This window comes from Myotis nattereri, assembly GCF_964212035.1.
Source record: "Myotis nattereri genome assembly, chromosome: 10".
Taxonomy (NCBI): domain Eukaryota; kingdom Metazoa; phylum Chordata; class Mammalia; order Chiroptera; family Vespertilionidae; genus Myotis; species Myotis nattereri.
Window position 1 is genome coordinate 55,819,211 of NC_138085.1, and position 72,089 is coordinate 55,891,299.

The window sequence follows — 72,089 nt, forward strand, 5'->3', positions numbered from 1 at the left end:
CTTATGGATAAGGAGAAGTACTGTATTCATAATTTGGGGTGTTAATATAAATGGCAATGTGTTTTTTATTTTAAACTCTAGTTTTTCTTCTCTGGTATATAGGAAAGCTATTGACTTTTTAATAATCCTATATCATAAAAGGGTAATATGCAAATTGACCCTAAAGGTGGAAAGACCAGGAACAACCAGTTGCTATGACATGCACTGACCACCAGGGGGCAGATGTTCAATGCAGGAGCTGCCTCCTGGTGGTCAGTGCACTCCCACAGGGGGAGCTCCGCTCAGCCACTAGCCTGGCTGATGTCTGCAAGCACAGTGGCGGTGGCGGGAGATCCGACTAATGGCTTAGGCCCGCTCCCTGGAGTCGGACATCCCCCAAGGGCTCCCAGCCTGCTAGAGGGATGTCTGACTGCCAGCTTAGGCCTGATCCCCTGGGGAGGAGGCCTAAGCTGGCAGGTGGAAATCCCCCGAGGGCTCCCTGACTGTGAGAGGGCGCAGGCCAGGCTGAGGGATCCCCCAAGTGCACGAATTTTTGAGCACTGGGCCTCTAGTAATATTATATCCTTCAACATTGATATAATAATTTATTAGTTTGAGGAGTTTTTTGTTAAGTATTTCAGATTTTCTCCATAGCGACCATATCTTTTACAAACAAAGATCGTTTTATTTCTTTCTTCCTGACATGTATACTTTTTATTTTATTTTTATTTCGTTTTCTGGTTTTACTATATTAGCCAAGACTTCTGTGATGTTTAAAAACAGTGGTAATACAAATGGCCTTGATCATGATCTTAGCAAGACTCATCAAGTTTTTCACCATTAAGTATGACATTTGCTGTATGTATTTTGTAGTTATTGTTTATAAATTTGAGAATCCTTTGTTTTCTGAGAGTTTTACTGTTGGGTGATTAGACTTTGCAATTTTTTTTTTATTCTGCATATATTGATTTAATCATGTTCTTTGTCTTCATTAGCCTGTTAATGTGGTGGGTTACATATATTTATTTTCAAGTGCTGAATCAGCATTGCATACCTGGGATAAATCGTATTTGCTTGTGATCCACAATCCTATTTTCACAATGTTGAATTTGATGTTCTAATATTTTATTGAGGATTTTTGAATTTGTATTTTTGAGAAAATTAAATCTGTAGTTTCCCTTTTATATAGTGTCTTCATCTCAGTTAATTTTAGGATAATGCTGAAATCATAAAATGAATTAAGGAATCCCCTTCTTCTTTACTTTAAACTATATTGTAGAACATTATTATGATGTCTTCTTTAATATTTTGGTAGAATTTAGTAGTGACTACATCTGGGCCTGGTATTTTTTGTTTTGGAAAGTTATTCATTAATAATTCAGTATTTTATAAAAGATTTAGGCCCATACAATTGTCTATTTGTTCTGCAAGAGTTTTGATGGATTTTATCTTTCAAAGAATTGGTCCATTTCATTTATTTTAGAAAATATGTGCACATAGGTTACTTATAATCTTCTCTTATTATAATTTTAATATCTATTAGGCCTTAATGATTTCCCTCCTTCTGATATCAATAATTTGTGCCTTCTCTTTTTCTCATAGCCTGGCTAGAGGTTTATTGATTTTATTGAACTTTTCAAAAAATCATCATTGGTTTTATTGAATTTATCTCATAATTTCCTGCTTTCAATTTTATTAATGTCTGTTCTATTATTTTTAAATGCTATTAATGTTTAGATGCTATATATTTTTTAATTTTTTGAGAAACCTCTGTAATGTATCTACATATATTCCCACCAACAGTGCATAAGGTCCCTTTTGTCTTACATCCTGTCCAATACTTGTTATTTTTTATCTTTTCATAAAGCAATATACAGATTTTATAACATAGAAACCCACACCTGAAACTTATATGGTCAGATTAACCAATGCCACCCCAATAAATTTAATAAAAAAGAAAAAATAACCATTCTAGTAGGTATGACATGATATGACCTTGTAGTTTTCACTTATATTTCACTGATGATTAATGATATTGAGTACCTTTTTATGTATTTGGTATACATTTATATGTCTTCTTTGAAAAAATGTCTATTCAAAATGTCTGCCCATTTTTAATTAACTTGTATGAGTTTTTAAAATATATTTTCTATATTAATCATTTATCAGATATTTGATTTTTCAAATATTTTCTCCCATTCAGCAGGTTGCCTTTTTATTTGCGATGGTTTCCTTTGCTGTGCAAAAGCTTTTTAGTTTGATGTAGCCCCACTTGTTTATCTTTGCTTTTGGTATCAAATCCAAAAAACTATCATTCAAACCAATGTCAATGAGCTTATTGCCCATAATTTATTTTAGTTTTATAATTGAAGGTTTAAAATTTAGGGCTTAAATCTATTTTGAGTTAATTTTTTTGTATGATGCAAGATAGGATTTTTATTCTATGGAATATTGTGCAATCATTAAAAAGGAGGCAGATGTAAAGGTAATGATATGAATAGAGTTCCATATCCTTTATAATAAAGAGTTAATATGCTAATTAGACCAGATGCTGGAATGACCTTCCAGAATGACCTTTCTGGAATGACCTTCTGGAATGACCAGTGGGCGGGGGACAGGGCTGCGGGGTCACACTGCAGCCAGGGCCACGATGCAGCCAGGGCCATGAGGCAACCTGGGCTGCAAGGGCTGAGGCAACCTGGGCTGCGAGGGCCAAGCCCCTTGCACGAATTTTGTGCATCAGGCCTTTAGATTCTTATAATTATAATTAAAGTGAAAACAAAAAGATGAAAAGCATATATGAAGCATAACCCCATTAAAGGAAAATATTTATAAATGCATGTGTAAATGCACATGTATTGATATTAAAAGTAGAGATAGATAGGTAGGTAGGTAGGTAGATAGATAGATAGATAGATAGATAGATAGATAGATAGATATGTGTAAGTAAATATACACTGAATTATTCATAGTGGCCATATCTGGGAGGTACATGGAATTGATCAGAGTTCACTGAGGAACTTTTACTTTTTATAATTTAATTTTTTTTCAAACAGTTCTCCATTATGCATCTAATTTTATGCAAAAATAAATAAAATAATTGACTGACAAGATATGTATCATTTTTTCCAAAGCATGATCAATCAGGATAATAAACCCAATATGATTTAAAAGTATAGTTAATTATATATATTTGAGAAGTTACATTTTAAAATTCTTTATTACCTATGATAGAATTTGTCAACATTTAATTTATAACTTGAAGAAATTTCAGTTCATTAAAAAACTTATTTCTTGATTTATCAATAATTTTCCTCATTTCATAATTCAGTGTATTAATTAAAGTTAAAAATGCAGAATAAATATGATAGAATAAATATGATAAGATTATATACGAATATTCCCATGAACGAGAATTTTACTTAAACTATACATTAGCTCCCAATATTGGCGATCCAGGATGAGAAGTGAGCTGAGGTGATTCAGGATATATTCAGCCCATTTTAATATTAGCAAAGTTTTAACGATATCTCTATCTTATCCATTCATATCCCAACACTTTTGTGTCATAATGCTTTGACAGGTCTCATCTTTTCTTGCAAAAATAACTTCAGAGTCCCTTGACATTTATCGTCTAGATTTACATACACAGTCACTTTTCACAAAAGGAATAGAAAAGCGAAGCAGAGTTTATTTAAGAATTCTTAAATTTTTTTCTTGATTTGGTGTACAAGGTGTGGGTGAGATTAGCTGTCTGAATTTATAATACCTGAAGAAACTAGAAAAAGGTTAATGATCTCAATTAGTTTAATAACTTTTAGGAAATATGTAGAAAATTAACAATACATCCTTATCTGGGGGAAGATGTATATGTATATGTATATGTATATGTATATGTATATGTATATGTATATGTATACATATATATCATTTTAGTGAAGCAAAAATCTGCACCTGCATTTATTGATTTTTTAAAAAGAAATCTAGAATGAAACTTTAAAGCCATGTTCCCCTACAAATCATCAAAGTTCAATGAACTAAAATCTGCCTTTCAATTATATTTTTCTTTAAGTATCTCAAAATAGATATATCTCATGTCTAAAGACTACATTAATATACTTCCCCACTGGCCATTTGGATTTTTTCTGCAAATACTATTTTGGTCAAATCTGTTATGTTGATTTAAAAGCTGTCCTTTATAAACATTTCTTTACCTTTAAGAAAATTAATTACATCAGTAATAGAAATACTGTGACTACTTTGTGTTTGTATGTGGAATTGGAAGCTTGGATTCCACTATTGTCCCATAAATTATCTACCACGGCATTGTGGGATTAATTAAAACTATTACATGAATCCCAAGAGTGATTTTTTTCCTTTGGTACTGAGTAAATGTAACTACATTAGACACACAAATCATCATACTCTATAAAGCTAATCACTTCTTCTAAGGCAGTATAATAAAACCATCATGTACCCTAAGGATTTGAACTCCCATTCATGTTGTAGAAATATAAAGACCAGTAGGAGCTGTTTTATAGCTCTCCTATATTTTCATTAATATAATAAACCCACCAAATCAAGACAAAAGTTGAACCAAATGCCAATGAGTACTTTTGATAAATGTGTATTTGGTTAACTGTGTTTGGGTGGCTTCATATTCCTTCTTTCTAAGATTCATTAAAAGTCCTTTCATTTATTCTTTCTAATTTTGGATAAACCACAGTTCACAGAGTTTGAACTTCAGGTTAGCATGGCATTTATAGAAGTACCAGAGGCCTGGTGCACACATTCGTGCACTGGTGGGGTCCCATGTCCTGGTTTGCAGGGATCAGTGGACCTCCATGCTGCTGCAGCCCAGCCTTACCCACCAGCTCATCGGGCTCCAGCAATCTGTTCCCATCAAAATCCCACAGAGCATGAAGTAGTGCATGAAGCAGCAGGCAGCTGGGTAGGAGCCCAAGCCCAGGTTGGGCACCGCTCTGCTCCCACTCATCCTGGCCCCTCTGTGCCTGCCACCGCAGCTGCTTGGGTGCCCAGGGGGAGTGTCCCCAGGAGAAGCTCGCGCTGCCGCAGCTGTGCTCACCAGCCATCAGTGCAGTGTCTGGCGCCCATCTGTCAGCTGAGCAGCACTCTCCCTGTGGGAGCTCACTGACCACCAGGGGGCAGCTCGTGCATTGATGCCTGCCCCCTGGTGGTCAGTGCGCATCATAGCTACCGGCAGGTCATCCAGCCGTGCGGTCACTTAGGCTGTTATATACATAGATTTCCTCTTGGTTATTAAACAAGCAGCAATATTACAGTACACATACCATTTGTTAAAGAATAAAGATAAAGAACATCCTCTTATTAAATCTTTCAAAAGAAGCAAAGATACCTAGTCATTGTATACAACCTGTTCCCAGGACTTTTTGTAGCATACATTAACACTTCACCTTAGTACAACTCATTGCCAGAGAAACCTGACCTTTTGTTCAAGCTGAAACCTCTGCTGCAAAGGGCTGTTGTGAGTGCACACAACATAAGGAATATTTGATGAATAAGTTGAGGACCCTTATGTATTATAAAGTCAATAACTAGCATGACTTTTTAATAAATATGTTTGAAATAAAAAGTTATGAATTGAATTTGAAGCTTAAGGTTTTCAAATGCTTAATCTTTTGGGGTTGCTCATTATCATGAAAATTCCTATTTCATTATATACAAGGTTTCGTATTTTTAAATGTTATAAATTTTTAAAAACTCATCCCATTTCCAGATACTTTCCATTTCACCAATCCGGAAGATTTAGAGAGGACTAGCATGAATTTTTAAATTATTTTATTTCTTTATTATAAATACAACTTTTAACAAGAAATACCCACACTTATAATGATTGCTAGAAACATCTATAATTAAGCAAAATAATCCTATATAATAAAAGCCTAATATGCTAAGTGTCTTGTCCATTCAACCAATCAAAGTGTAATATGCTAATGATATGCTAAGGCTGCTCAGCTGCTCACTACGATGTGCACTGACCACCAGCGGATAGACGCTCTGACTGGTAGGTTAGCTCGCTGCTGAGGTCCGGCCAATTGGGACTAAGCAAGACAGACCAGACATGCCCTGGAGTCCTCCAGCAGTCCCTCCCCAGCTGGCCAACCTCCCACATTCCTCCCCAGCCCCAATCATGCACCGGTGGGATCCCTCGGCCTGGCCTGCACCCTCTTGCAATCCAGGACTCCTCAGGGGATGATAGAGAGCCAGTTTCGGCCCAATACTGCTCAACACAGGAGCTTCCCAGTCAGTGCACTACCACAGGGGGAGCACTGCTCAGCCAGAAGCCAGGCTCACAGCTGGTGAGCGCAGCAGCGGTGGCAGGAGCCTCCCCTGCCTCAGTGGCAGCACTAAAGATATCTGACTAACAGCTTAGGCCCACTCTAGGGAGCAGGTCTAAGCCATCAGTCAGACCTCCCTCAAGGGCTCCCGGACTGCGAGAGGGTGCAGGCTGGGCTGAGGGACCCCTCACGAGCGCATGAATTTCATGCACTGGGCCTCTAGTTCAAAATAAGGAAAGAGATATTGCAACAAAGCATCTTAAAATAGGAACACGAGATAGAGAAAATTAATGTGGACTTTACTTATATATAGTAATAATAGCCAGAAGAACTAATAAGTCTACTTACGTAGTATTCTTTTTTTCAGGCACTGTGTTAAGTTACATATATTTATGTACATAATATAACAAATTATGAGATAGTCCTTAAAGGGCCCAGTGCAGTGCCAGACAAATAATTATACGAAGAGACAAAAAATTTTAAGACTCAGTAAATTAAATCCAAATGTGTAGTTAAGTTTCTTCTGGTTCACTTTATAGAGATGAAAGAAAAACTGGGTCAGCCCAGCCAGTGTGGCTCAATGGTTGAGTGTAGACCTATGCACCAGGGAGTCATGGTTCAATTTCAGGTCGGGGTACATGCCTGGGTTGCTGGCTCGATCCCCAGTGGGGAGCGTGCAGGAGGCAGCTGATAAATGTTTCTCTCACCATTGATGTTTCTATCTCTCTCTCCCTCTCCCTTCCTCTCTGAAATCAATAAAAGTATATTTTAAAAAAAAGATAAGAAAAACTGGATCCAACACACTAAATATAAATCTTCAAGGCAGAAAAAAGTCAGGCATACCTTCTGGAGCCTTAAATCAGAGAAGTAACATTTACAAACAAAAACACTCCTCTAGGTTGCTAGGCAAAATTTCAACAGTTCTAGAGAAATTGAGAAAAGTTTAATCTTCTAGATTTCAGCAAACCTTTCATTGGGTACAGAGAATAGCAAAATCAGCTTTTAGGTACACTGTTTTTCAGTACGTTGTGATTTCTTTGATAATTCATTTCAGTTGGTAAAAGTTAATTTTCATATTTGATACTTGTTTTTAATTTTAACCTATTTGCACTTCTGCTTTTTTAGTTTTAATACATTCTTATAAAAGACAGTTAAAACTTTTTTTGGAAAAGAATACCAACTCTTTCATTCGTTCCTAAATTTAAATTTTGAATGGTAACTAATATAATTTCGTTTCTGACTTAATAAACCTTAATTTGTGAAATAAACAAAATATTTTTATACCAAAAATTTAAATTTATGAAAATTGTAAGACATTTTATTTTAGCTTCCTGACATTTCACTAAATGTAATTAAACAAAACTATTCATATCCTTATTGAGGTGCATTTAAGATCACTTCTGTAGAAACTATGATGGTGGTTTAAATAACTCAACTGTATGATATTAACAGAAACATCTGTTCAATTCATAAAATGTTCTATATTAGAATGCAGGCTCTGTAATGCAGAATATATTAAACTAAAACAGTAGAGCATAAAAGATAGATTTTATATCTCATAAATATAATAGATTCTGAGATGACAATTTATTTTAGACATGCAGACAATATCTTCTTGATTTAAAGAAAACTCAGTAGTCTGGGCTTCTCTTTATTGCTTTGTTTTGGATACTTTTGCTAAATACTTATTTTCAGGTAGAAAAAATATAAAATTACTTCTTTTTTATTCAATACTAGAGGCCCAGTGCCCAAAATTCATGCACGCGACAGGAAGGGGGTATCCTTCAGCCCGGCCTGCACCCTCTCCAATCTGGGACCCCTTGGGAGATGTCTGATTGCCGGTCGGACATCCCTCTCACAATCTGGAACTACTAGCTCCTAACCGCTCACCTGCCTGCCTACCTGATTGCCTCTAACCACTTGTGCCTGTCAGCCTGATCTCCCCCTAACTTCTCTCTGCTGGCCTGTTTGCCCCCAACTGCCCTCCCCTGCCGCCAGCCATCTTGTGGCGGCCATATTTTGACAACGTTGTGCGATACCACCTAGGCTTTTATTATATAGGATTCTTCTTTGTCTAGAATATATCTTATTCCATAAAATTACAAATTGGTTATCCTTGCTTACATTAAAAATAATACTGGCCAATTGAGGTCAATACAGAAGTTCTCAGTAATATTTTGCCCCAGAGATGCTTGTCTAACCTTGTTATGTCAGTAGACAATGGGATTGTATTAGAGTAAGAAGGTAATTGGTTGATGTCTGAACCTCCATCTTTTAAATTTAGCACCTGCTGTACTTCAGTAAATGGTACAGATTATAAGTCTGACAAGAGAACACTCCTTAATTGTTCCCAAAATGCCCTGGTTAGCAAATCATATTTGAATAATACCAACAGCAGATGTTTCAAACCTTCCAGATATCGTTTTTCTGTTTATTCCCATGGTCACCACTTTTTAGCTTTTTAAATCCTATGTTTTCCAGATGACTTGGTTCTGATGTTGTTCACATTGACTATCTGCAGCTGTCAAAACAACTAGACACAATCACCAATATTTAATGGTAGATTAAAAAATAACATTTCCAAAACATTGAAGTTGCACATTGGCTAAGTTTTTTAGCACAATTCAGAAGCATTTAATTTATTTGCAGTGTTAATCAAATTCTTTTCTAAGGTAACATCAAATGTCACATAATTTAATTTTTGATAGCATTGGTAAATATCTTATTTTAAGGAGGACCTCAGCAAAAAATTACATATTAACTATGAGTTTTATAAAATGCTTAATTAGTTTACCATCACAGGCATAAGCACATTTAAGGCAGTAATCCCAATGGCAATAAAAGACAAACTAAAAACAACTCACAGATTACTCTTTTAAAAATGTATATTATATAAAGAAAAATACAAACATTTCAAATAGATCCTGCGTACAATCTGTGACTCAGTCCCTCTCTTACCATAGGGAGTTTTAATTTAACTCATTCTAATTTTGAGAGGAATTATTTGATACTGTCTTTGAGCAATGAAGATTAATACCCAAATCCTGTTTTTAAACTTGCCAGTGTTTTTGTTTGTATATTTGCTTGTTTATTTAATATAAGTTAACTGTCTTTCTTAACATTGGGGTGTCTACATTTCTTTTAGATATATAGTTAGTGTGTGTGTGTGTGTGTGTGTGCGTGTACTTCTCTGAGTATTGTTCCCATATTATATGGACAGTGGCAGAAAGGGCAGACAATGAGAGTGATCAACACCCAGGTGAAACCATTGCATTTGTTTGTTGCTGGTAGCAAATCCAAAAGTAAGGACAATTGTTCAGGTACATTCCAATTACTAGGGAAATGGGTTAACTAAACTATAATGTATTGATATTATGGAAAACTATATGCACCACTTAAAATTGTTTAATTTTATGTCTGCTTCCGTGGAAAAAAATCTTTCAAGAATATTCCTGAATAAAAATGCCTTCATGTTACATAGAATGTTGCATTATATTAAATACACATGAGAAATGTAGTGACAGCCTCGGCCTGTGTGGCTCAGTTCCTGGTCGTTGTCCATCCACGCACCAAAAGGTTTCCAGCTGGATTCGCAGAGGAGTTGCCCTGGCCGCAGATTGATGTTTTGCTCTCATGTGGATGTTTCTGTCTCTCTTTCCCTCTCCCTTCCTCACTCTAAGAATAACAATAAAATATATTTTTTAGATATAATGAGAAATACACATAATTGTGTATATTTTTATTTTTTTTTCAGGTAAGTAAGGAAATGTAAGATCTTATCTGGAAAGATAACTATCAGGTTTAAAATAGCAGTTATCTCTGCCAGAACATTCATTTTGGACTATGTCTGGTGATTTTTTAAATAATAATGTATTCATTATGCATAACAACAACAACAGAGTGTTTTCATATTGTGAAACAACTCTTATAAAAAAATACAAGCTGAAACCGGTTTGGCTCAGTGGATAGAGCGTCGGCCTGCAGACTGAAGGGTCCCGGGTTCGATTCCGGTCTAGGGCATGTACTTGGGTTGCGGGCACATCCCCAGTAGGAGATGTGCAGGAGGCAGCTGATCGATGTTTCTCTCTCATCGATGTTTCTAACTCTCTATCTCTCTCCCTTCCTCTCTGTAAAAAATCAATAAAAATATATTTAAAAAATATATATTAGGTGACTTGCGTGTAATAAAACATTAAGCATCACTTGTAATTGGCACATATTTTGAAGGCAAAACAACTTGAAAACAGTTTCGTTTTCTTGGGAAAATATTATTTCTACAATTGTGTTTGTTATTTTCAATTTAGAAGATTACCATATCAAATATTAACTTTTGCTCTCCCCTAATTATAAATGAGAGCTTGCTGGATTATTTTGACATAAAACCCAGGTAAACTGAACTAACACTAAATTCCAAACAAATAAACCATATTGATTTTAGTTATCCTATTGATCAGTGAGATTTAGGTTATACGTGACAAAAGGTATAACAAAATAACGTCAAAGAGAAATAGGAAGATATATTAAAAATGTCTGAGGATTACTGGGGAAGAACTCTTGTCAAGTGTGGGTCATATGCCCTTTCCTACCTCATCAGTGTACAAATTAACCAGGAGACTGTGATTTTCAGGACCTGAGAATTGAAAATGCCGAAGTAGAAGTTCCACTAAAAACATGGCCGTTGGAATTTACAATGAACAATTCCCTCCCCCAAACAAGTAGAGAGTGAGGGGCAGTGCCTAGATGTCTAGTACATGTCACTGCAATGAGACTGTCAGGAGGTAGACAATGCAACGTGTGTTAACTGCTATTGCTTGCCAGCAGATTTTTTCCAGGTACAATGTTATGCTTCCATCTGGCATTCTGAGTTTGCTCTTTAATGTTGCTTGATGATTTTATATTTTCTTCATATGACACCTTTCCTTTCTCTGAAGCATGTTTTTTCACTTTTTAATCACATTCTCTAATTCTATTTTTGCATTCCCGTTCAGAAGACTACCTTGACTTTTCCAGAATTACTCTTAGTAACTTCATTATCCCATTAGTGCTATAGATCAGATTGGGAAATTGGACTTGGGAATATGCAATGCTAAATTTACTTAAAAATATATGTGTATGTGTGTATGAAAATTTTAAAATGGAGTATTTATAAAGGCTTAACACTGTTGTTACATAAGCATGTAAATAATTTGCACCTTAAGATAATAGAAACCTCAAAAGCAATTATTGGATTTTAGAGCACATAACTTGATCTATATAAACTGGATGGCAATTATTGACCTGCCTAAACTTAGTAGTAAATATCAAGAGAAGATTGATCCTTGGGTTTAAAACCTGTCATTTATTTCCCCCTGGCATTTATGTATATAAAAGCCTAAGTGACCATTATGACTGACCAACCAGAACAACTGGTTGACCAGTTGCTATGATGCACACTGACCACCAGGGGGCAGACACTCAATGCAGGAGCTGCCTCCTGGTGGTCAGTGCACTCCCACAGCCAACCTCCTGCATGCAGCATCTATTCCTTCTGCGCCTAGCCCAGCGACCATCGCCTCCTCTCTTGATCCTGCCAGGGCCTTCAGGTTCTGGGCTGGGATGGGGAACCGGTGGTGGGTTGCCAGGATTCTTGTCCCAGCATTAAGAAGGGTTCAGGAATCTGGAAAGGGCTGTGTGTAGATGACATAGGAATCCAGAGACTAATAAAGAATCCGGAGACGAGATATAATTTTGAAAGGCATTGGGGGTCAGAGGAGCTTCAGCTAAAGGAACTGAAGACTCCCTCCTTGTCTAGGACCCTTGCTTTTATCAACACAATTTGTCCTAAGGCAAGGTGGAGATAATACACTTCAAAGGGTAAGGTTTCAAAGGGTGCAGAAGCATTGTCAGTTTGGGGGAATTAGCCTACTGCTGTTCAGGTGTTTGGCCAGTAGGAGGCAATAACATGTAGATTAAGATGCCTGCTAGTTGTATGGCAGCCACAATCAGTTTCCTATTCAGGTTTGGGGAATGCCTTCAAGCCATTTCCAACAGGTGACTACATGTGGGACTCAACCCTGTTGAGTCCCCAAGTCTCATCAACCTTTTGATGAAACTCTTGAAATTATGACATGCTGGAATTGGTCTCTGGCAGTGGGTGGTGGCAGATGTGGCCCCTTTCCCAGGGGGGACTGAGGGCGAACTCCCTCCTTGGGACTGGTGGCCAACCTCCTGCACCCTGTCCCTCCCCCTGGCTGTCAGGCCCCAATTGGCCTGGCCCTGATTGGTCCTGATAGCTGGCCAGGCCTAGGGACCCCACCTATGCACGAATTTGTGCACCGGGCTTCTAGTATAACAATAAAAACAAAATAGTGTTTGTGAATCAGAACTGACTCACTGGTCTCCTACTGGATCCCTGGGCTAGAACATTGCAGAAAATATTCTCCTGCTGGTTTCGTGATCTCACTTAGTGGACTAGCAATTGTGGTAAGTTGATTTCCCAGTCTTCTGTTGCCATCAATGAGAAACTGATGAAACCTATTCTGAGGGAATAAAATAGGGTTCAATATATTTCTCCTTCCACAAACCATCTTATTCTTACCCTTCTTCACATATGACCTTTATATTTCTACTCTCAATTCTTGGCTTCTTTTCTCCTCTGAGAATTTACCCAATTACTCTTCCCATTTCTTTCTCCTGCTTTTATCTATTGCCAGTACAAAGGGTCAATAAAAACGTTCGATTCTTCTGTATCCTAAAAAAAAAGTTTCTTGACCTCATTTCTCCTTGATGTATCATACTTTTATCTTTAACGAAAAAAATTCTCAAAAATTAAATGTAACTTTTCTGATTCCAAGTTCTCATTTTCCACAAATTCCTCAAAGTACTATAATCTTATTCAGTGTCCATAAATTAATTCTAAATAGGAAATTAAAAACTTTTAAGTTGCCAGAATCGACCACAATCTATTCTTAGGCCTCATTCCTAAAAGATTCTGTTATTTGGCAACATCTTCTTGAGACTCAATTGATCTTTAATTTTATGACAATACTATATTCTGCTTCTATTCTTCTCTTTCTTGATATCTCCTCCCCAATATGCAAACATTCATTTTATGATATTTACTTAAAGCCTTTCCATGTTGGGGCTAGTATATTTATTGCCTTTTTTGTTTGTTTTTTTTACCTGACCTTAATTAAAGGCATTTATTATACTTTTTTAGTTAAACTATCCAGATTTATTTTTCCCAGCTTTATAAGATATAATTAACATATAAATTTTGCACATTTATGGTATACAATGTGATGATTTAATACACATACATACTATGAAATGGTTATCACAAAATGGTTAGTTAATACCTCCATCACCTCACATACTTTAGTCATTGGATTCATTTACCTCTGCTTTCTTTGCATGCCATCCATTCACAAAGCTTTGACTTTTATCTATATAACTACAACAGCCAAGACACTATTGCTACTTCTAGCATCTTCTAGACCTTATTTCCACATTCCTGTTGTACATGTTTATGAAGATCTCTCTCATTGATACTGCAAACCTACGAGGTTTATACATGGAATAATAGTATTATATCCCTGGCCTGCTCATCTTTTTCATTTCATATCTCAGGATATAACTACCAAATTAATCAAGTTATTGATTTTGACCATTGTCTCTCCCTTTGTCCCAACATAAAATCATTTTCAAGTCCAGGTTTCTATCTCCAGAGCATCTTCAGAAACTTTTTATTCCATTCCAAGAAAACTCATAAATCAGATTGCTTTTAATGCACTACTATTTTCTAATGTTTTTCGAAGTGTTTGCTGATACCCATCATTTCTTATTTTCCAACCATTTATTCGGTGAGACTTCTAAAATTTCATTACAAAAAATGTTGTTTCACTCTATTACTCAAATTTCTGCCTTACTTTAGATAATTTTTTCTATTATAAATCATTTAGAGCAGCGGTTCTCAACCTGTGGGTCGCGACCCCTTTAGCAGTCAAACGACCCTTTCACAGGGGTTGCCTAAGACCATCCTGCATATCAGATATTTACATTATGATTCATAATAGTAGCAACATTACAGTTATGAAGTAGCAATGAAAATAATTTTATGGTTGGGTTACAGCATGAGGAACTGTATTTAAAGGGCCAGAAGGTTGAAAACCACTGATTTAGAGTCTTCTCATTCATATGTGGTATTATCTTTTTCTAAAAAGTTTATCCCTTTTTGATAGACTCTTTCCCAACCTATAAGATTTATGTCAAATGACAAGCTTTTCCTAAGACTCTCACTGAGAAAAGTGTTTATCCACTTGAGTCTGTCACTCAAAGTTCTTACCAAATCAAAACATTTGGAATATAATCAATAACATTTCAATAACTATGTGCCAGTTGGGGCACTGGAAATATTGAGGGGAACACTATGTAAAATATATGATTGTCTAACCACTAAGCTGTATACCTGAAACCAATACAAAATAAAATTGAAAAAAAAGTAATATATTATAGAGTAAAACTTCTTAATGGCACAATCACAAGCACCAGTGAAGCTCTTAAAACACTTCCCTAAAATTTTGTTAAATTAGATGTTATTAAATCATCTCTGTATTGATTGTATGGCTAATTAATTAACCATACAATTGACCTACAGTTGACACCATTGGCCTACAAAGAGTTGGTTATAAGACCAATCCTGAGACTCAAATGATATTTAGAAAAGTTATTTTCATTTCTTTCCTCTCAAAGTTTGGAGGATTCTGTGCAAAAACCTCAGGGTGGCTTCACTGAATGGACTTGATTCTCAGAAACCAACCCTTTCCTACTCTTCTGATTTAGGTACAGGTTGTGTAATCTTCTTGTGTACTACCTGTACTCAACATATGGAGATAATTCCCAGCTAGATATATCCCCTTTGTTCTGTTTAGGGTGTGAGTCAATGTCCCCTCTCGGCATACTCCTAGCTTTCTGTATCTTACAGAAAGCTCTCATGGGGTGGAGGGGGGGAGTAGGGGAGGTTCTATATATTTTCAGTGCAACACAAATTGGCCTGGAACTTGCAGTTCCATTGTCTGTGTGGTCTGTGGAGTGGACCCAGGGTTAGGCCATGGAGGTCTATTGCATTACAAAGGGATAGAGCTTGTGCACTCTCCTTCTTCCCTTGCTGTGAGTAAAGGCTGTGCAACTTGAGATTGTTGTGCATATTGTTTGATCTTGGTGACCGTGAATCGTGCACTGGTCTCTCCCCGGGGTGGCGCTTATCTGTCTTTTTACCTTGGCTTTATAGTCTGGCCATAGAGAATGGAGAACATTCCTAATGGTTTCTGTAACACAACACATAGAAGACATTTAATACATCTTCGTTCAATTAATGCAGCAAGAATAAAGAAAATCTTAACCCCTGTCTAAACATATTAATTGATTCTATAATTAGGAAGAAATGAGGGATTATATGAACTTCAATCTATAATATGTTTGTGATTAACCCTCATGAAGAGTTATCTCAGTAGCAAACTTTATATAATTGATTTCATAATGTGCTTTTAATCATATTTAATTAATTATTTTTCATACAATTCTGGGAATAAGAAGCTCTCTAGTCATTTTTATAAATTACTAACCACACCTAAAATACCTCACATTTTTAGACTAGGAATATTGGTTAAAGAATAATTATTTTAGTAATGCTTCTTTAGCCAGGTTTATTTCTATATGAACATTTTACAAGCATATCTTCTTCCTACTTGCCTGGTCACTGCCATTAATTAGGACTTTAAAGAAATAATTAAGATAAATGATATATCATAAAAACAAAAGATAAAAAATAAAAATTATTACATCGTTGATTTCATGCTATGCCCAGAAAAGATAAAGACTTCATATTTATAAAAGCCAAACAAAACACACAAGCCAAACCAAAACAAAACAAAACAAAAAACCTAGAATATGTTTTTGAGTTAGAAGTGAGTAACCAAAGGAATATACAATAAAATCAGGAAAATAAGAATTAATTCCAAATACATTCTAAAAAAGATGAAAGCAGCACCAAATGTCAAGAAAAAAATTGGACTTTTCTGTTTGGTGTTGAGTTAGCAGCCAATGCCTTTGTCATGTTCATACCTCCTCACTCCAGTCCCATGTGGACTCTGCAGTAAATACTGTTTTAGCTTAGCATTCTATCATTTTCCCTCTTCAAGTCTCCATCTAGAAAGGTAAGATTTTGCCCCTGGCTTGCTGGACTATTGTCCTACATAAAGATAATTAGATTTCATAGAACAGAAGCTAATTTGTGGGTTTAATAGAGTGCTGCTTTTAAATAGTAATAAAATCCTTTTCTAAAACACTAAGTGCACATCAGAATTAACATAAATCAAACAGTTTCCAGCCTTACATTGGAAGGGTGTTTTTCATTATTTAGATCCCTAGAGATGTTACAGTATCTATGGCTACCTAATAGGTCTCTTGTAGTTTGAGATAATACTATTTTACACTTGAGTTGGAATCCAGAGGGTTTTCAGGGATTAGAAAATGTGGACTAACTTGATTGATTTGGTCTGAGCTTTTTACTTTAAAGTCTTAAGAGATGGAAGACTACTGAATCACTGTATTGCCAGTTAAATTTGCCGTATTAACCATAGACTTTATTTTTGTGAAATAAAGTCATGATTTTCCAAAGCAATTAAAATATTATATCTATACTATGTATTCATTTTTATCCAGTGTGTGGAAATCATCTTTCCCTAGGTACATTTTGATGATCTAGAAGAAGAAAAAAGTGTGAAGTCCCTAATCTATAATAATAAAAGGGTAATGTGCTAATTAGACCAGACATCTGAATGACATTCCAGATGAAGCCACTGAGGCGGGGGCCGAGGCAGAGGCAGTTAGAGGTGATCAAGCAGGCAGGCAGAGGCAGTTAGAAGCAATCAGATAGGCAGGCAAGTGGTTAGGGGTGATGAGGCAGGCAGGCAGGTAAGTGGTTAGGAGCCAGCAGTCCTGGATTGCGAGAGGGATGTCCGACTGCCGGGTTTAGGCCCAATCCTTCATGTGTTCTGTCATGTAAAGAACAGATGTGAATAGTTGCCTGATAAGGGCTTTTTTTTCTTAAGTTCATTATATTTTCTTATTATACTGCATAAATATATTTGGGTTGAATCACATATTTTGGAACCATAATCAGGATCATTTCCATTCTTCCTGAAATGGCACATTATTTTATAGCTCATCCACAGGAAAATTCAGCTTTCAGGTGGAGAGAACATTTGAAAATGATAAACCTGTTATAGGGCTGTAATCAGAGAAAATTGTTGCTGGAAGTGTAATAGCATCCATACAGTCATGCTGTACATCATGTTGGCACCTGATGCATTTACTTTAAAATGCTGTATCATTCCAACTTAACTGTTCTTAATCATCAAAGACCTGTTTTTGTTTGTGTGTTTTATCAGCATTGTATAACTGAATGCCATGAACTGAACATATTTAATGTTTTCTATTGGAAAACCTTTGAAACACTCTAATTGCAATCACAAACATGGACTTGTTCATCACTCTCACTTTTCCTTGGGCCATACTTGGTGATCCTGCCCTCTCTCCTTTCCCCTTCTCAATCTTTAGGCAGCACTGATTTCCATTCTTTCTCTAAATTTTCTAGAATTGCATATAAATTGAATCATGAAGTCACAACTTTCATAGGTCATTATTATTGTGTGAATATCAATAGTTTATCCTTACTCTTGGTGAGTGGTAATCCATTACTATATGAGTAGATCACAGTTTCCTTATCAGTTCACCTGTTAATGAAGTTTTGTTTTCCAGTTTGGGGCTATTACGAAGACACTATGAGTATTTGTGAGATTACATGATAATGTTGAACTTTTTAAAGAACTGCCTAGATGATTTTTCAAGTTAATTATACCATTATGAATTCCCACCGGAAGTGTCTGTCCAGTTCTTTATCCTCGTCGATACTTGGTCTGCTTGAAATTTTTAAACTTTACCCATTCTAATAGGGTTTAATTATATCTCATTTTGTTTTTTATTGTGTTTTTCCTAATGACTAATTAACTTGAGTATTTTCTCATGAGCATATTGGATAACTCAATATTTTCTTTGTTGAAGTTCTTGTTAAATCTTTTTAAATAATTTGTTGTTATGTTTTGAGAATGTTTTATGCAGTGTAGACACAAATATTTTATCAGATATATCATTTGATAATATTTTATTCTATTTCATTTCTCTTTATTTTCTTGTCTTTTATAGAATGGAAGCATTTGATTTTGATGAAGTCCAGTTTGTCTTTTTTTTTTCTTGTATGAGTATGCTTATGGTGTTTTATTTAAGAAATTTTGCCTAGCCCTAGCTGGTTTGGCTCAATAGATAGAGCGTCAGCCTGCGGACTGAAGGGTCCCAGGTTCGATTCAGGTCAAGGCACATGCCTGGGTTGTGGGCTCGATCCCCAGTAGCTGGTGTGCAGGAGGCAGCCAGTCAATGATTCTCTCTCATCATTGATGTTTCTATCTCTCTCTCCCTCTTCCTTCCTCTCTAAAAAATCAATAAAATATATATTTTTTAAAAAAGAAATTTTTGCCTAATCCAAGATGACAAAGGTTGTCTCCTCTATTTGCTTACTTTTCCAGAAGTTTTATATTTTAAGATCTCATGTCCATTAAAATTTCCTTTTTACATGGTACTAGAGATGGATGAAAATTCTTTTTTCTTAGGTTTGAATGTTCAATAGTCCTATTGCTATTGTTCAAAAGGCTGTAATTTCTCCAATGAATTCTTTTCACCTTTGCCAAAACTGTTGTCCATAAATCTCTGAATCTGTTTCTGAAATCTATCCTGTTCCATTTATCTATTTGTCTACCTTGGCCAAATTTCCACTCCTTTGATTATTGAAGGTTTATAATAAGTTTTTATACATCAAGTAGTGTTAATGCTCTAACTTCATTGTTTTTCAAAAACCTTTTGGACATTTTGAGTCTTTTGCATTTTCATATGAATTTTATAATCATTTGGTCAGTTTTTATAAAGACATCTAGGATTTTGATTGGGATTTTGTCAAACTATAAATCAATTAAAGCGGAATTGACATCTTACTACTGAGTCCTCTAATGTGATGCATCCCTTCCATTTATTTATACTTTAGTTTATCTCAATAAAGCTATGTGATTTTCAGTACATAGGTCTTTCATTAGGTTTTCCCTATGTGTCAATATTTTGATGCTATCATAACTAGCATTTCTAAAATTTCAAATTCTACATGTTTCTGTCTTTAGAAATAAAATGGACTTTTTATATTGATCTTACATCTAACAACCATGCTAAACTTACTTTATAGTTCTTGTAGTTTTTTGAGATTCCATCGGATATCTAAAATACCATTCATGTTATCTGAGAATAGACAATTTGGCCTCTTTTGTCTAATCAGAATGTCTTTTATTTTTTCTTGCTGAATAAACGTGTTAGAAACTGCAGTATAATTTTGGATGAAAGGGAGGAAAGCAGAAGTCCTTGTCTTTTCTCTATATTTGGGGAAAAGCATTCAGTCTTTCAACATTAAATATTATAGGAACTGTGGGTTTTCAATAAATGATCTTTATCAGAATGAGAAAATTTTTTTCTATTTGAAGTTTTCTGTCATGGCATTTTTAAAATAAAAAAAAAAAACCCAAATGTTATATATTATAAGTTAGTCATGCAATAAAATAGTACTCATCTATTGAAACTGGTGAAAAAAATATTTATTTTATTGACAATGAAAAATTTTTGTACATTTAATTTAAAAAGCAAGTTAGATAGCAACATTTTAAATGTAGATTAAAAGTAAACAATATATCAGTTTGATTTGAGTCTTATCTGAGATAAATAGCTGAAAATTTTTACAATAATTTGGAGATGGTATATCTGTGTATATAGTTATATACAAAGAAGTGCCTAGAATATATGTGGTATGCATCAACTTTTATTTTACTCTTAATGTCTTGTTTGTTGTTTGAGTTTTTTGTTGTTATTCATGTGTTTATATGAACGTGTATATGTGTTTGGCGAGGTATGTTTACAATAGCACATATAAATTATATCATGAGGGGAAAAAACAAACATTGAAGCTAGTTCCATTGTATAATTTAAAATTAAAACATTGGATGTAATGGAAACATTCAAGCTTAAAATTTAATGCATAAAGTTATTTAATCAAGCATTAGCAATACTGACACAAATGAATTTTAAAACCTACAAGAAATTTTGACTCTGTGTTAAACTATACTTATTTTATCTCTTCAATTCAGCCACATTTTACCTTCAATATTATAAACCTAAGAGTTCAGATGTTATAGGTTAATTTTCAATAGCACAGCTGAATATTTTGGGGCTCATCCAAGCTGAGCCTTTAGAGACTCATTGAGCTTTGGTGTGTGTTGACCCTGTGGCTCAATTTTCTTTCTTCTTCTCAGCAGCATTCAAAGCCAGACCCATGCAGGCAGAATACCAAATAAGAGTATCTCGCCGAGTTTTTATGTTTTTACATTCCCTTTTGTGTGCTTACTTTGTTTTTAAATAATACTATTTTTTATTTAAAAAGTCACATAAATGCAAGGAATGAGTTTAGAAAATAAATTGAGAAAATACAGAACATTATAAAGAAAATAAAAAATACTCATGTTTAAGATCAGAGATAACTGTTGTAAATATTATCTATTTCTCTTCCTTAGAAAAATTTAAACTAATTTTATTTTTATTTTTAATCTGCTTTGTTTGTTTAGTATCTTATGTTATATTTAGATATTCAACAAAAATGCAGTTTTAAGGACTGCTAGTATACCATTTAATAAATAAATTCCTCTTGTTAGAAAATTAAGTTGTCAGTATTTTATTATTACAAATAACATTCTGAAGATTAATTTGTGATTTTTAAAGAAATTATTATCATTTATTTTTAAGATTATATTTAGGACTAGGATTTCTCAACCAAATTTCATTAATATTTTCAATGCTATTACAAAATTACAATAACAATTTACATGTTCAGGAAGGTACTTTTTCTGCTTCCTGCTGGCTAATACATATTTTTACAAAAAAAAAAAACAAAAAACCTTGGTGTGATTGTGTATGTTTGTGAAGATATGAGTTTTCCCATCTTTTTTTAAGTATAGTTGTTATATAATCTTTTCTTTGTTATATTAGATTCAGGTGTACAATAAAGTAATTTGACATTTTTATGCCTTACAATGTGATCACCCACTAATTCTAATAATTATCTGTCACTGTGTGAACTTATCACGGTATTATTCACTATATTCCCTTTCCCCTTTTCACATATCCCCTTACCCCCTTACCCCTTCTCTTCTGGAATGCAACTCTTTGTCTTTGTTTCTACAATGATTTTTTTAAAAGTACATATATATATCTACACTAATAAAAGAGAAAAATGGTAATTGGCGTACGGCGATACCGTTTTCATTGGCTAATCAGGGCTATATGCAAATTAACTGCCAACAAGATGGCGGCTAATTTGCATATGTAGGCACAATGCAGGGAGGCGAAAGGGAAAGCAGGAAGAAGCCCCCTGCCACTGACAGTGATCTGAAACCCAGGGGGGAGCTAAGAGCTTGGGGACAGGGCAAAGGCGGCCCTGGGGCGGACGCCTAGGCCAGAGGCATTAGGCCTGGGCAGGGGCGGAGCCTGCAACCGCGGGGAGCTGGGGGTCCCCTGCCCAGGCCTGACACCTCTGCCGGAGGCCTCAGGCCTGGTCAAGGGGCCGATACGGTGATTGGTGACCGGAGGGTGATGAGGGTCAACTCCTCTGGCTGAGGCATCAGGCCTGGGTGGGGGGCGGAGCCGGGGATTGGGGGGATATGATGGTCCCCTTGCCCAGGCCTGAAGCCTGGGTCAGAGGCGTCAGGCTTGGGCGGGGGGTGGAGCAAGCAATCAGAGGGAGATGGGGGTCCCCTGCCCAGGCATGATTCCTGGGCCAGAGGCCTAAGGCCTGGGCGGGGGCCAGAGCCAGTGATCGGGGGGAGATGGGGGTCCCCTGTCCAAGCCTGACACCTCTGGTGGAGGCGTCAGGCCTGGGCAAGGGGCCGATCAGGCGATTGGAGGGTGATGGGGGTCAACGCCTGAGGGCTCCCAGTATGTGAGAGGGGGCAGGCTGGGCTGAGGGACACTCTACCCCCTGCCCCCACACCCAGTGCACGAATTCCGTGCACCGGGCCCCTATTATATATATATATATATATATATATATATATATATATATATATGTATATATATATACACTATATATATATTTATACTATATATGTATATATATATTTATACTATATATGTATATATACTATATAGACTATATATATATTTATACTATATATGTATATACTATATATGTATGTATTTGCTGTTTGTTTGTTAATCCTCACCAGAGGATATTTTCCCCATTGTTTTTTAGAGAGAATGGAAGTGAGGGAGGGAGAGGAAAAGAGAGAGAAACATCGATGTGAGAGAGACACAACAACTGGTTGCCTCCTGAACACACCCTGACCAGGGGCAAGGAGAAAACCTGTAACCCAGGTAATGCCCTTGACCTGGAATTGAACTCAGGGCCCTTCAATGTGTGGGTCATGCATTAATCGCTGAACAAAAGTGACCAGGGCTATATTCTATGTTTTTAAAGGTTAATTCAAATTAAACAGTTGAAGATTTTCCAGTGGACTTCCCTGCAATTTTCTGAATGTAATGTGAATTCCTATTTAAAAGATAATATCAGATCCTCTTAGGCTCTAACAAGGCTCTTTTCTCCCCTTAATATGTGAAAGGAAATGTCATGAGAATGAAAAATTCTCTTATTTGCCTGATTTTCCCATTTACTGTTTATGTAGAGGGAACACTGATATCTCCACAGAATATCATTCAGAATATTCTGCAAAACATAAAAATAGTTCTAATGTCAACAACTTTAATTTCTTTTCTGTTTCATTACAAATATTGATGAAAATGTCTCATTTCTGGAAGTATTTTTTGCCTGAGCAAAATGTTGAATTCAATAGCATTCTGATTGTGACTTACAACAGTTAATAGGAATTAATTCTATTTAGATGTTTAAGAGGCTTTTCTCATTTCCTTCATCAGGTTCAATCATAAATGGCTTAATCATTCAGAAGACATTACCTAATTAGATTGCATTAACTGCATAATAACAGAAAAGAAAGGGAAACATGGAAACAAACCAAAATGCTATTAGGAAGGAACTAAGTTCATTCCCTTTGATTCCTTTGTTGATTTGTAGAAATTGTTTGATGTGACCTCAATCAGTATTTTAGTTCGTTCTCTCTCTCTCTCTCTCTCTCTCTCTCTCTCTCTCTCTCTCTCTCTCTTTTTAGTATAGCAAAGGTGGAGATTTAATGAAGAACAAGTACAGACTCCCACGTGGGGAGAGGGAAAGGGTCCCCAGTATTTTAGTACTATTTTGTTCATCAGTTTCTCTTTACTTTAGGAAACATACCTTTATTTCTTTGATATATATCAAGGTTGTACATATGTTGAAATAGATATTTCAGACAACTGTGTAAGTTTAGAATTTAAGACAGGTTCATATTTTAATGAAAGGGACGAAAAAACATATATGAGGTTATATAGTTGATAGAAATTTTCTTCTTTGTCTTAATACCAGTCATGAATAGGAACATGTTATTCTACAGAAAAAGGGAGGAGTAATCAGTTGATAAACATTAATGACATCAAAAAGTAACATTCTTTAAGAATGGTTAAGGTTATACCAAAGTACCATAGCATTTATTTGAAATATTAGTTTTTGCAAAGTAGACAAATGCTAGACTGATTCATTTATGTTCAGAATTTTAAAATAGAAAAATGAACCTGAAAATCACCTGCTCAATTGCCCATTCTTTATCAATATGTCTGCAGTCCTGAGTAACTTAGTCAAAAATCACTGAGTTTGTTTCTAGTAGATTCAAACCCATAGGGCTTTTGGATTTTGATGGATTCAACATTCTTTCTTGGTAGATTTCTCTGCTGCTTCTAAAATGAATGCCTTACACTTGAATCAATCTTTGTCATATCTGAAGTTACTTTAACATCTATAATTTGATGCTCACAGGTAACACCATGGCCCTCATTTCCCTTAGCTTATTTCCCCATTATCTTATATTACTCCTCTTCTTCACTCCATTCTTCACCCTAGCTACATTCCTTTTGGTTCTTATATTCACCATATTCTTTCTCATCTCTTTTGTCTTCAGAAAAGGTCTTTATAAATGCTTCTGCTTGGGGCACTACTTTTCATTCCATTTTCCCATTAGCTTCTTAGATTTTACTATCCCTTTCAGTATCTTAAAATTATGGGAGTAGCATATGTCATAGTTCCAAATGCTTCATATTCTAGGGTTATAAAAATATGGAGTGTACATCTTTACTTGAGTGATTTGGTAGCTTTTCTCATAGACCTGCTCTTTCTTGTTACCTTTTCAAAATACTGTTCATGGGAAATCCCTCTAAAAATTAATCCTATCTAATAAAAGAGAAACATAGTAATTAGCTGTACATCCACTACCCTTCCCATTGGCTAATCAGGAAGATATGCAAATTAACTGCCAGCCAAGATGGCGGCCGGCAACCAGGCAGCTTGAAGCGAACATGAGGATTTCTTGCTTCAGTGACGGAGGACTCCAACGTTCCATGCCTGCCGCTGCCGGCCTCTAAGCTTGCAGTTTGAAACATTGTTGCAAATATAGAAGCTAAACAAAACCCCAGAAATCTGCTTTCAGCCAGCCGGGATCTCAGAGCTGGAGTTGAAACAGTGTTTCGATTATAGAACCCAAACAAACCAAATACCTGCTTTCAGCAGGCGAGGCCTAAGAGCTAGAGCCAAGCCTCAGAGCTAAAGGTGGCCCAGAATAAAAAGATAAAAAGAAAAAAAGGAGGGGTTGGGAGCTTCAGTCACCCGCCAGGCTGAAAACAGCCCTCAGCCCCTCACCCAGACTGGCCAGGCACCCCAGTGGGGACCCCCACCCTGAAGGGTGTGTGACCAGCTGCAAACAGCCATCAGCCCCTCATCCAGGCTGGCCAGGCACCCCAGTGGGGTCCCCCACCCTGATCCAGGACATCCTTCAGGGAAAACCAGCAGGCCCCCACCAGTGCACCAGGCCTCTATCCTATATAGTAAAAGGGTAATATGCCTCCCAGCACCAGGATTAGCGGATCAGCGAGGCCTCCCAGCACCGGGATCAGCAGAGCTGAGAGGCCTCCCGGCACCGGGATCAGTGTGACAGGGGGCAGCGCACAAACCCCCTGATTGGCCCTGCTCTGTGTGTGACAAGGGGCGGTGCCCCAACTCCCCTATTGGCCCTACTCTGTGAGTGACAAGGGGGAGCTCCCCAACCCCCTGATGGGCCCTGCTCTGTGCGTCACAGGGTATGGAGCCCCAACCCCCCTGATGGGCCCTGCTCTTTGAGTGACAGGTGGCAGCGCCCCAACCCCCTGTTTGGCCCTGCTCTGTGAGTGAAGGGGGTGGTGCCACAACCTCCCCATCGACCCTGCCTTGAGTGTGACAGGGGCAGCGCCCCAACCCCCCAATCAGCCCTACCCTGAGCGTGACGTGACTGAGGGTGGCATCGCAACCTCCCGATCCGCCCTGCTCTGTGCATGATAGGGGGCAGTGCCCCAACTCCCCAATCAGCCCTGCTCTGAGCCCGACCAGGGGCTGCACCTAGGGATTGGGCCTGCCCTCTGCCACCCGGGAGCAGGCCTAAGCCAGCACGTCATTATCTCCCGAGGGGTCCCAGACTGCGAGAGGGCACAGTCCGGGCTGAGGGCCGCCCCCCCCCTCCGAGTGCACAAATTTTTGTGCGCCAGGCCTCTAGTATAAGTATAAAGAATAGAAACAAATAAGATGATGACAATTGTGATAGGGACCATGCATGTAATTATCAAGGTGGCAGGTTAGAAGATACTGGGAAGTCACATTATAGAATAATCAAGGCATTGATAAGGATGTAATATTTGAGTTGAGACCTAAGACTTAAATTTTGAGGAGGATCCAGCAATGGGAAGTACTGAAGATAAAGCATTCCAGGCAAAGAAGTCTTTATATACTAGTATATAAATGGCTAATATGCTAAGTGTCCAACCATCTGATTGGTTACTATGATGTGCGCTGACCATCAGGCAACAGATGCTCAATGCAGGAGCTGCCAAGCTACAGTGACTTGGCAGCAGTGGTTGTCAGGTGATCCACCGGAAACCAGAGAGGAGGAAGCCCAATTCCTCGCAGGGCTGTGCAATCCCACCTTCAGCCGTGGGTTATGTTGTTGATGGGGCACTGTCATCCAGAATCTGGTTACGACACACCTTATTTACGTTCCACACCCTGTAGGACAGCAACTTTGTGGAGTGCCCTCTCTCACTCAGGGACCCCTTGGGGGATGTCAGAGAGCTGGTTTCAGCCCAATCCCGGCAGAGCAGGCCAAGGGACCTCACCTTCTCACTCTGCAGACACCAGGGAGGGACCACGGGAGGTAGTTCCAGGGCGTGTGCAGCCCCGTCTCTTCCAGTCCTGCCCTGCCTGCCACCTTTTAATTAATTTCCTTTCCATGTGCACAAATCCATGCACCGAGTCACTAGTAAATGTGTAAGCCCCCAGCAGCAAAAGGAATGGATACATTTAAAACACAGGAAGAAGCCCAGTAAGGCAATAGGACAGTGTATGGGAGAGGATTAGGAGATGGGTTTGGTAGATACCCAATCATTATAGGCAGGATGAAGAGCTATCATTTTCTTGTAAGTCCCAAAGAGTGTCAGGGCTGTGTTTTAAACTGTTGAAGAACTAGCTGGCTTATATTCTTTCCTTCTATTAAATATTTAGATTAGGAATGTACAGTTAATGGGGGTGAATAAAGCCCAAGGAGAAGAGTAAAATATGTAGTACATATTGCAAACTGACCAAGGTTACTCTGTCTAACAAATGTATAAAAGATAGCTGCTAGCCCAGATGGCGTGGCTCAGTGGTTGAGCGTCAACCTATGGGCCAGGAGGTCACAGTTTGATTCCCGGTCAGTGCACATGCCCAGGTTGCAGGCATGAACCCCACTATGGGGCGTGCAGATGTTTCTATCTCTCTCTCTCCCGCTCCCCTCCTCTCTGAAATCAATAAAAATATATTTAAAAAAAGATAACTACTAAGTCATAAAACTTTGAAATGGGAGAGATTGGAAAGGGAGGGTCAACTTCATATATAATGTCATTTTTACTTTATGATAAAATTGTTTAAATTTATCTACATAAAAAGCATATATTCATACAGAGGTATATATATATAATAACTGCATGTCATATCACTTTTTCTGTGTGGGTAAAGCAAAAATATGTCTGTCTTTCCTAATTGTTTTCTTATTAGAATGAAAAAAGATATCAGGCAATTTCAAGTTATAAATTCACACAGCCTATACTTTTCCAACCTGTTGATCTAAAATATCACAGGTCACAAGTAATAGGCAAGAGTAATCGTTTTGTATGACAGTGGGTGTCATTTTAGTATAGAAATTGGAAGTGGATAAAACATCTATTTACATCAGCTACATAAACATATAGATAGATGGAAGTGTTTAGGAAACTCTGGGAAACATAATATTGCCAGTATTATCTGTACCTTGCATTGCCAGAAACCAATTTTTAATTCATAACCTTGGTCCCTGAACTTAAATGTGTGTTGTTGTTTTTCTCTTCTCACTAGCTAATCAGAATGTGCACATAATATTCTTTTTTAAATTTTATTTTATTGTTTAAAGTATTACAAATAGTAGTACACATGTCTCCTTTTTTTCCCCATTGACCTCCCTCCTGGCCTCCCCTACCCCCGGGCACATGGGCACATAATATTCTTGTGGTAATGTCACGCATGGCAGGTAACAGTCATTGAAATGTCCATAATGCCTTATGTTTTAAAGAAGACAATCATACCTACTTGTCTTCTATTTTTGTTTTTTTCTTTGTATTATTTATTCATAGTTTCGGAGATTAGCTTGTCAATAAAAGACTATGAAAGAAGTATCCAGTTTCTGCTTAGAGAGATATCAGGGTCAGGGGTGTTATTAAGCCAATATGTAACAAGCCACATGTTTTGTTTTGGTTTTTACTTTATTTAGAAAGTAAAGGACTCATTCATTATTTTATATTTATAAAAATACTAGAGGCCTGGTGCATGAAATTTGTGCATGGGTAGGGCCCCTAAGCCTGGCCAGCCATCAGGGCCGATCAGGTTCTCTGCCTCGCAACCTCCTCCTTCCCTTGTTCCCTTAGCACCCCACCACTGGTCGCCCTCCATGTTCCACGCCGCCCCCTGGTGATCAGAGCATGTCACAGCGAGTGATCAAACTCCTGGTCATACTCCCAAGGGGACATTTTGCATATCAGCCTTTTATTATATAGTATATAGGTAAAATATAATTTTGTATATGCATTGATATAACAGTCAAAATGTTAAATAAAAGGCAACTTTCCATTGCATCATTTTGCCTCAATACATTTTGCAACATTTGCCTCAAGATATATCTTCTCTAGGAATCTTTTGCTAATTTAAACCACTAATGATCATTTCAAACCAAATCAATAGGAATTAGTTCAGCACTTTGTCTGCTTTTTGAATCAATGTATATAAAACTTAGGCTATATACTAATATATTACAAAGGTTATCTCATAATTGTCTCTTTTCCTATTTAATTCTACCAGAATGCTATAAGATTGCAAGTATACTCAAATACCACAGTACATTGCATTACACATAATAGGCTCTTTATTTTCTCCTTTTATTTACTCATTCCTCTTCCCATCCATTTTTCCATCCTTTTCTTTCATCTTAAATCTAAGCTGCTTGAGATAAAGGACTGTACCGTACTCTACAGCTCATAATATCTAGTATTGTGCAAAATATGGGAATTCAATAACTGTGTGTCCATGGCTTTGGTAATTATATATATATTTTTTTCCTCTATTCAACATAAAGCCTTACCTTCCAATTTCCCCACAGAGAAGCACAAAAGTGACATTTTCTGATTCTCTTTCTATACCTATTTAAAGTACTTCAGTCTATATACTCCAGGATCACTTCAATCCTAGTTACTCTGTGCTATGTCTGTACTATATACATTTAACCACTACTCCATTAAGCTTCTTCTCCTCTCATTCTCTCTTTCTCCTCTCTTTCTCTCCCTCCCTCCCACTTTCCTTCCTCCCCCACTATTAGCTCACAAGCTCCAAAAGCTTTTTAAAGTTGATAAAAATGCAAGAAAAACACTCTCCATTCTAGAAGTTTTTATTTGAACCTTCAAATTGTCATTACAATATGACAAATTTTTTAAAAATAGGAAATATTTGCCCTGGCCGGTGTGGCTTGGTTGGTTGAATGCCCTCCCATGCACTTAGAGGTCGCCTGTTGATTCCTGGTCAGGGCACATGCCTGGGTTTTGGTCAATCCCCAGTAGGGGGTTTGCTGGAGGCAGCCTATCTATGGTTCTCTCTCATCTGTATTTCTCTCTCTCTCTCTCTCTCTCTCTCTCTCTCTCTCTCTCTCTCTCTCTTCCTTTCTCTCTCTAAAATCAATAAAAACACATTTTTTAAAAATAGGAGCCATTTCTTCATTGACAGTAGGATTATTTTCTATTTACACACACATACTTGAAAGATCTCATAAAAAATTAACTGGTATGCAGAACTTTTTTAAAGTTACACATACACAAAAACAAGAGAAACTTTAAATACTAAAGTCTAAATTTTAATTAAAATCTTTTTAAATGCATCTTTTTTTAAATTTTAACAACTAAAGTCAACATGTTTTTATTCAGACATCTCTTATGTCTAACACTATTTCACATACCAACTGGATTCTGAAGGAGCATCATAAAAAAGGGCTTGACTAGATCATAGACACAATTATTTAATTCCCTCAGATAAAAGATAAAAAATTGATACTCAAGGAAGTTGTGTGACTTTCATCATTTAAAGACGTAGTATCAGCCTATAAGATTCTCAATACGTAAGTGGGGGGCAATAAGATATAAACACACATGCACAATGTTCAGATACCTTTAATACATAATGAAAGCTATATGATATTTATTTTTATAAATTATTGTAAGAACTCTTAACATGAGATGTACCCTCTTAACTTTAACACGTTTTTAAATTATGCAATTCAGTATTTTTAACTCTAGGCAAAATGCTGTACAGATTTCTAGAACTTAATCATCTTACATAACTGAAAACTCATACCCCTTAAATAGCAACTCCCCATTCCCTGCCCCTCACCTATCCCTTGTAACTACCATTCTCCTCTTTGCTTCCATGTGTTTAACTATTTTAGATGCTCATATAAGTAAATCATGTGATATTTGTCCTGCAACTGGACATCACTTAGCACAATGTCCTCAGAATTTATCTATGTGGTCAAATCAGGCAGAATTGTCTCATTTTTAAAGTTGAATAATATTCTGTTATAACATATACTGCATTTCCTTTATCCTTTCATCTGTCATTGCGCATTTAAGTTGTTTTCACCTCTTGTCTAGTATGAATGATGAATGCTACAATGAACATAAGATTGCTAATGCCTCTTCAAAATCCTGAATTCAATAATTTTGGATAAAAGGGGATTATTGAATCATATGCTATTTCAATTTTTAATGTTGTGAGGAAACTCTATATTGTTGTCCATAATGCTACTGACTTTCATTCTCTTTCTTCAACATTTTTATCAACACTTGTTTTCTGTTGTCTTTTTCATAAAAGCTATCATAACAGGTGAGAGGAGAAAGCTCATGGTTTTGATTTGAATTCCCATAATGATGATTATCTAATCTAATTAGGGATTAGTTGACTATCCTTTTATATATCTGCTGATTTTATTCTTTTTGATGCTATTGTAAATGGAATTGTTTTTTACTTTCCTTTTCCAATAATTCATTGTTGGTATATAGAAATACAATTGCTTTTTGTATGTTGATGTTTGTATTCTGCAACTTTATTTAATTTGTTTATTAGATTTTTGTTTGTTATTTTGTTTTGTTTTGTATGTGTTTTTGTTAATCCTCACTTGAGGATATTTTTTCCATTGCTTTTCAGAGACAGTGGAAGGGAGGGAGTGGGAGAGAGAGAGAGAGAAACATCCATGTGAGAGAGATACATCCACTGGTTATCTCCTGCACATACGTGCCCACACCTAGGCAAGAAGCAAATCTGCTACCCAGGTATGTGCCCTTGACCAGGAGTCAAACCAGAGACCCTTTGGTGCTTGGGTCAACACTCTGACCATTGAACAACACTGGCCAGGCCTGTTTATTATTTTTAACAAGGTTTTTTCCTGCAGTGTTAGAATTTTCTTCACCTATGATTATGTCCTCTGCAAACAGAGATAATTTTACTTCTTCCTATCTGACTTGGATGCCTTCTATTTATTTTTCTTACCCAATTCTCTAGTTAGGATTCCCAGGATGATGTTGAGAAGAAGTGGTGAGAATGAGTTGATAAGTTGTTAATGCATTTCATCTGTTGCGCATGTCAGCTTACCTCATTTTAATATTGAAATAATCCTCCAAAGTAAAAATAATTTTCCTTGGCATATTAGGCAACAAAGGTTTGAAGAATGTGAGGCATTTGTGGAAAGTCTCTGAAGTAAGAAGGAATGAAGCTACCTTCAAATCTAGTAAATAATGCCACTGGCTGAATCTCTTCGAAGTGCACACTTTTTCTATTATTTCAAACTATCTTTCTAAATAGATTATTTTTTAATGCTGAGAGTTAGAAAATGATCTATTTTAGAAGAAGATGTTAACTGTGTGGTTCGGAAATAAATTCATGAGAGAATTAAAGAGGGCTTGATGAATAAGTCTTGGATCATTAGGAGGACTTTTCCAAGAAATGTAATTTTGGAGCTGTACCTTAACTAGCTTTTTATTTCTTAATTTTCATTTTGGTGGACATAGTTGTCAGTTACAACTTCATTTCTCATATCTGGTGAACATCAGTTTTGGAAACATCTTAAAATGTCTCCCAAAAAAATACCACTTTTTAAAAATACCTCAAATATCTGTATTTTCATGATAAGTTACGTACTTTCTCACCTAGGTGGCACCAGTGAGTAATTCCTTTGGCATCCAAAGACTTTCCAGGGTTTGCCACTCATTGTGATTCAAGGCTTTATATCTGTTACACTTGGTTACGGTTCATTGTGATTCAGTATTTGAACCAAACAGTTTATGTCATTGTAGTGAGAAAAGATCTTCAAAGCAGTTCATACTTGTCATGATTCAATTCAACTTATAAGTTAATTACAATGTACCCTCAAGCTAAATTTGATATAAACTGCTTTCTGATATTCTTCAGCAATATGCATTCAAGAGAAAATGTTTAATTTCTTCAGGCTGATGAACCTTTATCTATATACTTAAAAATCTTTGATTTTCTGTTATTTGTTCTTTATTCTCTAGAGATTCAGCTAACCCCTTTTAGTTTATACTCTCAGTAGATCTTACTTAAACATTTGAAGTCATTCCCTAAATTATCTCTCTGCCTTCAATCTCCAACTTGTCTGATTTGCTCTTTCCTCAATAGCCAATGATAATTTTTCTAAAACACAGGAGTTATCTGCTCAGAAAACATACAGGCATTTCCAAGACCAATAACATAAAATTAAAAATGTAATTCCCAGGGCTCTACCAATATTTTGAACTAGGTACACAGGTAGACTATCTTTCTGTGAAAACAACTACAAAATCCAGGGGAAAATTATTTGAAATATCATTTTAAATGTGTCATTGAACTTAGAAGGTAAAGCATGCTCAGGCAAAAATTAAGTAAACAAACTCTGATAGGGCATGAAAGCCATAGGTACTATTGAAAACATTTGCTGAATTAGGTTAAGTGATTTTAAAGGACCCAGAGTGTAAGAGACAAAGTTCAGAGTCTGGCCAAAGTATAGTCTAGTAGGAGACCCCCACCCTAAAGGCTAGTGCTTTAAAGGTGAACCGTAAATAATCAGTCTACTCTTCTCCTTCTTCAAGGGGGTAGAGGATAATTGCTCATTTAAGATCCTGACACTGAGGAGAGGTTGGAGAGGATGATCTCCATAGGATTCTTTTGAGATCACAGCACCAACTGCCCGAATCTCAAACAAGTAGTTTTTCTCTCTAGCCCAATGGTTCTCAACCTTCCTCATGCCGCGACCCTTTAATACAGTTCCTCATGTTGTGGTGACCCCCAACCATAAAATTATTTTCGTTACTACTTCGTAACTGTAATTTTGCTACTGTTATGAATCGTAATGTAAATATCTGATATGCAGGATGTATTTTCATTGTTACAAATTGAACATAATTAAAGCATAGTGATTCATCACAAAACAATATGTAATTATATATGAGTTTTCCGATGGTCTTAGGCGACCCGTGTGAAAGGGTCGTTTGACCCCCAAAGGGGTCGTGACCCACAGGTTGAGAACCGCTGCTCTAGCCTCTTAAATTTCATCATGTTAGCTGATGTATTTTCTTTTTTTTTTTTAGTCAGAAGCAACAACATATTTTAACATTTAAGTTTAATAACTAGTCGCATAAATGAAGTAGTAGACATCTGTTGACCAGCTTGATCATCAATCAGTTTAATATTCTGGCCATGCCACTCCAGTTTTCCTTAGGAAATCACTTCTCTCCTGTGCTTAGCTTTTCTGTTTAGAGTGAGACTTCTTTCAGATACCCTCCCAACCCACTGCCATCCCACTGCAGTGCCAGATCGGGGCAATCAGAAAATTCCCACTCTCGAGAATGTTGCTTTATTGATGCACATTCCATCCAATTCTGGGACATAAGCTGTGATAATTTACAGGGTGATTTTGTCTTTTCCATGAAGTTTACTCAAGTGCTTACAACGTGTGCCTTCAAATTCAAAGACTAACAAATGAAGAAAAACTGCCCAAAGAGGAAAAACAAGACTGAATGGTAAAGACAGAAACAGTATACTAATGACATCCATTGGGGCTTTTTCAATCCAGCAACGTGTAAAGATAGGTTCACCTCTTGAACATTCTAGTTGCTGGCAACAATAGATTCCCATTTTTGTTCAAACTATTTTGAGTTTAGTAACTTGTAATAAAAGTAGGCAGTTGTGTCTTGTTTATGCTATATTTCCAACATGCAAAACGCTGTGTAGCACATAAATGTGTGTTAAATGAACAACTCAATGAGTGCCGAAGGCATCAGCCTGTCCAGAGTGCACTTATCATTTCTTAACAGGTGACAGCTACATCAGGAGGTCATCCTTACCAGTTCCACTGTAACTGAAGCTATACTACGTAATACTGAGTCACTGTTTCCAGCCCATTGATTGACGTTTTCTCTAAGTTACAGAAACCTTTTAGGACCCATGTTGAACTCTGGCAATAAAAATGATAGCTCATTAACCACCTTCAGAACAATGCAAATACGTGGTGGGCAAGAGTAGGTTTATGCTTGTGTATTGAAACCCAGAGTTTATTCTTGTATTATCATTTATTAATTATTGTAAACCTACTTTTGTCTACCCTGTATTTATGAACTTACTCATTTGTGTTTTGATTGGCTACTACATATAGGCATTATACTATATCCTCCTTTAGGCCACCTTTGATATCTTCCTTAACTGTTATAGTCCTTAGGGAAAAAAATACTTAGAATTTTTAATTTTTTTAAAAATAGCCAGTATACTAGTAAATAAATAATAGAATAATAGAAACAATACTAAAAGTGATTTATTCCTGCCCAAAAGTACTGGGCTAGCACAGCTTGTTTAGTAGTGAGTGTTAATTACTAGTACATATTCTTTTACAGAATAATTTTATGAATAAAGAAACTCTAAAATCACATAACAGTAAGAATTGGGGCAGAGGGTTCATGAATTTATGCAGCTTCTAAAGAATCAAATAAGCCTAAACCAGCTGAAGTTTTAACTGCTTCTGGGTTTGGTGGGGGTTTAATTTGTAATATTTTCATTTCAGAGTCTATCAAAATCAGCTGTCAATGGTTCTGTTCTGCAGCATAGAAATTACTTGCTTAAAAGTCAAGTTCATCTATTTTCTCTCTCTCTGAGTTTCACTGCTGAGAATGATTTCTCTTTTGATTAGCATCCAAGTCATCCAAGTTGTGATTGAGACTTCCAATGGGATTGGTTGTGAAGGCAGGCAGACAATTGCAGCAGATTGCCGTTTTAAATAACAATAGAACCCCTGGCTCCCAGATGTTCTGTGTACTTGTGGTAAAAAAGGAATCCCAGTGGGAAAATAAGAGCATAAGTTTGGATTCTGAGAAAATAATCAGTGACTTTCTTATTGGGCTAACCATAGACATCAGCCTAATTTATTCACGGGTTACTGGCAAACAGTTCATATGCCAAATATATGGTCCCACTATCCTAGAAAGAATGAAAATTATCCTTTAAAGTAGTAAATAAAAGAGATCTTATGAGAAAGGAATATAGGAAAATGCTTTCTCAGGGCAAGAGTCTTGTATGTTGTGATACTTCTGGTTGACAATTTGATTCAGAAAAGGGATATTGTGAAATATTTATTAAAATGCTGCTGATACTAATAATACTGATAATTGCCATTTTTTACCATTTTCCACATACCAAACAGTGTGCCAAATTCTTTATATTCATTAGCTCAGTAAACTAGGGATCAGAAAAACCTGAATTCCAAGGTAAGCTCTTCCATTTGCTTGTCAATGATAACAGTATCACCATCTTGTAAAATGGAGATAAACTTACTCTCTAGACTTCAGAGTGTTTCAATGGAGTTCAAATATATATGTAAAAAAACCCCACAGTAAATGTAAAAGCGTTATCAGAGAATTTCGTGGACTAACAAAAGCATGTTACAATAAAAAGAATCATCATTTCCATTATTATATTCTAATTATGTTTCAAGCAGTTTGGGATTAAAGTAAAAAAAAAAAATCCACATAAAAAATACTGTTCTCCTTATAAATTTTGGATGCTAACCTCTTATCAGATGTGTCATTGGGAATATGTTCTCCCATTTGGTGGGATATCTTTTCATTGTGCTGTTGGTTTTCTTTGCTGTGCCAAACCTTTTTAGTTTGATGTAGTTCCATTTATTTATTTTTTCTTTTGTTTCCCTTGCCCAAGGTGATATATCAGAGAAAAATATTGCTACTAGAGTATCTGATATTTTACTGCCTGTTTTCTTAGAGGATTTTTATAGTTTTGAGTCTAACAAGTCTTTAATACATTTTGAGTTTGTTCTTGTGTATGGTTTGAGAAGGTAGTCTAGTTTCATTTTTATGCATGTGTCTGTCCAATTTCCCCAACACTATTTATTGAATGGACTATCTGTACCCCAGTGTATGCTTTTGCCTCCTTTGTCAAATATAATGTGACTATAAAAGAACTCTCAGAAAACAAAATTTCTGGACAGAATGCTTCACAGGTGAATTTTAACAAACATTCAGAGAACAAACACATACCTGCTCAAACTATTCCAAAAAATTCAAGAGGAGGAAAGATCCCCAAGCTTATTTCTGAAGCCAGCATTATCAAGAAAGAAAGGAACGTTTTTATCATTCTATCTTCCACTATGAAAGCTGAAGGGGGGGGGGTGTATTTGCTATCTTCTAGGACCTTGGCACCGAAATTGTGGGCCTTTGACCTCATCTTACCCTGGGCAACCCCAAGCTGGGACTTGTACTCTACAGTGATTTATGCAAATAAGCAGGAGTCAGTCTGGAAACAGCGGCAGTGGTGTCAACATCTGCATCCTACCTGGAGGCAGCAGTGCCACTGGGGACCCTTTGGCCATAGCTGTTTCTGAAGCTTACTGTGGTCATGAAGGATGACAGGACAGCGGCAGTTGTTCTAGGTGCCCCATCTCTCTCAACCCATGGTAATTTTTTGGATCTGATTTCTTCAACATTACACCGATTGTCTGCAATTTGGGGTATGTGCAACTGTCCAGTTCTCTTCAAATTATCTAAAGTCAGTTTCTTTTGTTTGTAACCATAAGCATAACTAACAGAGATGACCAAAGCAGTGAGACCACAGTGGTTATGTGCCATGCCGCAGGTCTGTCACTGGAGTTGTGATGGCAAAACTCTGATTCTACTTCCTGTTATGCTGTCTGTAATTGTATGGGAGGTGGTTTGTCAGGTGAACCCCTTTATCTCCTTAGCCTTCCGGTTATTCATCTGGAAAATAACAGCAAAGGACAGGATTCATCGATCCCTGATGTTCTCAGAAGGTAAATCCGTGGTATTATCATAGGAGGAGTGTTACAGAAAGTGAAAGTGGGAGAAATCACTGTGAACTTAAATGGCCAAGAAAAAAATCCAAGATCAAGCTTTTCTAGCATATCCTATATAATAAAAGGCTAATATGCAAATCGATTGAATGGGAGAACAGCTGGTCGCTATGATGCGCACTGACCACCAGGGGGCAGAAACTCAATGCAGGAGTTGCCTCCTGGTGGTCAGTGTGCTCCCACAGGGGGAGCACCGTTCAACCAGAGCCGGGCTCATGGCTGGCGAGCGCCACAGTGGTGGCTGGAGCCTCTCCCTCCTCTGTGGCAGCACTAAGGACGTCCAACTGAGGGCTTAGGCCTGCTGGGACATCCCCCGAGGGCTCCCGGACTGCAAGATGGCACAGGCTGGGCTGAGGGACCCTCCAAAGTGCACGAATCTCATGCACCAGGCCTCTAGTACTTAAATATTTTATTAGATGTTCATTCAAGTATCTTTTCCGGATACATACAGAAATTTTTGAAAAACAAATAGACAAAAGAACATTATTTATAGATGACTTTTGCAGTGAACTATGTTAAGGAGGTAAAAGGAGAGACTGGAATTTAGAGCAGTTGCCTTGGCAATGGCAGTACAGGCTGCATTCTTGGTTCCGATGACTAATCAATCAACTTGTTATAAAGAGCCTGTCACCAGTAAGACATTATGTAATGGGTGAGACAGGAGATGTACAATGCCCTTCCACCCCTAAGAGATAAGTACATAATTATTAATGCTGCAAGTCCAATTTCTCTCTCTATAACTATGTGTATCTCTACCTCATATTCTTTGGGGCCCCAAACAGAGGAAGCCTGATTCGCTTCCTGCCTCCCCATATGCAATGATACAAAGATACAAGCTAAACACATGGCTTTGTGATTTCTGGCATGCAGACAAGAATTCAATTCTTGACCTCACTAATTCTTTAATTTTTGACTTTCATTAAGTCATTTACCTTCATGAAGCTTCAGTTTCCTTGCCTACCAAAAAGAAATGATAATCATATCTAGGATTGTTGTGAAAAACAAATAAGTAATGCATATAAAGCATAAAGTGCTTAGTATTCAGTGAATGGTTTAATATTTTAATTTTACATTATACATAAAATGTTAAGTCATTTTTATGACTCATTAGGTGGCATAAGCTGGGAGTGTCATAAAGCTAGAAATAAGCTCCTAAGGGCCTTTGGGAAAACTGGGACTCAGCAAATCCTGCTTGAAAATTTATTAATATAGATCCTGTGAGGAAGCAGGTGGTAAAAGGTAGTGGAGGATGAGAAGAAAATTTCTGATGCTGGAATTCACATATATTTTAGAACTTCCCCCCTTCCCCACCCCACCTCTAAGTATGAGCTGAAGGAAAGAGAAAATTTACAACTAAGTCTACATACACTGTTACCTAGGAAACCAAGTTATACAGCATATGTGACATATATCAGTTAAACAAAAAGTCTGCAGTGTGTTTCCCAAACCTGGAAGCAAAATTATACCGTTTAGACACACAGCTTATCTCATGTACTTCAAGGTAAAACAAAAATGTGAGGACTTATCTTTGCTTTATGAAAAAATATAAATTTTTACAAAGCTATGAAACTCATTGATGTGAAATTAATAAAAGAACTCCCAAATTTTGTTAATTGGCATTTACTTGAAGGTAAGTGAAGCCAAGAACTGGAAAGTGTAAGAAGACTAGCCAACTCTCTAGCCCTCCCCACCCCTTTTCTCTCTCTCTCTCTCTCTCTCTCTCTCTCTCTCTCTCTCTCTCTCTCTCTTCTCTTGATTTCCTGCTTTCACTGCACATCTATTCATTTGTCATTGACTGGCTTTCTCCACCTTTTTCATGTATAAAGCAGCTGCTCCCCACCTCCACCTATCAATTTCACATATCTTAAGTTTAAGCAAACACCTCAGTCTGAATTGGAATATTTCTCATTTCCAAGAGACGCTGGCGAGACTGGCTGAGGGAAGTTTCTGTCCCTGATTAGCCAGGGCCAGAAATCAGGGCTCAGTAGGACAACCATGGTTGAGCTGTTTCATTTTTCTGAAACATAGGAATAGTGGCAGTTTGGGTGGGTATATTCTCAGGGAAAAGGGTATTATTAGGACCTGGCAGGCATCGCAAATGATGCTTACTTATTGTAACTTGAGAAAAAGAATCACATTGTTAATCACGTCAGGATATCAGACAGAAATTCAACAAATGGTCAAATGCCAACAATTTTTGGCATGCAGGAATTCTAAATTTATGTGTGAAGATTAAGGACAGAATATGGGAGTAAATCAGGGTCTTCACAGTCAAAGCAGCAATAACCATTTAAGAGAAAAATATATATACTTAAATTTAGCAGGAGATACATACATAGCCTTCACTGTCTCATGCCTCCTTTACCCTTATAAGCAGTATGGTGCATGTGAGCTTTCTGCTAATCCAACACCATCTTCAAGTAGAAAATGAGGGGTTTATGTAAATCCTGTGGCTATTTTACAGCTTCTAGCCAGTGAAAATTGAATGATGAGGACTCAATCAAAAATTTAGTTAGTAGGTCTCCCTTGAGAATATAAGTAAAGATCCTCAAATCCAAGAGGATCACTTAAAAGTGAAAGGAAACTTGGGTTAAGTTTTATGGTGTATTTATTTTCATTAGACCACAAAATCTCAGGAAAAAGTAAAAACTCAATTTTGCAACAATATATTTCCTTTTTTAAAAAATATATGTAGATTTAATCCAGAAAGGCCTTTTCAGTTACAAATGCTATTCTTATACATGTTAAACACAGCCAATATAAATTTTGGCAAACATTTGCGTTATATGTGCTATATTTAGTTAGGAGAGCAATTAAAATAGAAAGTAAGCAAACTGGATAGCATCTTTCTGTGATTACATACAAGTGGATTTTTTCCCCATTTTGAGAAGAGGTTTAGAGAAGACATTTATGTAAAAAACTAGAAAAGCATTGAAGATCATTTCAAAGAACATTTATGTTTTCTTGAAATGATTTCTTAATAGGATTTTCAAAACTCTGACGCTGAAGATGATCTAAGGCCTAAGCTAGTAATGTAATCACAGAGCTACATGCACAGGCATTTGGTTACAAAGCAGGAGGCAGGATGTCTGCTCAGCGCTATCACTGGTAGGAAGATAATACGATTTCTGTGAAAGGCCCATTCGAACTATAGTTATTGTGTGTGGTTTCCTTTCATCACTTACTGATTGGTATTGTAAGACCCTTATTTCTTTATATGAATACATGAGAGCAAGAATTGTATGCTTAGCATTGTTTCCACTTACACTTACCAACTGGATTGAATGGACATTTAAATGGAACACACTGTGACAGCTTTCTTCATTGTTTAATTAATCATTAATAATATTTGACAGAGCTTCATGCATGTTTTAATGTCGAGCTTAAATTTTTGATGATGTGAACATTCACTTGAAGATCCAATAGTATGTCAAATAACAATTAACTAAGCATGGGAGAGCAGTATGTACAAAAGGAAATGCTAAATGCTATGCTATGCTGGCTTTGCACCGTGTTTTCAGTCTTCTTGATCTTTGTTAACTACACGATTCTAATTTAAAATAAATGAGCAGATAGTTCATTTTGGCAAGAAGGCAATAGCGGGAGCTATAATAGAGTTTGAGAAATTCCCAGGCAATAATTATTTTACTATGCTTTTATCTGTAGAAGAGATTTGTGCTAAGCTCCAATTGGAACTTGAACCTCCAATTCCCTCAGCTTTGTGGTATGTGGTGTTGTTATCCTAAGGAATTATTCAGCATAAATAAGTAATTTCATATCAATGAATACCTCCACGTAATGCATATTCAGAATTATAAGAGCATAGCAGAGATGACAGGACAACAAGACAATTGCCAGTAATGATTGAAGATAGTTAAAACATATCTTGTTTAAAAATATATTTAAGGTGAGCCATGGCCAGTGTGGCTCAGTTGGTTAAGCATTGTCCAGGGCACCAAAATGTTCTAGTTCAATTCCCTGTCAGGGCACATAGCCAGGCTGCGGGTTCAATCCCTGGTTGGGGTGAATGTGGCAGCCATGGATGTTTCTCTCTCATATCAATGTTTCTCTTTGCTCTCTCCCTACCTCTCTCTCTAAAAGCCCATAAAAACATTTACAAATAAAATATATATTCAAGATGCCATAGATATAAATAATGAACTAAAAAATGTCACTGGTAATATTCCAATTTTGTGAATTAAGTAGTTTCAGCAGGCCGCTGATGACCTTGTTCAGGCTACACTCATGGAACATGTTGCTATTCTCTTGGTGAGTTTCAAAGCAACACGTATGTTTTTTACACTGAGGTATGACATCTCCTGGCTTAGCATTTTCTGAAATAAAATGAAACCCCTTTTCACATAAAATACAAGTATGCTTAACAGAGACAATAAGATGAAATATTCAAAATAAAATGTATATTTAGTTTATGTCAATGTACTTATGGTAGCACACAATGAATGTACTTATGTGAGAGTTCATAACTTCAAGAAGAGGTTAGCCAAGCACTATGGAATTTGACTAAAATGGTGATTAGAATCTAAATGAGAATTCTGCAAGGGTTCTTAAACTGGAGTCCATGAAATCACAAGAGTTCTTCTGAAAGAGAGTTAAGGAGTTTATTACCTTGCGGAGGAAAATGTTTGCATCATTGTTTCCTGTATATGTTCATTTACTTGTAAATGTTTTGCACCCCGCCTATAACAGAATAAAGCCATGATGATTTGGGGGTTTATCTCATGGGGTTTGGGGACACTTTGTAAGTATTTAAAGAGTTTATCACAATTGTTATCACATAGTGAGAAGGAAACTATGTTTATTATTTATAAGAATGGTAAAACTATCTAGAAAGCATTTTTTGCAAATGCCATATTCAAAACATGTTTAGAGGTCTCCAATAGGCACCAGTTACCCATCACGCATTAAGGGATGAAAATACTATTCAGTGCATTAGGAAGAAAAATTATCATTGTTAATTGTTTACCTCATAACTCAGGGGATTGGGCCATGATTTCCTCTTAGAAATAAGTGCCATCACCACAGAAATAATTCATTTGCAGTTATATCATGGCTTATTCTACTTGCTAAGGCAGTCATATGAATGAGTGAATGAGTATGAAACCATTCCCAGAACAAATAGAGGTTAAAGTGATATCAGGATTAATCCATGGTGGTATGGACACATAGAGTTTAAATTGATCTATGGCCACAGTTATAGGAAATTTTATAGAACACTTTTATCCTTTTATTAGAAAACTGGTTATTGCCAACAAATCACCTGGATTAGTTTGAAATAAACTCTTAGCTGAAATAGTATCAGAGACATTTTCACATATATTTGAAAAATTAGGAGAATGTCCAATATTAATTAGTCTTTGACTTTCTTGATCTACAACCCTCTTTTCCACCAACAGGGAAAAAGTATCAGAACCTATGGTGTCTTGGAGCACTTGCAAGAAAGCTAAGAACATATTTTTTAAGTAAATATGCCTTTTATTTTTTATTTTATTTTTTAATATATTTTATTGATTTTTTACAGAGAGGAAGGGAGAGGAATAGAGAGTTAAAAACATCAATCAGCTGCCTCCTGCACACCCCCCACTGGGGATGTGCCCGCAACCAAGGTACATGCCCTTGACCGGAATCAAACCCGGGACTCTTCAGTCCGCAGGTCGACGTTCTATCCACTGAGCCAAACCGGTGCTGGCAGCCTTTTATTTTTGATATTTAATAAATAGAAATTAGAGTTTAAAAGTATTCCCTTTATCTAGCATCAAAATCAAGCTATCTATCTATCTATCTATCTATCTATCTATCTGAAAGACTATCCAACTTTACACACATTTAAAAGGCTTTGATACTGAATATAAGTGAAGTCCTTTCATGTAAACAGATTGCATGTTAACATATTTTATTAGAAATGATGAAAATTCTCCATGGCATTATTTTATGTATATAGCAACAATTTCAGGGAACATGAATGGAGACACAATTTGGTGGGAACATATCTATAATAATAAAAGTGTAACATGCTAATGAGACCGAACAGCCGAACGACCTTCTGGACATCATTCCAGACATCCTTCCAGAATAAGCCACAGCAGTGGGGGGCTGAGCCAGAGGTGGTTAGGGGCGATCTGGTAGGCAGGTGAGTGGTTAGGGGAGATCAGGCAGGCAGGCAAGTGGTTAGGGGCAATCAGGGAGGCAGGCAGAGTGGTTAGGGGCGATCAGGCAGGCAGAGAGTGGTTAGGTGTGATCAGCCAGGCAGGCGAGTGGTTAGAAGCAATCAGGCAGGCAGGCAGGAGAGCAGTTAGGAGCCAGCGGCCCCAGCTTGTGAGAGGGACCTAAATTGGCAGTCAGACATCCCCCGAGGGGTCCGGATTGTGAGAGGGTGCAGGCTGGGCTGAGGCACCCCACCCCACCATGTACAAATTTTATGCACTGGGCCTCTAGTGCCAATATAAGAGTCTTTGGCTATCAATCTTCCCCTTTTTATGATTTGCATTGGTTGTTAAATTTATTTCTTGTGTCTTCATGATAAACACCATACTCACAATTGATCATAAATCATGCATATAAAGTAGCCATCCTCAGATAACCTCAATATGAATTTATTTCTTAAAATTTCCATACAAATTGTTCCACAAAAATGGCTGCTGCTATATAAGTCATGGACAGAATGTTAATGCTGTTTTGGGTTTTCTAATAAAGTGATTTATCACGCTGGAGTTCTTTAGAGAAACTTATATGTTAACATGATTACTTTAACACTCTCTCTTTGAAAAGAAAGCATGTATTAAACAATTAATTTCTACTCTTACCATCCCAAACCCATTTGAAAAGTAGGCAGTCAATAAATTTAAGGATGCCAATGTATAATTAAATTCTAATTTTGTATTCTATTGTAACATTTCCATTTTCCTTTTTTGTTTATATATATCATATATATGTACATAGACACACACACACACACACACACATATATGCACTCTGAATCAATAAAACTGTATATTATTATAAAATGAATTTATTCCACATTTAATGTGTAAATAAATGTCTTTATCCTCCAAGATTAAATGCATAGTTGCTAAAGATCTTAATAGTAGCTATGATTTATTGAATAATTTTATGTTGAGTAGTGTAATGATTAATCCCAAAGATTTAGGTCCTTGACTTACTGGATGTTAATCCTTTCTGTTATTACGCTCTGTATGACCTCAAGAATATTACTTAATGCCTCAGATTTCTATATCTCTAGACTGGGAATAGTATTATTACCTACCTCGGGCAAGTCTTTAAAAATTAAGTATGTTCATACTTGTGAAGCACTTAAAACAGTTTTGGTTATCAGTAAGTGTTATATAAGTATTTGGTAAGCAAATAAATACAGTAACTCTCAATTCAAAGAACCATGATCTACAAATCAAAGCTATGCATTGAAGGAAGAGGTAATTCTCTTATTATATAAGAAAATAGTTGAAATTAATAGCAAATTGCTCGAATCAACAAAATGCCCAGGATGTCATTCCTTTGTTCTTGGAAGTAAGTAGAGGCCACAGGCAAGTTGATCATAAAAACTAATCTCTGAATTTTCTAAATTATTTTTTCAGTAAATTAATGTTAGTTTTAGGGAGGACTTACTGTTTATCTACTCTAGTCCATCTATATAGTCCACATTAAATGCACTCTAAAAGCTACTGAATGGCCACCCAGTCTACGAGTAAAAGCTCTAGTGTTGGGAGAGTCACTGAAACTCCAGGCTGTCTTTCCATTTTACCATAGCTCAGGGTTTCTCCCTGTGTAGTCAAACAGACTCCTCAAAGCAATGCATTAAAAGCCTTTGCACTTGATACCCTTTAATATATGAAAAAAAATATGAAAACTGTTAATAATCACTTTCCACTCCAAGCCTGTTTTTTTCTAGACACCCTCAATATTTTCAGTTGTTTTGCAAATCATTGTTTATAGTCAGTATATTTTATTACTAGACACAATGTGGAGGTGGAACATAAATGTCCCAAAACAGGGGAATTACATAAAATAATTAGCATTTAAAAGTAGTAATAGAGGAATTCTGGTAAAGATGGTACCATGAATTTCCATTTAATCATCCTCTTACCCCATGTCCTAATCCAAATGAATACTAATGAAAAATAATACTTGAAAATGGAAAAAGAAAGACAAAATTGAGCTCAAAAAAACAAGATAAATATTGATTTGAAGCAAGACTAGACAAAACACAGGTAGAGTTTAGATATGATGTTGTGGGCATGTTGGGCTTTGTGTCTGAAATCAGACAGTGTTGACCAGGAGTTAATTCCAATGGGAAAATGGCTATTTCTAATCAGGAAACCAAATGCAGACTCACTACTTAAAGCAATGTGGTAAGATAGGAATTTTGTAGAAAAAGCAAAGATATATTTTTCATATCGAAACATACAAACCAAAAAATTCTATTGGTTGAACTATTTCATTATATCATATAGAAAGTTATAGATAGAGGGAGAGAAGTAGGAGAGGAAAGACCCTACTTTTTTTTTTTCTTTTTACCAAAAAGTGAACCAAACAACTTACTGATCCAATGAATATCCATCATTATTGAACAAAATCCAGAAACACCATTAAAGATCTAGTTTGGGTTTGGGAGTTCCTAGGACAGTTAAAGGCTATCCAAAGCTGTTTGGTAGGGTTGGGTAAATGCAGAAATATGGACTAGAATTTATACTCCTCTCTATCTTGATCCAAAAAAATGAGAGTTAAAACAAAAGTACAAGGTATATGAACAAATCTTTCCTTTAAAAAAAGAAGAAATCATGTAACAGAAAAAAGCAGGAAACAATAAACAACAAATAAATGAAAAATGATGTAATTGAAGTTACTGAAAAGAGGATAGACTTTAGACAGGACAAGACTGAAGAGATCATTATAAAAATTATAGAGGCTTGGTGCATGAAATTCTTGCACGGGTAGGGTCCCTAGGCCTGGCCAGCGATCAGGGCCGATTTGTGGGTTGACCGGTGGGGCAATCTGGGGTGCCCCTCCTGACACCTACCTTGGCTGGCCCTGCCCCCCTACCGCTGCCGCCTCCCTCTGCGGGGTGACCAGCAGAGTGATTGGGGGTCCCCCACTGCCACCCGCCTTGACTGGCCTGGTACCTGTGGGCTGGGGGCAGCTCTTGCATTGAGTGTCTGCCTCCTGGTGGTCAGTGTGCATCATAGCTACCAGTCGTTCTACCAGTCATTCTGCCATTTGGTCAATTTGCATATTAGTCTTTTATTATATAGGATACACAGAAATAGGAAAGATAAAGGAACAATAAAAAAGCATGGTTTTAGCCCTGGCCGGTTTGGGTCAGTGGATAGAACATCAGCCTGTGGACTGATGGGTCCTGGGTTTGATTCCAGTCAAGGGCACATGCTTGGGTTGTGGGCTCGATCCCCAGTAGGAGGCGTACAAGGGGAAGCCAATCAATGATTCTCTCTCATCATTGATGTTTCTATCTCTCCCCTCCCTTCCTCTCTGAAATCAATAAAAATAAGAATATATATATATTTTTTAAAAGCATGGTTTTAGAAACAGTTGGTCAGAAAGTAAAGTTAGTTAATATTATTCCAAAGATTTTTCAGGAAAAGAAAGAATAAGATAAAAGCAATATTTGAAGATAAAATAGCCTTAATTTTCCGAAGAAGACAATATGCCTCAAATCAAAGTATATTCTGTACCAAAACAAAAAAAGGATTAAAAAACTCAAATCTCCAACTAGACACCTTGCAGTGCAGAATAGAAAAGGTTGGAGAAGTTGTAAAAGCCAACAGCCACAAAAGAGATTACCTACAAATGAGCAACAATTAGATTGACACAGACTTGTGGAAAACAGCGGAAGCCAAAGAGAATGGAATGATACCTTCACAGTATTGAGGTAAATTAACTGACAATCTGGAGCTTTTGCTGAGGTGAATTCTCATTTAAGAGTGATTTCAAAGTAAAGACATCTTCAGACTTATAAAGACTTTGAGGGTTTGCCAACATTTTGTATACATTTTCGCAAAAAGCAAAATGAACTTTAAAAAAAGACTAAAGACACAATAAAAAAATAAGACAGAAACTGGCAAAACCTAAGAAAATAGTCTTAAAAAGATCAAGTTAAATCTAGTTAATAATAATATTGGTTGTTTTTAAGTTAATTAAATTTGCTAAAACCTGTCATATTTAGAAAGAGATAAATTTTGAATCATTTTGTTTTGAGTACTCAAGAATATAGGGAGTTAATCAACACTTACCAAGTCATGGCTGTTCATAGCCATATGTCTGGACCATGGCCCTTCTTATTTATATTGTTGTTATTTTCCTCCATTTCAAAGCCCAACTTCTCTCTCACCCACCCAACCATGGCTACCTAAATAAGTTTTGTGTATATTCTTGTGTATATATTATGAAATTTAATAATTAATTGCTTGGGTTAACAAAATTTAAAAGTGCAGAAGAAATATAATTAATTTCATTTAACCCAACACAAGTATAAAAGACAAGGGAGGGAATTAAATATACACAGAGTATGATTCTAAATAGAAAACAAAAAATAATATTGAAGAAATAATCTCTATAAATATCAATACATATAAAAATGTAAATGAATTAAGTTCACATATAAAATGGCAGATACCAGACTGTATTTATAAAAGAAAATATATCTAGTTCTATGCTACTTTTAAATAATATCACACAGGAAAAGATGAAACTGATGATGATGCATGATATGCCAGGCTATGCAACGTAAAAATACAGTGTCAAATTAATATTAGAGAACTCTAATTCCAGGAAAAAATGTTAGTAGGAGAAACATATAGCAATTATAAATTTACATCCAGTCCATAAATTAGCCATATAATATTAATCAAGAATGATGAGCTAAAATTCTCTTTCGAGGTCATCTATTAACCAGTACTATACCCACCTGATTTTTCTTCTATGAAATTTAAAATTCTCTTTCTTAAACAGAATATATAAGATACTGATGGAAATTTTATTATATTGTAATCTATATTAACCTTATTTCTGATCTAGTAATCATACCAATCTGGAAAACTGATGGGAATTTAACCCACACTGACTCTCAGAAATTGTCCTCGGTTCACAGCACATCTATTTAATTAATCTTTTATAGGATTTTGTGTTATAATAAGAGATTGTTGTTAGTATTAATCTTGATTTATAAAACATACTGTGTTTGCTTTGCAAACTAATATATGGTCAATTGGTATTCCTTATGGCTTGGTGCCAATTTTAATATATTATCAGGATATGCACATTTTCACTTTTGTTAGTTTTTCTATTTTCTCACGAATTTTCCCTACTCCTATTTTATATTGAGAATGGTGTGTGAATGACTGCTGGGGCAGACCCTGAACAATGGCTAAACAGATTGCTCTAACACACGTTTCTGTGAAAAAGAGGGCTAAAGCACTACTTGGCTATAGCTGCCAAGTAGCCCTGTTTCCCTGCCTCCTTTGGCTTCTATTGTTATAACAGGTTGAACTAAAATTAACCTCTAGACACAATCAGCAGGGTAAGTATCCTTGAGAAAGTATATGCTTCTACAAGGTCGGATCTTTAAAGACTAAACATTGAGATTCTAGCAAAATACCCCAGGGGATCAGACTTGTTTGGAAAAGTTAAGATAGGGGCTGCTGCCTTCCGCAAGCTCCCCGCAGAGGCCCTCGACCTTTTGGAGAATCCGCCTTACAGACATTCCAACGAAGTCCCATGCTTCCCCACAAATGACTATTAAACTATGTACTTCCATTTATTTATCCTTTCATCTCCTATGGTTTATACTTTTGGGAGGAAGCATCTATGGGATTTTATGCATAAATGGCCTCATTCAGTAAGTTAGCCAGATAGATTTATATTTTTTTGTGTGTAGGCAAGAATTTCATCGTAAATCACAATCACAGTGGTCATTTTTTCTTTTGTCCATGTTTAGTGTTTTTGTCTTACTGGTATTGCCACAAGTAAGGGCCAGTGTGATATTACTTTTTTGTATTCTTTATAGAATCTGTATATATATATATATATATATATATATATATATATATATATATATATGTGTGTGTGTGTGTGTGTGTGTGTGTGTGTGTGTGTGTGTGTTATTCAGTCTGTGGTCTGATTATCCTCAAAACAATTTTGACAGAAGGGCATATGGTATCTGTCTGATAATGTCTACACTTAAAACAAGCTCCATATATTACAACTGGTCTAACCATCCAGATAAATCCAAACAATGAGTTTATTACATCAAAATGCATTGCAAATGTATGTACTCAGGACTCAAACGCCATGGAAACTCTGCCAGATTCATTCAGTGCAGAGATTAAATTGAATTTCTGATCTCACTCTTTGAAATATGAGCATTCTACTCTAATTATCATCAAAATCATGGTAATAGTCAGATTGACACTTCAAAAGAAATACCTCTAGCTTCTAAAACACTAGGCAACAAGTATTTTAAACATAGTGTTTAAATAGAAATCTTGATAGAATACATTCTCTGACTCTTATTTTTTAAAATTAGTTTTGAAAAACTCACTTTTTGGAAGAAACAGCCATCTGGCTTTTTTAGTGAAAGATACAGAGGCAAAAACAGATTCACCTCACTTTCACAGATAAAACAAAAACCCAGTAGAAACAACCTTAACAGATGTTCCCTTAAACATAGTATCAGGGGGAAAAAAAATCCAACATCACAAATAGAAAAGACTATATGTTAATTTGGTGTGTTTGTTTTCATACAACTAAGTTATTGTGTTAAAGTATTAGCACTTACATAACATATTTCACTGGAATAACAATATGTTTACTAAATTCTGCTGGTGTGTTTATGAGAAAGGTCTTAATTATTTGAGTTCATTCATTCATTCATTCGTGTCATTTAATTAGCAATCAGAATGTCAGGGTGAGCTCATTAAATCTACCACTTACATAATGATTTGCATTTCTCTAAATGTTTATGATAGAGTGCTGTCAAGCAATTTTGAAGATCCATTTACAATATTTACTTGTAAATAATCATATTTTTTCTCACTAAATATCTGTTAAAAATGAATTTTCCCCAGCCAGTGTTGCTCAGTGGTTGAGCATCAATCTATGAACTGGTTCAATTTCTGGTCAGGTCATATGCCCAGGTTGTGGACTTGATCCCCATTAGGAGGCCTGCAGGAGGCAGCCGATCAATAATGTTTCTCTCATTGGTGTCTCTATCTCCCTATCCCGCTCCCTTCCTCTTTCTCTAAAATGAATAAATAAATAAATAAATAAATAAATAAATAAATAAATAAATAAAATAATTTTAATGATTTTTCTTTCTCATATATAATTATTAATAACTTATGTTGTTATTTTTATTATTTGATTTATTACCTTTTTTCAATCCAACATTTTTTGAACAGGTTAAGTTTAACACCAATGAATTTTTCCTAAATGGTAAGAATGTAAATGTAATAAAGGCTGATGGTTTATCAGGTTATTGTTATAACAATGGCATTTCAAATAATTTGGAATATAAACTTTGAGCAATATATTAGATGGAATAAAGATTCATAAGGTAGCAAAAAAGGGTAGAGAATAATAAGAAGTTAAAGAATATTGAGGAATAAAGATAATAGTAAAAGCGAAAACATTTCATAAATTAAAAAATTGGGTAGATAAAAATCAATTAATCATTCACTAAGGTCAAATAAGTACTATGCAGTAGAAGAATAACAATGTCTTTATTTTTTTCATTCAAGGTATGTTATCATTATTATTTTTAAAAACTACTATATGCTTAGAACTACTGGAGACATAGGCACTGATGATACAATGATAAGTCTACCCAGGAATAAACATTGCATTTACAGAGCTTACAGTCTGGTTGAGAAGATAGATATTAATAAAACAGTCACACAAATAGATGTAAAAATGACAACAATGTTAAGAGAGGAAATCCCAGTGTGTATACTAGAGAAGGGTCTGGATTAGTCTGAGTGCACTCAGGATCAGAAAAGACTTCCCCAAGAGAATTTCAGTCGAGCTGAAATCTTCATTTTGGCAAGGTTGAGTGTTCCAGGTAGAAGGAATAGCATGTGCAAAGTTCCTCTGGTTAGAGAGAGCGGAACACAGAACACATTTGAGAAACTAAACAAAGTTGTTAATAGACAGTCTAGAACAGCAAGGTCAAAGGGGACAGACGAAGCAGAGACTTAAAATTCAAGTTAAGGAACTTTCCTCTGTCCATTGGTGGGCTAGCGTCAGTTCACACTGGCTCCCTGTAGTGGATTGTGCACATTCTTTTCCATCTCTGCACTCAGTGATGTCACATTGCTAGCTTGAAATTGAACACCATAGGAATAAACTATGGAAATGTGTCAAATGCCACAAATGAGGGTGTTTTATCCCCACAAATCTAAACCAACTGATTGTAAAACATTGAAAACCATAACACTGACTTCATTTTTATCACAATGAAAATCTTGAAATCTTTTCAAATGAAGGTGAGGCTAAGGATGTGGAATGTGATCAAATTTATATTTTGAAGAAAAGTGCTCTGGACACAGGATGGAGACTGGATTGAAATGAAGAAATGGAATCAGAGGAAAACAATATAAAGCTATTAGCATTCCAGGACAAAGAAATAATGGTAGTTGGACAGGATGATGGAGTTAAAGTTAAAAGAGATTTTCAACTTTGTCTTATTTTCAGATTAAATCAAGAACAGTTTCAAATGGTTGGTGATGGGTACAAGGAGTGATGATTTTGTGCTTTGAAGAGGTGAATTAAAATCATTTGGAATGAGTAGGCTAAGCATGTACGTGGTGATAGATGAGTCTTCAATTCAAGAGCTGATGTTAAATACCAAACTGACAGATGTTTGGATGGAGCTAAAGTAGGTTAAATAGGCTCTGAAGTTTCCGATAGAAATGGAAAAGAATTCTGAAGGATTATAGATTCAATACAGATAGTTGGCTAAATAAATGTTATATACTTCAAAATGGAAGAAATGGTTAAATAATGCTAAATAAGTAGATGCATGGGGGCGCGATATGCTGGTGTTCTCTTGACCCATAATTTGGGAGGTGTGACCCTGGAACAGTTGGGAAAGAAAATGTGCCCTTCCAAAGAACACGAAAACAGGAAAAAACCCAAAATAACAAAACGTTCCATTCAGACAAATGCTCATTGCAAGAAAAAAAAAAAAATCCAGGGTATCTCCATGGTAGTTAAGTCCCAGCCAAATTCTCCATTTTACTTAAAAGCGAAGCCTTTCAGAATTTGTCCAGTGCTTGGCACATTAAGGGCTGGGAAAAGGGACAGTCATTATTGAAAATTGGCTGGGATGATATGCAGGTGGAGAGAAGAGAGTCGGCAAATGGGCAGCTGAAAAACGCTAATGAAGTGTTTGTAATGAGGTAGTAGCTAAGGCTTAAGAATACTGTCTTACATTTCCCCAGATGGTGACTCTGAGAATGAAAAGTGATTACTTTTGCTTCCTTTACTGTAAGAGGCGCTTCTTGCCGGACATTCCTGCTACAAACATATTTAGCCTACAGTACTCTGTCAGTGGGAATTTTGATAGAAACGTACTTTCGCATTTGACTTAGCAGAGTAAGAGATGACACTTGTCATCAGTTAGTGGAGCATGCAGTGTCCTTGGTTAGCATTTGCAAGTTCCATGTCTGGCATTTCCCTGAAACTTGGCACACAAATCCCTCATACCCTGCTAAATGAAAACATTGTTTCCCTCATCTTATTATTTCGTGCTAATGTTTAGTAAAAAATGTCTCAGGCATTTTAAGATCAAATCATAGTACAAAGTTAATTTTGATTTAAAAAGTTGTATTTCTTAAGTATGACTACCAAAAGTCACAAAATACATAGTTAATATATATTTATAATGCTAAGTTTGCCTCACAAAATTGTCCAGAAATGCAATTTGCTATGAATAGACAATAGACATTCTTTCTTTATGAATATCATGTAAATATATACATATACAGATTTCTATATATGTAAAAGCCTAAGGAACCTCCAACCATTTGATCATCCAACTGGTAGCTATGATGTGCACTGACCACCAAGGGGCAGACGCTCCAACCTGTAGCTAGGACGTGCACTGGCCACCAGTGGGCAGACGCTCAATGCTGGAGCTGCTGAGCTGCGGTGACTTGGCAGCTGTGGTTCTCAGGTGACACACCCAGAACCAAAGAGGAGGGAGCCTGATTCCAGGGTGTGTTAGCCCAGAACCACTCTCTTGCAATCTGGGACCCCTCAGGGGATGTTGGAGAGCCAGTTTCCACCCAATTCCCGCAGGCCAGCCCAAGGGACCCCACCTGTGCATGAATCTTTTCACCAGGCCTCTAGTATATGTATAAATGTGAACATGTATATGTGTGAAAATGAGACCCTGAGTTTTTCACATTAGATTTTTCCATAATTGCCTTAAAAGAGGAGGAAACAACTGCAATAAATATTTAGGTATGGGTTATTCCAAAACATCAAGAAGAAGATTTATTAACAAGGCTTGTAGAATAATCTTTCTCAGTAGTTTGCAATAATTTGTGGAAAATTAAAGGTCTTTCATAACTTTTTTGTGTTTTGATTTTTATATTTTAATTTTCCTTTTTTCTCTATCACATTGCTCAGTTAATAAAGGGACATTGTGCAAGTTGGCTAAACTTGATTAATATAAACATTTCTATCTTCTAGGGAGGGCTGGAGTTTGGACAAGCCTATATATCTCTTCACAGACTTGGCCAACCCAATATAAAATGTCCAATCTTAATATAAAATTTCTAAAACTGCTTTTTTTTGGTGGAAGATGTATTTTTAGATACCAACAAACAGTTGATTTGGAAGAGAGGATTCTCTTGAATGTTAATTTATTGTGTTTAATATATTGAACATTATTTTTATTTTTAACAGAATTTTTCATATATATATATATACATATATATATATATATATATTTTACAGAAAGATTTTGCTAAACACAGATTATATCCACACATAATGGAGACTTTTCAGGAACATGTTCCTGAAGTGTTAAAATGTTATTATACAGTAAAATTAGTGGTGATTTATGTTTTACAGGATGGTCACATGGTTAATTTTTTTATTCTTTTTTTTGTTTAATTTTTTTTTCAATTTTACTGTAATTAGCATTTTCTACTTGTTTTGTGGACTTTATCATATCATAAAATAATTTAATAAATCAAATATGCCTCTTTAAATTTTGCATGTTGTTTTATAGAACCACACATAGTAAGTCTATAACTTCTTTCTCACAACTTTAATTTAAATAAATAAAATCAGCAATTATATTGTTTCTATGTTTTAGTATCATTTCTAGCATAAATATCCTCAGACTTTTTAATCCCAACATGCGCTAATGTTTTCCAGCCATTCTTAGTCAATGTATTAAAATATAAATTCTTGAGCTCTACCATATATCAGGAATTGGAATATCCAGGCAAAGGCCTGGCCATCCTTTAAAAATACATTCTTATAATCTTTATAATCAAATTTGAAAAGACAACCTTAAAAGATGCTCCAGCCCCCAAACCAATATCGTTCTTACTTGCTACCACCTGCAGTCATATTCTCTTAGCATCTCAGACCATTTTGTTCTCATATTTCTTGGCTTCTTGGGAATTCAAAAACTCATCCTGCCACTTTCTTATGAAGAAAGGATTGTGGGAGAAAAGGGAAGTAACATCAAGACAGCTGGTGTCCTAACCCCTGCAGCAGCAGGGGTGGAGGGGTGGGAGTACACATGGCCCGGTGAAGCGAAAGATTCTTACCAGGCCGCCAACCGTTCATTATCTGGGTTGCCTTACCTACTGATATGAGTTGCTCTCCCTCCCCCAGACTATAGTCAGATATAATGAACCTTTCTTCTATAAATCTTTATGTTTTGTCCTCTGATATTTTATCTCAATGTGATAATCAGATTTTGTTTTCTGATTCCTTTCTCTTCTTAATTGTTTGGGTTTGAAACACTAGGTCCTCAAAATCTCCTTGTAAAATGAATGCCCCATGGAATTTCTGCTGAAAGATTTAAGTTATCTATTCTGGACAGAGAGACAGTAACAACAGTGAATTGAGTAAGGCATGGAAACATCCTAATTGATCTAGATGTTTTTGTTGATCCGATCCATTGAATTATTGCACAGATACACAGCATCAGGCTATAATTAAGTACATTTAAACTAATTGTCACACATTAGGTAGACATAGCTCATTTTTAATTGTGTTAATTTATGGAAAATGAGACAGAGAATAACTTCTATTAATCAACTACCTAAACTACACACCCCAATTCCCATTAGGAGCTAGAAGTTATAGCACTGATAAATAAATTCTCCTTTAGTAGAATGTGTTTCAAGGGTAATACCCTGGCATGTTTACAGTATAGACACTGAATTTTCTACAGATACATATGTCTTTCTTGTGCTTTATTTCTTTTTTTTTAAGGTACATTTTCTTTACAGTTTGAACATCCTGAAAATACAAATAAAGGCATTTCAGTGTTAGAAAAATATTGCCTGTTTTTAAGTAACTTTTAAATAAAAAATAAAAATATGACCTGATCAAGGCCATTTAAATAATTTTCTGGACTTGCATCCTATGTCAAATTTATATATATACATATATGTAATTATATATTATATATATAATTATGAAAATACATATATATATATCTTCATAATTATCTGAGAAACTGTACTACTCTTAGAGAATGCAAGCAGTTTTCTCTTTTTAATATTCTTGTAAATTCATCATGCATGTAAAAGCCAAGCACAAGGAAATATAATCCAAACTAGCAGGAATCTAAATGTTATCTCTTTTTACATAGAAAGTCTTTCCTTTTTCCACCCTCTCAGAGAAATCGGCAGGTTGTGGTGAAAGGATCTAAATGTTTTTCACTGCAGTGAGATCACAGAGAATATGACTATTCTGCTGCCTCCTGTCTCCAGCCCACTTCCCTCACTACCTCACATACATACTCACGGTACTGAGTTGAGGCTGCAAAGCCCTGCCCTCAGCTGACCTGCACCCTTCCTGCATCACACAGTACGGTGCTGAGTTTGGACTCAATAAAGAAGTCACATATGTGGTCTGGAGGCCTCGCCCCATGGTTTGTCCTGAGGGTTGTCTGTCTCCTGGTACACCAAGAAAGTCCTGTGGCTCCTGCAGGTGCACCTGGTTCTGCTTTTGCCTCACCTCCTTAGGGCTGTAGGAGCTGAGAATTATTTTGATATCGGCCAGTACAGCTCTCACATCCGATGGTTCAGAAGGAGGAGTAAAGGTCTTCTTTCCAGTACTCTGTCTGGGCTTCTGCTTATGTTGGCCTGAGGATTTAAGATATTAAATGGGCACGTTTATATTAAACACACAATCTCAGCTTTTTTATGTTATCAACGATGTTTTCTTGAGTGGATCTGAGCATAAGAAGGTGCTCTATATTCTTTATGCAGGGCTCTGTATATCTCCAAATAGAACTTAATGTATTAATTTCTTTGGATCATGTGAGTTCAGTAATGAAACTGAAAACCCGTAGCCTCCCAGCCTCATTATGGAGACTGAGAATAAAGGCCCTATTTGTTCAAGGACATTTTTATCCAAGAAGATAAAGCTGTAAATCAGTAAGTACTTTATTGTTAGCTTCAGAAATTCCCCCAAATACCATGAATCCAAATAATAGATTGGTAAACTAGATTACTTCTCCAGAGAATAACTTGCACATCTAACTAGAGACCTTCTTGGGATAAAAGATGACTCTACTAAGATAACCTGCTTGCCTATCAAACAACTCTTTAACTCATCAAAACTATATATTCACTGTGTGCATCAATCTAAAGCTACTTATTGCAATACAGTGTTTGGCCAATGCCAATCAAATTCCGCATGCAAAGACCCAACTTCAACTATTCCAACTAGAAACTGTAAATGCTAGGATTACCCAGCCTTAACCTCCCCTCTGAGGAGTTACTATCTCTATCAAGGTGGAGTGAGTGTTCCCTTACTGTCATAATAAGCTGGACTGGGCTTGATCAACAGATTAGACTGGTGGTTTTGTGGGAGAAAATATGTTTCTTTTCTGGCTCATATAAATTTGCTAGCATAAACAACTTTTCTGAAGCTAATGATAAATAATGACATCTAGCAGATTTTTGACATTTTAAAAATGAAACCTAAAGTTTTAAGAGTAGAGGGAGAAAAAACAGAGATAACTCTACACAGAAGACCCTACTGCAGGTCATATCTCTCACAGCTTTATCTTATTTTTCAAGAGGATATAAGAAAATTTATGGAAATTAAGGCAAGATTTTATAAAAAAATGGTTTCTAAATATTATAATCTATGGAAATTACCTGGAACAGAATAAATTCAGGCAGAGTGTAAAACCAAAGCTTCTTTTTTTGCATGAAAGGAAATCTTGCCAAGAGAAGAAAAATGACCCTTGGAAATTCTTTCCTGATCTAGCTTTTTATATTTTGGTGTTTGTTTTTCCCTATGCAGATCATGGACACTGACCAGTCAATGAATTAATTGAATTAACAGCTCTGACCAATATGCTAAGTTTATCTCCATTACACCTAGAGGATAGTTTGACAGTCTGGAAGCTTATTATTTATTTGTATATTTGTGTCAGCCTGAGGTTCTTGACATAGTCTCTCATATTAGAAAGCAAATGCCACAGCAATACCAATTTCTCCCTTAATATCTCAGCTCACCAAGTGTTTTATTTCTTATACTGTCCTGGAGGCTTATTGTTTATTGTTTCCCTGGATAATAAAGATGCATTTTTACTCTGTGTGTGTGTGTGTGCGCGCACGCACACGCATGCACATGTGTGCATGCTCTAACAGGATAAAATCCTATGCTCTTCAAATGTAAAACATATGTCTGAAGGGTACCCTTGTGAATGGTAAGAAGCACCTTATTTGTTTGATTGATCTTGTTTAAATTTTCACTTGTGTTAAGTAAGCTGTATGTACCTCCTTGCTCTTTTCTGTCCTTAAAATATATGTGTGTGTGTATATTTGTTTTTACTTTGTATTTTTGAGTTATTTTCTTTGTCAGGGATAATTAAATTATTTTATTTCTCTTTTATCTTCTCTGGAAACTGAAATGATCTGAGGATGGAGACTCAAGCAAAATGTATTATTCACTTTGTCTAGATCACCACTGATTTAATTCTTTAATAAATTGCTAGAAATATTTGGGCTTCTTAATAAGTTATATATTGATCAGTTTATGTGAGTGATGTGTTTTGTTGTTTTGCTAGAATAATATTGTGGTCTCAAAGTCTGTTGCTAGGAATTCACAGTCTCTACCATCTGCTGCTGTCTTCTGCGTATAAAAACAAAATCAAGTCTGATTGTGTGTGTGTGTGTGTGTGTGTGTGTGTGTGTGTATACACATGACTGTATTTCTGTGTATGTGTGTCTGCATGTGTTTAGTTCTAGAGGGAGAGGGGAAGGTAAAGTTAAAAACATCTATTCTGAATATTTATAAGTCAATACCAAACCTAGGAAATGAAAAAAGCCCTAACATTTTATTAAACACATTCAGAAGTAATATTCAAAAGAAGAATAAACATTGAAATATCAGTTATTTTACCACTTATTAAATCTTGCAACTTTATCCCCTATATACAGTTGTATATTTATTCTAGGATCAGCCTTTTAAAAATCCAAATAAGTAAACCGCAATATTTATTGGGATGTCTACAGTGGTTTATTATGTTCCCCCCATTTCTAACTCATGTTATTCTCCACCTTTTTTCTTAGTTCGATTTGAGACCATGTCCTGGTATTTCGCCCAGCTCTGACAGGTTATCTTTAGAGAACTAAATTATTTCCCTTCTATGCTCTCTCCTGTATCTAGGGGCTAGAAGCCTAGTAATTCTTTACCCAAGAATCTCTGAGAGCAGAGTTCTCAGTTCAGTCTTAGCCGGGACAGACAGTCCTGAAAGTTCTAGCAAATAGAAGAGAGGCGGAAGCCACTGTGGCAAAAAGCAGCAGCAGGTGGTACAGGGACTTTGCAGGCCACAGACATGGGGTTTTACCAGCAGAGCCTATTTCCTGGGATCCGCTTTTTCTGGTCTTTACTCCCACAGCTATTCCAATTCCCCCATACGAACATTCTCCTCCATGCATTACTTAGAACTCTGAATAGTTTTAGTGTTTCTGAGGGACCCCAAATGCTACAAATGTTCCTACAGAGGCCAGTTTTGCCACTTGTAATGCTTTCACTATATAAACAATTGGCAGACCTTTGCCTTGATTTCTGCTGAGGACCCAAAAGCAAGATGTCAAGGTTAAGATATCAAATATTTTGCTGAATTAGGCAATTAAAAAAATTAACCAATAGATACCTAAGTAAACTTCTGCAGTATATATTTTTTTAAGTATAGAACTTTACCTATACATTTAAGTATTAATTCTTATGTTGTATTGAAACAAAATCTGGAGAACAGTTAACTCACTATGGATAGCGGAATATATAGGTTAGTCCTATGGTTGGCAAACTCATTAGTCAACAGGGCCAAATATCAACAGTACAACGATTGAAATTTCTTTTGAGAGCCAATTTTTTTAAACTTACACTATATAGGTAGGTACATTGTTATTAACTTAATTAGGGTACACCTAAGCTGGGCTTTGCTAAAAACGTCCTCAGTCTGATTGAGGTACGTTCGCTGAGGTCGACCCCTTCCAATTCTCCCATCCACACTCGTCTTGTATACTTGTTTCATCTATCTCCTTTCATTCATCCTCTCTATATGTCCAAACCATCTCAACATACCTTTCTCAATCCTCAACACTACATCTTTTTTCACTCCACAACATTCCCTAAAATTAACTTAATAAACTTTAAAGTTTTAAGTCAACTTCGCACTGTACGTGCACGCCCGCACATGATATTTTGTGGAAGAGCTACACTCAACGGGCCAAAGAGCTGCATGTGGCTCGCGAGCCGCGGTTTGCTGACCACTGTCCTAGGCTAAGTGATATAAACAACAGTTAGCTCCTACAGCATCTCATAACATTATAAAGAAATGACACTGAACAAAACAAGTTTGTATTTTGAGGACCTGCTGCATTTTTCTGCCTTATTGTTTTGCTTCTACCTTGAATAAGCTCCGCCCACCCTCGCCCCAGGTATGTTAGCACTTCAGGTGGTTCCACTCTAAAGGGTTTTTCTCAGTGGGATCACTCCTTTTCCATACAAAAGCCCCACATTGAATGAACACCTGTGGTGGATGAGCTAGATATTGTGCAGGGCACTTGACCAATTTCACCCACACAACTATTTATTATGAAAGTATAATAACCTTAGTGCTACAAATGCAAAAAGAAACTGAACAAAACAAAACAGGAACTCTGCCTGAAGCCGTTGACTCTAGTGGAGAGCCTTTTGGGGAAACGGACAATTGCAACACAACATGCCAATCAAGGGCTGGTGGGAGCATGGAGAAACCAGTCCCTGCGTGTTTGAGAGAACCATGGAAAGCTTAATGGAGCTAGAGTTTGCATGGAGACTTGAAGAATAAGTAGGAGTGTGCCTAGAAGAGAGAGAAGGAGGTGCCCAGAAGTTTTTAGACAAAGAGAAGGTCTGTAACAAAGGGGAAAAGAGAGCCCAGCATATCCCGGAGGCAGAAAATAGCCCAGCAATCAGGATGGAGGGAAGAATTCCAACTATGAAACCAGACAAGTGGTCAGGAACAATTCCTGGCAGGCCATAATGTGGAAACTTCCTGCAGGCAACAAGTGAGAGAGTCATTGCATCAAGGGCTGAGTGTATATCCTGCCCAAAGGACCCACAGGAGACCTTGAAGGGACAGCAAGGGCCCCTTCAAGGAGATAGTCACACCCCAACAATTGAATCAACACCAGGTTCCTCTGTTTCCCACCTATGTCCAAACCCCAAAATAGCTCCCATGGAACTTGTATCAGTCTGTTCAGGCTACTATAGCAAAATAGCACACACAGGGTCGCTCGTAAACAATAGGAATTTATTCTCACAGTTCTGGGGGCTGGGAAGTCCAAGGTCAAGCCACTGGCAGACCTAGTGTCTGTGAGGGCCTGCTTCCTCATAGACAGCCGTCTTCTCTGTGTCCTCACATGGCAGAAGGGACAAGGAGCTCTTTGGGGCCTCCTTTAGAAGGGCACTCATCCCATTCATAAGGGCTCCACTTTCATAATCTAATCACCTCCCCAGGGCTGCACCTCCTAAGATTATCATCTTGGGGATTAGGATTTCAACATAAGAACTTGGTGGGTGGGGAGGCACAAACATTCAGACCATAGCGATATTCAAGACTGATACTCAAGTGAATGGAGGCTAAGAAATTGATTTGTGCAGTGGTAAATATTTTGCACTGGATCATTTCTTCGTGGTCTGAGGTCTTTAATTCTTTACTGTGATAGTTTAGGTTGGAAAGGAAGAGGGCAAATGTACAATGACTTGGAAGAAGACACACTCTGTCACAGCCAAGCAAACTGTTACTGTGGCAACGTGACATGGAAAAAGCCAACGGATGTTTCTGTCATCCATTTATCAGGGTCTTTGGAGATGCTAATCGGCAGGATACAAATGACCAACTTGGAGGGTGATGTTTCTGGGGACCTCTCAGGCTATACCTCAGGAAGCACATGTTCCCTTCCTCTCCTCTCCTGCCAGTGCCCAACCTCTCCCATCTCCACCCTCCACCTCTCCACCTCTCACCTGTCAGAGAAGGGAGAAGTCTGCGATAGGTGTATTTCTTCGCTGACATCTTCATCCATGGGATTTTGGGGGAGAGTCAGCAGAGATAAAAAGAGAAGGAATTAATCTGTTCCCAAGAGAGGACCTGCCTCAGCTGGCTGACAGCTTAATCTCCCCTGGGTTCCTAAGCACTCCTTTATTTTAATGTGCTGTCGTTTTATGAAGTACTGTTGAAAAGAAACAGAATTTTGGATAATTGGGCAGTAGTAATAGCATTGTTTACAGCAAAACAGATACGGTCATTAAATGTATCTCTGATAAACACCATAGGGGACAATCCATTAATTTTTAGTAACAAGGGACATTTTGGCCCAATGTCCTCTACTTAACTAAATTTGCAATTCTAGATTCTTTTTTCATTGATTTTGATGTCAAAAAGAGAGGACTGCTCTGACATGCATACTGATTCTTCCATAGGTCATCTTTGGGGCCCCACAATCACCTAAATTTGGGGGGTTGTGTTGTAATTGGAGCCCCCACCCTCATTCCTGACATCATGCTTCATCACCTCTGCCCACAGCCCTCTCTCTTCTCAGAACATTTCAGTAGTGATTTTCCATGTCCCAGTCATTTAGCCTTCAATCCTGCATTTCTCCGCACCAGCCTGCATCTGTTGTCCCGCAAACTACAGATGTTTCCATGTTATCCAGCCAAATGTCTGATTCTCAGAAGGTTGTATTAGTTTCTTTTTTAAAGTATTTCTTAATTGATTTCAGAGAGGAAGAGAGAGAGAGAAACATCAATGATGAGAGAGTATCATTGATTGGCTGCCTCCTGCATGCCCCCTACTGGGGATTAAACCTGCAACCTGAGCATGTGCCCTTCCAGTCTGCAGTCCAATGCTCTATCCCTTGAGCCAAACCTGCGAGGGCAATTGTTGTGTTAGTTTCTATAACTGCATAACAAATGCCACAAACGTAGCCACTTAAAGCAGCATTCACTTATTAACTTACAGTTCTGTAGGTCAGGTTCAACTGGGTTCTCTGTACTGGGCATCACAGCATTGAAAAGAAGATGTTGGCAGGGCTGGGCTCTGGGGAAGAAGCCATTTTACTCAGGTTGTTCTCAAAATTCAACTCCATGCAGCTGTAAGACTTAGCCCCCATGACCTTGCTGGCAGTCAGCTGGTTACTCTCAGCTCCTAGGGGCTGTTCTTTGGTCCTTGTATGTGACCCCCACCATCTTCAAGCTAGCAAGGGTACCTCAAGTCCTTCTTATGCTTTCAGTCTCTCTGTATTCCCCTTTTGCTATCAGCTGGATAAAACTCTCTGTTCCTAATGGGCTCCTGTGATTTGATTAGACCCATGCAGATCATGTCCCTAAGTCAACTGATTAGTAACCTTAATGACATCTGCAAAATCCCTTTTGCCATGTAATGTAACACAATGAAGGCATGGAATCACCTCTCTCTCTCTCTCTCTCTCTCTCTCTCTCTCTCTCTCTCTCTCTTTCCCTCCTTCCCTCCCTCCTGAAACCGAACCAGGCACCCTTCACTCCACAGGCCAACGCTCTATCCACTGAGCCAAACCAATCTGCACTCTTCTCCTCTCTTTTTAGGGCATAAGGCAGAGGGTTTGGAAACCGTAGTAAAAGGAGGGATAAAGAACTCTACTTCTCTACTTGGACACACAGCAGTCTAAGTAAGACCCCCCAGAAGCTTGAAATACTGTACAAGTTGGGGAATTATGATGTGTTCCAACCATAAAGTGAAAGAAAGGATGGAAGGACATGAGGTTGGAGAAAGGGGTCCCAGGCTGTCCTCACATGGAAGTCATTACAAAGCCTTACTTTTCCACACTCCCTCCTCACTCTCTTTCTCCCTTTCACCAGATTCATCTATTTGCTTTCAAATAACCCCTCAATTGACAATTGAAAACAATTAAGGCCTTACTCAGGATTTTCACCTTTATCCTGAGAACAATAGGAAACCATTTGGCAGACTTAAATAAATGAGTGGTCAGAGCAGGTTTTTTTTTTTAAGTTTATTCTCGTTGCTGCATTGAGAGTGGTCTGAGAAGGAATGGACAAGAAAGATTTGGACAGAGCAGTCAGGTGGTGATAGGTAAGAGAGATCATGGTGAACTGAAGTGGTGGTAGCAATAACATAGAAGGAGGATTGGACAGGTGTGGAAAGTATTTCTAAGGTAGAATTGATAGGTCTTGCTGAGGAGTTGAATGATCTTTTACCCTCTCTGCATCCACCCCTATGGGCACTTAACTTTGAAGTGTCCTCTGCCTCTGTCTCTGGACTTGACCATGTGCCTGGCTTTGGGTAATAGAATGAAGCAGAAGTGCAAGTATGGTGCTTCTAAGTCTACAACTCGAGAGGCCTTGCTCTTTCTTGTGTTTCTGTCATCTCCATGAGGACATTCCTGAGGTAGCCTACTGGCATGGAACAGATACGTGGCAGAGACTTGAGGTGCCCAGTCAGCCCAGCTGACACCCTGAAGGCTGAGTGATTAAAAAGAGTGCAGTAGACAAGACACTTCTGCTGGGAAGTTCATACTCATCTTAGTCCTTCATCTGGGAGTCATTGTAGATTAGAACTCACTCTACACTGAGATTATAGAGGTGATATAAAAAAAATAGGTTTCCTGACCACTGTGGCTCAGATGGTTGGAGCATTTTCCTCTGCACCAGAAGGTCATAGGTTCAGTTCCAAGTCAGGGCACATACTTAAGTTGCAAGTTCAAAACCGGTGATGATGATGTATCTCTCTCTCATTGCTGTTTCTCTCTACCTGCTCCCCGAGTTTCCTCCCTCTTTAAAAAAAAAATAGGTTTGTGAGACAGAGCCTTTAACCAGGAAGAATTTCTGGAAGAATTTGTGGGATTGGGGTTGCAGGATGACAAGATGTTTTGTATCACTTTCCTTTGATGAGGAAAAAAATCCTAAATTGAGTTGACTGACTTAAAGAACATTAGCTCCTATAGTGAAAATGATGAGTGTTTTAACCAGGCATTTTGCTCAAAATACCGCAGGTCTTCTTGAGTTACCTCCTTATTATTTCAGGAGAGAGTCTTAAAAGCCAATGCAAAGATTAGTTTCAACTGGAAGCTGGTACTCAGCAATTGCCCTGGAGAAGCTGGCCTTTGCTCTGACTGGAACAAGCACATAAGTTTCATTGGCAATGCTGAGGATTTCTAGTTGGCCTTGATTATAAACCAGTGCTTTAGAGTCTAGTGTCAGATGGCTAACCCTGTTGCATCTACTCTGAAGATGACTGAAAATTATACTGATTGGCTAATTTCTCAACTGTTTTCATAGTGAGTTGCGGGAATTGAGGAATTCCTAAGAAGCAAGAGAGGCCTGCTAAAGTCTCACCTTTATGAAAGATGAATTTGTAGTTCACAATTGGGTTTCAGAGCCAAGCTAGGATCAAAAAGATTCTGTAGCAAGTTATTATATAGCATATATATATATATATATATACCAAGTTATTATATAGCAAGTTATATATATAGCATATATAATTAAACTAGTTATTCGTTAACAAATTTGGAACAATAGCAATCATAACATACCCTTGGCCTGCCTTTTCACCCGCTTTTCTTTACAGAGAGTGTTTCAATATTGGCTAGATTCACATAAAAAATGTAGACAGTGAAATGGATTGTAGAGATTACCGGAGTTTAAATCTTGAACATTATTTGCTAATCATCATCTTCCCACTAAAGACCAGGATGACGTTGAGTTTAGTCACAAACCATGTAGGCCTCAATTTTCTTATCAGTGAAATAATAAAATTGGTCTAGATGTTATAAAATCTCTGCTGGAACAAAATGTTATTGATGACTCAGGAGGAGAATGTATTATAACAGTAGACCTGGACACTAAGCTATTGCAACACTTCCCACAGCAGAAAGGATGATTCAGAGCTTAAATCCCGAGGTTTAATCCATTTTTTCTAACTCTCTTTGTAATGCTTTCAGTAGTCAAACTTTATGAAAAATAAATTGAAGTGAATTAGAAATATTTTCAACAATCCTGACTTTACATACCAGTGGAGTTTAGAGTAACACGGGAAGTTTGTTACAAATGCAGATTGATGCTTGAAGCCCATTCCTAGAGATTCTGATTTGGGAAGTATTTGGAGAGGCCAACATATCTGCCTTTTAACAATGATCCTCAGATATTCTGATCCAGGGAGTGCAATGGGCCACCACTTTGACAAACATTCTTCTAACCATCATTAGAGTGGTATCTATATAAATTCTTAATGAGAAGACACTGAATGATCATGGAACCATCACTAATATGAAATCTCTTATTTATTGTCTGGCTGAGTGCCAGTCTTTGCTTCACTTAAATCTGAACACTCTGATGCCTCACAATGAGTCCAGGGAAAGTAATTGTTAGCCATCAAAGCTGGACTCATCTCTCTGCCTCTGCCTAATATCTAGTGTCTGAGATGCATTCTTCTGATCTATGAATGCTAATTCTATTTCACCCAGTTTGTGACTCTGCCTATGTATTAGACAAACTCTGATTTTTTTTTAAATGTTGTGTGAGAAAAAAGAATCACGATTTTGGGAAAGAATCCCAGTTTCAGGCTAAGGAATATAAAAATATGTCTATAGAATATGTGTTGGGACTTGTCTGGATAAGATTGTCACACCCTTTTGGGTTTGGAAAATGGCATTCATCAATGACAAATGCAGGATAAATGCAAGGGACTTTCCTTACAGAAAAGTGTTAGACATGGTGAACAGCTTAAGCCACTGGATCAAGAGGAACATTCCAGAAGCTACTTGATTGAATATTCTAGCAATGGGAAACACTGAATGACCCTTGTGGAAGGCAGAATTCTACTCTAAGTTGATTCCATAAGATTTTCTCCCTTTGATCTATCATTACTGAATTATTCAATCAAACACTCATCCAGATGCTTCTAGGAAGAGATGTTGAAGGTATAATTAATTTCCCAAACTAACTGATCTTAAAATAGGGAGATTTTTGTGGACGAGTCTGAGCTACTCAGGGAGCCCTTTAAAAGGGAAGTGTGGGAGAGAATCAGCATTGACATGGAAGCAGCCACATAGCAAGGAATGCATGTGAGCTCCAGAAGCTAAGAGCATCCCTTGGCTGAGAGTCCACAGGGAATGGAGATGTTACTCATACAAATGAATAATGCCAACCACCTGACTGTACCTTAAAGTAGAGTCTTTCTTAGGCCTTCAGATGAGAAGCCAGTCACACCAAACCAAGATTTCTAACCCACAGAACTTTGAACCAATAAATTTGCATTGTCTTAAGCATCTAAATTTGTGTAATTTTGTTATAGAAGCAATAACAACTTAATACAAGTCCTTATCAATGTTCAATCACATTTTCCCTCAAGAATTGAAAATTCGTGATATTCTCCCAAGTCACAAGTTTGATATTTCAGTATACTTTTAGTAATGTCTTTCACCACCCTCTAACTTTTTGAAAATGTATGCAACTTCTCCAAAAATCTATATTAAATGCCTATTTAAATAATAGTTAATTAACTAAAATGGCCTATAATTTGACTATTGCTATTAATCCTGTCATTTTAGATATAAGTTCTTATTGAACGTAGCCCTATGAAAAAAGTATGATCCCAATATCTTTTGATAGACTTTTAAGACTCTCTGTACTTTTCCACATCGATGACACAACACAGCTATTTTAGACTTGGAATAGCAAATATATTTTATAAAGTTGTTTGAGAAGAAATGAAGAGCAATGTGTAAGGCTCTTTTCTATGTGCTTTGGAAATTTATGTAAAGAAGAAATTCTAAACTCAGTTTGTATTCACTGATAACCTTAGGGTTACAGCAGAAGTTTGCTAGCGAAACAAATTGTGAGGTTATTCTTTTGTACCTTATCACCTCATTCTGATTTTGTTTGTTGAACACACCTCCAACCCCCAGAAACATGCACACACACAGACACAACAGACCATCCTGGTTTTCTTGGCCTTTATTATTTCTAAAAATTATACTCGTTTGCTGCCCAACAGTGGATGAATACTCCATTCTCTCAGCACATCTCAACTAGTTTCTAGCAGAACCTCAAAGTGGTTAAGTATATGAACAATGTACAAAAATAACCAAGGTTTGAATCTGAAGCTTACTAGTTATAAAGACTTGGGTAAGTTACCTTCTCTGTAAAATGGAATGCTAATACATCTACTGGCTAAGGATATTCTGAGTATTAAGTGATTTAATACATGTTATACACATAGAAAATTGCCTTGTACACAATAAATTCTAGGTATATGGTAGCTAATGTTAGAATTAGTATTATCATTCTCTTTATTATTAGCAGGCTATTTGGAGAAATCTTAATTACTTATTTATATGTATTGTGTGCTAATTCTTTCATTACTCTTTGGAATTTGAAATAAATATCTTTTGAGGCAAAAATAATAATTCTATCATGCTGTCATTTTTGAAAAACCATTGAAAATTACCATAAAATGGAGATGCTCTCATTTCAGCCTCACATCACCTTATGAGGTAAATGTAAGTTTTACAGCTTTACTTAAATTACCATATTTATTATAATTCATACTTTGATTCACAATATTTTCATTTCTAACAAGTTTCTAGGTGATTGTAACACTCCAGTCCAGAGACCACTCTTTGAGAAGCACTGATTTAGACTGTCAACTCTCCATCTTCTGATGCTTGCACTAGCCTGCCAAGGACTCCATCTCCCTGCAGTAGTGTTTCTTCTCTAATCCACTCTCTCCACTTCCTTTAGCCTACTTTTTCTAAAACGCAATGTGGCAAAAGCACCCCATATTAACACTTTGATAACTCCTTCCATATCCTAAATGATTTGAAATTTCTTAACAAAATTCCTGCTTAACAATCTAGCATTGTTTATAACGATTTGTTCTCTTACCCTGTAGTGTTCCAGCCAAACTGAATTACCTTCAGCTCCCCAGCTGCAGGCTCTCTCTTCCCAGGCTTTCACCTGTGTCATTCCATCTCCCAGGTCCACTCACTCTCTACCTCCAGCCCCTGAGGTGACTAACATCTATTTGCTATTCATGACGCAGCTTAGATATTGCCTCTAATTGTTAGTCCATCTCAAAAAAATGGAAAACTCCTTGAGCCAAGGACTGGGCTGGCTTCTATTTTCCTCACTGGTGACTAGTGATGGACAAGCACATAGTAAATATTCAATAATCTTTCTTGAATGAATGAATCACTGAATAAGTGAATGGACAAATGAATATTTAAAAATGATCCGCCAACTCCATTTTTTTTTCTGGAAATCTAGAGATCTCCAACAACTCAGAATTCAGTTTTATCAGAGTAAATCTTTCATTCTCTTGTTTTCTTCAGTGTTACCTGTATCTAATATTTAGCTCTCCCAATCCCTTCAAGACTTTGTGAATGCTGGTAAAACTATGAGTAGAGAAAAATTGGGGATAATTAGGTAGGCAACTCAATTTTATGGTGTCAATGAAATGAGATCTTTTCCTAATGTAAGATGGATAGAACAACAAATTACTGAAGGTGAAAGAAATCATATATATACACACATGCAATCAGAGGAATATTCCAAATTTCTTCCAAATCCTAAGTCATGTGGCTTCATTGCTTCTATGGGGAGCTAAGTCACATTAAGGTCTCAGGGTATTTCCATGCCTAAAAGTTGCCCAACAAATTATTCTTTTTTGTTTGTTTTGACTAGTACTCCTGGATTCTGACATTTAATGAAAACAAAGGCGGTTCATTTTAGAACTAGAATCAAGGGTTAACTGCTCTGAATAAACATACTAAATGAGAAAAATTGGAGGTACAGTATGGTAACATGTTTTACCGGGCCTCATAACAGAGTCGGTGTGAGTGCACATTTAGAAAACAATCCTGCTCTGAGTCACAGGAGAAACAATCATGTGAGCTATTAATATGAAAGAGACATGTGCTGTTATTGAATTGAACTTTGTAAAAGACCAGTAATTCTCATACATATATGGCATAAAACGAAACTCACTGATTATTAAGAGAATCTTCATATGATTCTACTATCTGCCCCCATAGATTTTTACCAAATAATTTACAAAAAAATCAGTATAATCAAATTCTCTGAAGAAAAAAATGGGATTATATTACATATGTGAAACCTGAGTTCATATTATATACCTAAGGAAGAGGGGATATTTAAAATTTTCGAATGGAGTGTTATGGAATTAGAATTATGCCATGGCTGGGTGGCTTAATTGGTTGGAGTGTCATCCCTTACACACACACAAAAAAAAGGTTGTGGGTTTGATCCTGGGTCAGGGCGCATAGCACCTAGTTTGTGGGTTGGATTCCTGGTCAGGGCAGAGATGAGAGGCAACCAATCCACGTTTCTCTCTCACACATCAATGTTTGTTTTTCTCTCTCTCTCCTTGTCCTCTCTCTCTCTCTCTCTATCCCCTTCCTTTCTCTCTAAAAAAATTAATAAAAATGTATCCTCAGGTGAAGATTTAAAAAAAGAGAATTGCTATAGAATGCATGTTGTTCAAAGAGTCCTGCTAGCTCCGCCCTGCACACAAATTGCCTCTGAAATACGAAGCTGTGATATTACACCAGCTGACTTTTAATATTTTTTTTCTGGTATGAGTTGCCAGATCCCTGTTTACCAAACATCACAATCTGTTCACACTTTTTTTCTGTTATATTTCATGATATTAATCCTTCTGGTTTTATGGAACACAGCAAATATTAGATAGAAAAATAATTATCCTCTATATTATACCTTACAGGAAAGGAAGACAGATCTAAGCACTTTTTCGGTCATCTAGAAAAGTATCAGTATCCAATCTAATATTTGCTGAATTCTAAACTTTCAGTTTCCTGATTTCTAAAAGGTGTATTTATACATGTAATTCATCTGATTAACTTTATTTTAGAATACATTCTTGTCAACATTTTCTGGGTTTGAATTCAGTAGGTCATCTTGACTCAGCATTTCTTTCTGTCCTGAATCTTTTTCAGTGGGAGGAAAAAAAGTTTGGTAACAAAAGAAAAGAACAGAAAAAATAAGTCTTTTGATAGTGGAAGTTTTAAATTGGATTAAAAGGTTTTTACTGGAATCTCTATTCATTAGGTGCATTAGGGGAGGACACCAAAAAAAAAAAAAATCGATGTCTGACTTTTACTTTAACCTTAAAATGTCATTAAATCCCACACATGAAAAGGTTGATGCAAACACCCTTTTTAGTTAATTGACAACACTTCCATTCTCTGTAGCATTTGGTAAAAGAAAGGAGCCTATGTGAAAAGTGTAGAAAGGTCAAAATGCAACTTGAAATATTTGGTGTTTAGATGGGAGGCCTTAATGAGTGCAGATGGATTTAACAATAATTTCTCCACTTTTTCCATGTAACTCATCATTGTTGCCTTCAGGCCATTAAATAAATATTTTTATAGACTAAACTGCATAATTTGTATCTGGGCATTAAGACACTGTCCTGCCCTCCATAGTCACCCCGTAACCTTTTACCTGTTCTCACTATGCTGCCAACCAGGAAGGAGTGATGGTTTTATTGGTTATGCTTTCTCATTATAGTTGTTAATATTGCAGCAGAAAAGCTAGTTTATGGACAGAGCATTGACTAAATTAGTCACATTTCCATACTTAGAAAATGGTACCAGTAAATCCTTATAGTTGTGAAAAGTAA